The 72,089-nt window shown below is 36.4% G+C and overlaps 1 pseudogene; it reads right to left on the bottom strand.

Annotated features, from left to right (window-relative positions):
- Nucleotides 1-39,821: 39,821 nt before the first annotated feature.
- LOC126945844 (general transcription factor 3C polypeptide 6-like) lies at nucleotides 39,822-40,429 on the bottom strand (annotated as a pseudogene).
- Between the last annotated feature and the right edge of the window lie 31,660 nt (nucleotides 40,430-72,089).

Here is a 72,089-nt window from a genome sequence, read left to right as displayed (position 1 = left end):
CACCTTGTTTGCTGCCTAAACAGAGACAATTTATCAATATAGAGAAATTGCAATACAGAAAGAGTAATTCATACAGAGCTGGGTGTATGGGAGATTGAAGTTTTATTATTACCCAAATCAGTTTCCCCAAGAATTCGGGGATGGTACTTTTTAAGGATAATTTGGTGGGTTTGGGGCAAGTGAGTCAGGAGTTCTGATTGGTTGGGTCTGAAATGAAATCATAGAGAGTTGAAGCTGTCCTCTTGTGCTGGGTCAGTTTCTGGGTGGGGGACAAATATCAGATGAGCCAGTTTATCAATCTGGATGGTGCCAGCTGATTCATTGAGTGGAGTCTGCAAAATCTCTCAAGCACTGATCTTAGGATTTACAATAGTGACGTCATTCCCAGGAGCAATTTGGGGGGGGCTTAGAATCTTGCATAATTTCTAATTTTGTGGATAATTTCTTAGTCCTCCAAAGGCTGTCTAGTCCCCAGACAGAAAGGAGTTTTGTTTTGGGAAAGCCCTGCTATCATCTTTCTTTCAAAGTGGAACTATAAACTAACATCCTTCCAAAGTTAGTTCAGCCTACACACAGGAATGAACATGGACAGCTTGGAGGTTAAAAGCAAGATGGAGTAAGTTAGGTCAGATCTCTTTCACTGTAATAATTTTCTCAGTTATGATTTTTGCAAAGGCAGTTTCATTAGTACTGTGGTACAGTTGTCCCAAGTTAGGAACCAAAGTCTGTACATTACCTTTAATTAAACTCCATAGGCTTATTTATTTAGGCTTCACTAGTTTTTTAGTCTATTTCTGTTACCTTTATTTGTTATGTCTTCTTAGCCTTCTCTGGGCTATGACAGTTTCTCAGAGTTTCCTTTTCTTTGATGACCTTCAAAGTTTCGAGGAATACTGATCAAGGATTTTGTGGAACATCCCTCAATTTGTATTCTTTTTACAATGTTTTTATTGGTATTAGACTGGGGTTTGGGGCTCGTGGTAGGAAAACAACATAGGTGAAGTGCCATTCTCATCACGCATCAGAGCAAGGGGACATGTAATCAGCGTGACTTTTCACTGATGATAACCTTGTTCACCTGATCAAGTTAGTAGTTGCCAGGTTTCTCCAATGTAAAGTTATCTTTTTCTCTCATTCCATATTCTACTCTTTCATGGGTTAGTTATGTTAAAGTATGTTCACCATGAAATGGTTCTGGAATGACATATTATTTCATCCTCCTTTTCTTCTAAGAATAACATCTTTTTCTTATCTAGCCAAAAATATTTTACCATTTACTCATTATGTTTTGTGTATGTAGTTCAATATTGCTTCTCTCTTTATTTTAAAAGGTCAAATAGAATTCTGACCTTATTAATCCTCAGCATGAATGTTTTCACATCATTTGATTGTTTCTATTCATGATATAGCAAGTTATGATTATAAACTTACTCATTCTTTAAAGTCACTATTCCTGCATTTTGTATTTGGGCGATTATTCCTGGGTCTATGATATACTCTTTGGGCCTAAAGAAGGCATTGAATGATCATACTGCTGCTGCTCCCGTTGTATGACATAGGACTGGAAGATGATCCCCAGTAAAATATCGGGTCTCTTGTCTGTGTAACTCCTTCTTCCAGGTGGCTGAATAGGATTATCTAAATCAAGCCCCTTTTCCTGGCGTCTCCATGGCCCAAGCACCTAGATGTACTTCTCTGAGTTAATGTTAGGGCAGTGAGTTGACTTAACAATATAAATAGTGTAGAGGCCAAGGGGGACCCTATAAAGGTTCCCCGAAAAATCAACTTGCAAAAGACAGATTAATAGGAAAAAAGACATGCAAATGCATTTAATGTGTTTACACAGGAACCTTCAGAATAAAGACCATCCGATACAGGAGAAATTTTCCATTTTATGCTTAGATTCAACAAAGTATAAACCAGCCATGTTGAAATGTGATTAGATAAAAAGAGTGTGATCCAATGGTAAAAGTTGGAGTAGGGAAACCCAGCAATGCCTGACTATCTAGATTCATCTTGGCCTCTCAGAACATGAATTCCTTTCTTCATGCAAAGGCAGGACCCTGTCCGGAATAGGGCCTTATGACCTACAGTCAAACAAGGTAGGTCAGATTTTTTTAATGACCAGTTTTTACATGAAAAGATAGAAGGAAAGCTAGAGTAATATTTTTATGTTTTATGGCTGGCTTTGGGGAAAAGGAGTTCTGGTTTCTATGATCTGCCTTAGGAAAGAAGGAGTCTAATTTCTATGGCTAGCCTCAGGGTACAATGGGACTGAGAAACAGAAAGTCAGAAGGTCAGAGAAAGAAACTTTTGCTTATGAGGCCTTCATTTCAGGGTATTGTTTTCTGAGCCCCAACAATAGCAATAATCCCTTTACTGCTGGTGCTTGCATTATTGTGCTCATTCCAAGGCATATATGCAGGAGCTTTTCAATGCATTATCATAAAAATGCAAGCCCACCATGATTGCTAATCTTCCTTAACATACCAAATAAATCTTTCAAATTACTGAACATGGTGTACAATATTTAAGTGTTTTATCTGCTTTTCTCGGGTTTTACGCTAATATTGGAATCACTCAGATTTTCAAACTTCAAGACTTCACTCAGATTGCCAGTTTATCTTTATTGATTCGGGGGCTGGCTAATGAGACCTTTTTTTAAAACCATTAAATACCTTTGTAAGTCTGTTGTTCTTGCCTTTGTTTTGCAAGGCTAGAGCTCAGTTATTGCTGCTCGGCCTGTTAAAGTAAAGGGTAGGTAGCAGGAGACTACAAGATTAAGAATAGTTGTCACAGAACAGATAGGTGATAAAGCAAAGACCCACTAGTGACTGCTCCTGAAATCAGTTTTGCTTTTTTTAAAAAATGGGGGTCGATGTGCAACTCAGGTATTTTCAGGGCATCAGCAGTAGCTTTGACTTGAATGTGTTTCTCCTTTTTAAAACTCTGCTCTGATGCAAGTAATCGATATTGTAGTTTTGGTGAAAAAATCCTTTTTGACAAAAGATCCAAGATTGATTACCCAGATCAATACCATTTTTAAGAACAATTCATCAAGATTGTATTTAAAGAGAGACCATAATGCATTTAAACTGTTAATAATACAAACCATTCCCCCTCCTCTCTTCCCTGTGGATTATCTATTTTTCCCCCAATGGAGCAGTAGATTTCATAGTAGAGGATAATGCCACACGTTTTCCTAGGGGTTAAAGTAGGATAAAAATTCTTCCAAGTTGTTGTTACTCTCCTCTCCCCTGTTCACCTTACAGCTCTATGTTCTTCCTAGTTTTAAACGAACTCTATTGTTCTCACAATACTAGAAGTTCTGGAATCTTACATTTTCTTGGTCTTATTAAAACTGAGAATACACCTCCTGGAAGAAAATGAAGACAGAGAAATCCAGAGCTTTGTTGCAATCAGGCTCTTATGGTTTTCAATCAGTGGCCTCTCTAGGGGTAGGCGTAATTGCCTTGGTAATTCAGGCAAAAACATATTTTTGGCCTGAATAACTTTGGTAATTGTGACTGTTGATCCAGTTTAGTGGAGGATAAAAACTGTCCTTGTATGTCAGTGTGTAGTTCTAATCATCGTAACAATGAGAAGCAGTGACTAGCCATTACTGAAGCTCAAAATTGTTTAAGGCAGTACATTTCCCCCAACATCTTTGAGAATTAAATAATCATTCATCTGCCCAGAATACAAAGCTAACCTGAAAACCCAGAGATAAGAGTGGTCTTCCAGACCTTTTCTGGGGGGGGCATTCTTGCTGAAAATATGAGGAATGTGAAAAAAACAAAATGGACAATCTGGGCCAGATATAAGGTCTGTAACAGCTATCAACTGGTAGCTTTAAAATTGTTTCTAACTCTTGTGTGGATGAATTTGAGATTGCCATTGGCTTGAAGAGGATCCACAGCAATCCCATGCTGTTTGTCTTGGAATTCAAGTGTCATTTTCAAAGCTCTTTTTATATGCTCTATCTCAGTGTGTCTTTCTTTAGATTTTGTTATTTGCAGTACCCAAGGAGGCCAAGAGGTACTCTATAAAAACTAAAGATTGATGTAACTCTGGCCAAGTTAAATTGCATGCTGACTTAGGATAATAAAATACCAAAAATATAACTGATGTATTATTTTTTATTAGCAAGAAATTCATTACAGAAGAGTTTATGAATTGTAGGAAAAAGTATTGTGTAAGTTTTTTTTTTTTTTTTTTTTTTTTTTTTTTTTTTTTGAGACAGGGTCTCACTCTGTCACCCAGACTGGAGTGCAGTGGTGCGATCTCAGCTTACTGCTGACTCGACTTCCCTGGGCTCAAGTGATCCTCTCGCCTCAGCCTCCTGAGCAGCTGGGATTACAGGTCCACATCATCATGCCTGACTAATTTATTTATTTATTTTTTTTTTGTAGAGATGAGGTTTTGCCATGTTGCCCAGACTGGTCTCAAACTCCTGAGCTCAAGCAATCCACCGGCCTCAGCCTCCCAAAATGCTGGGTTTACAGGCAAGAGACACCACCTCAGTTTTGTGTAAGTAATTTCAACAGGCATCAGAGAAAATGAGGTTGAGGTAACTTATGGAGCATTTTTGATTGGTATAGTACCATTTCAAATAATATTTCATTAATTTGGAAAGTTTTACATGTTCCCCTGTTTAGAGCTATTTAGAAGTGAGTAGAAGAAGACTTTTTGGGAATGCATGATAGGTTTACTAGTGACAATTTTGCTCTACATGGGTTATAAAGCCACTCTGCTTTGCTTTTCTGGTGACGATCTTCAGTGAGAAAAAAAAAAGTAAATTGCTCAGTCCTTTAATATTTTTTTTCTAGGGCTTTCTGTCATTTATGAATGAGATTACAAGTGGCTCTCTTGTGTTTTATGCCTCAATGCAATGTACTAAAGCACAAGGGAAAGTGGGTCATAGGTGGCCTTTGGAATGACACTGTGTTTCAGGAAGGTCATCCATTCTTACTTTCAGCTGGTCTCTTCTATTCTTGTGCATTTACTGTTGACTCAGGATGATAAAGTTTGTCCTTTGAGAGTTCAATATTCCTTTTTGGAATGTTTTGTTTTTCTTAAAAGGAATTATAAACTGTTCCCCATAAGCATTTAAAAAAATGGAAAATGCCACGTGTGAGTAAACTTACGTTGTATCTTTACCTGTAACTCTTCCTATTTCATTTACCTGTAGCATTTTGGGATTTAAAATGTTTTGATATTTATATGGTTTTTGAGCCTTAATGGAACTAAGGACAAATAGCTTTCTAGAATCTAGGATATTGTTTCACAACATTTTTTTTCCCAAAATGTCTGCAACTTTCTTCTTCTCACTGTCATAGAACAGGCCCATTCCATCCTCTCCAAACACTTTTTCCTATTCTTAAGAAACACATGTTGCTTATTTTAGAAATGACTAGATTCTTACTAAAGCTATATAACTTTTGAGAAAACAAAAGAACTTTTATCTAATGAATGCAAGTTCTTTTAATTATCAGGCCCAGAGAGATGTTAAAATGAGACCACAATCATGTCCTACTCCCTCCTTTAAGCTATGTATTCCTCTCTTGAAACTGTTTGCTATTGCCACTAGTAGCTACAAATTAACTAGTAGCTATAGCCACTAGTAGCTATAAATTAACTTAATGATGCCACACCTAACACTGTAACCCACACCCTATAGCTTAACAATATATAGCCAATCACTAATCAATGTTCTTTCTGTAAACCAGTGAGAATTTCTGACAACTTTGTCATAGCCCACTTCCTGTCCCTCACATTTGCCACTTTTAACTGCTGTTAATCAGGGTGTATATTCAGAGCGAATTGAATCTATGCTTCCAGGTCGTAATCCTCAAACTTGGCTCTAACACTCTACTTATGTTAATTTTGCCTCAGCTTCTTCTTTTTAGGTTGACATATCTGGCATAGTTGGCAAGATTCTGAGTGACTTCCCCCACCTACCTTGTATTTCTCTCTGAAAGAAGCAGTTGGTACCAGCATGATCAGTATATCTTCAGAAGTTCCATTGGATGTTTCATGTTTGGGTGGATTCTCCTAAGTTTGGAACTCCTACTTTATCATTAAAGGTCTAGACTTTGAGTTGTTTTTCGAAACCCCTGTTTCATTTAAGAGTGGAGGCTTCAGTCTCTGTCTTTGGACAGGAGATTTGGTAAGAAGCTCTGGAGAGAAATGCCTTTTTTCTGCTTCTCAAGATGGGATTTGGATCAACGTTTTTCTGCTTCTGTCTCATAGCAGAGGTGTGGGCCAAAGAATTGGCAGTTAGGCACCGGTGGTCTTGTTTTATATGGAATCGTTTTTTTAAAATTGCAGCTGCCTTTCTATTTTTGAAGTCTGGTCTTGATTTTTCATTTGTGACCAACTTCTGTTAGCTAAACCCAGCTGGTTTATGTACAACACTTATGGGGTGTCCTCTTATAGCTGTCTAGGAAAGTGGACCCACCTAACTGGGGATGGTCATAAACAAAACTGACCAAAATAAAATGGGGATCTTTTGAAATACCTAAAATAATTTATTTGCATGCCCATTTGGAAAAAGCTGGTTTTAGAACCAGACAGGTTAAATAGGAGAATTACTTCCAATGGCAACCGAAAAGTTTCTAAAAGAAATTCTGAGAAAATTGCCTTCATTCAGGAGGTAAACAAAATCTATCTATCATCACCACCTGCGGAAATTCCCTAGGTCTTTGACACCTTCCCTGATACTCCTATTGTGGCAGTCCCAGAGTCTCTATGATTCCCTTCTGTTTCTGGGGGCTGCCTGATTCTTGAAACATTTTTTGCTTAACTAAAAAGACCACCCACGTAGGGCATGGTGGCTGACTCCTGTAATCCCAGCACATTGGGAGGCTGAAGTGGGCAGATTGCTTGAGCCAGGAGTTCAAGAGCAGCCTAGGCAACTATAAACCCTATATCTACAAAAAAAAAAAAAAAAAAAAAAAAAAAAGTCAGGTGTGGTAGTGCATGCCTGTAGTCCCAGCTACTTGGGAGGCTAAGGTGGAAGGATTGCTTGAACCCAGGAGGTCAAGGCTGCAGTGAGCAGGTATCCAAAAGACACATTTGGTGCCTAGCTGACAATTGTGTAGTGCAATAAAACAGGTAATTAAGAGATTAATAGTCTTTAAAAGAAGGAAATGAATAAAACTAAAGCCACAGCATTATAAAAATGCAGATTCAACAAATTTTTTTGAAATCAGTCCTAATGACTAAGCAACATTCCAGCTGAGATCAGATCTGACACAAGTTAAAATCCTGTAAAAGCTCAAATTGCCTGCTTTGGATGTCCTGAAAGATTGATTTTAAAAATTAAGCAAGAAAAGCACTCCACCTTGTTATCTAGTGTCTAGGATTTGATGTTTTCATTGCCATGGCCTGAGTTCACTTCCTGGTAAGAGAACTGTTTACTTTTGGTTTGATATTTGTGTGACTTCACTTTTTAGGATGTTGCTTTGTTACTTGGGAGGGTACCTTTGATTAAAAAAAAATCAGGAACTAGAAATATCAGCTGTTTATCCTTCCTAAAATCTGATAATAAGAGATTTGAAGAAACTTTGTAAAGAGCTATATAGTCAGAAGTTGGCTTAATTAAAAGCTAATATTCAAGATATATATGTATATCTTGTATGTATACATGTATATATCTTGAATATTATCTCTCTATATATAGCTCACATATATATTTCATATAAGCACAGTAATATATGCTTAAGTACCAAATGATATATATATGTGTATATATATGTATATATATACATACTTACACACACACACACATATGGCCTTTATAAGCTTATATATATATAAGGTCTTTCTGCTTTTTTCTTTGGGTCCTGTTTTGGAGATTTTTTTTTTCCAATGCAGTAAAATCCTTTAAAAATTATGTGCTTGGTTCCTCTGTTTAATTCCTTTCTTACTTTCTTAAAAGTTGTTCTGGAGGTAGGTTTTGAGACAGCCAAATAGGAATAGTTCCAGTCTGCACTTCCCAGCGAGATCAACGCTGAAGGTGGGTGATTTCTGCATTTCCAACTGAGACACCTGGCTTATCTCATTGGGACTGGTTAGACAGTGGGTACAGGCCACGGAGGGCAAGCCGAAGCAGGATGGGGTATTGTCTCACCCGGGAAGTGCAATGGGTCAGGGAACTTAGCCAAGGGAAGTTGTGAGGGACTGTGCTGTGAGGAGTGGTGCATTCCAGTCCAGATACTATGCTTTTCCCACAGTTTTCATGACCCACAGACTAGGAGATTCCCTCAAGTGCCTATACCACCAGCGCCATGGGTTGCAAGCACAACACTAGGTGGCCATTTGGGCAGACACCAAGCTAGCTGCAGGAGTTTTTTGTTGTTGTTGTTGTTGTTGTTGTTGTTGTTGTTTTCATAACCCATTGGCACCTGGAATACCAGTGAGACAGGACCGTTCACTCCTCTGGAAAGGGGCTGAAGCCAGGGAGCCCAGTGGTCTAGCTCAGCAGATCCCACCCCCATGGAGCCCAGGAAGCTAAGATCCACTGGCTTGAAATTCTCGCTGCCAGCACAGCAGTCTGAAGTCAATCTGGGTCACTCAAGCTTGGTGAGGGGAGGGATGACTGCCATTACTGAAGCTTGAGTAGGTGGTTTTCCCCTCACAGTGTAAACAAAGCCACCAGGAGGTTCGAACTGAGTGGAGCCCACCACAGCTCAGTAAAGCTGCTGTATCCAGACTTTCTCTCTAGATTCCTCCTCTCTGGGCAGGGTATCTCTGAAAGAAAGGCAGCAGCCCCTGTCAGGGGCTTATAGATAAAACTCCCATCTCCCTGGGACAGAGCACCGGGGGGAAGAGGCAGCTGTGGTGTAGCTTCAGCAGACTTAAATGTTCCTGCCTGACGGTCCTGAAGAGAGCAGCGGATCTCCCAGCACAGTGCTCAAGCTCTGCTAAGGGACAGACTGCCCCCTGAAGGGGGTCCCTGATCCCTGTGCCTCCTGACTGGGAAACACTTCCTAGCAGGGGTCGATAGGCACCTCACTCAGGAGAGCTCCGGCTGGCATTGGCAGGTGTCCATCTGGGATGAAACTTCCAGAGGAAGGAACAGGCAGCAATTTTTGCTGTTCTGCAGCCTCTGCTGGTGATTCCCAGGCAAAAAGGGTCTGGAGTGGACCTCCAGCAAACTCCAGCAGACCTGCAGCAGAGGGGCCTGACTGTTAGAAGGAAAACTAACAAATGGAAAGGAATAGCATCAACATCAACAAAAAAGACGTCCACACAGAACCCCCAATCTGAAGGTCACCAACATCAAAGACCAAAGGTAGATAAGTCCATGAAGATGAGGGAAAAACAGCGCAAAATGGCTGAAAATTCCCCAAACCAGAATGCCTCATTTCCTCCAAAGGATCACAACTCCTCGCCAGCAAGGGAACAAAACTGGACGGAGAATGAGTTTGACGAATTGACAGAAGTAGGCTTCAGAAGGTGGGCAATAACAAGCTCCTCCGAGCTAAAGGAGCATGTCCTAACCCAATGCAAGGAAGCTAAGAGCCTTGAAAGAAAGGTTAGAGGAATTGCTAACTAGAATAACCAGTTTAGAGAAGGACACAAATGACCTTATGGAGCTGAAGAACACAGCATGAGAACTTCGTGAAGCATACACAAGTATGAATAGCCGAATCAATCAAGTGGAAGAAAGGATATCAGAGATTGAAGATCAGCTTCGTAAAGTAAAGCGTGAAGACAAGAGAGAAAAAAGAATGAAAAGGAATGAACAAAGCCTCCAAGAATATGGGATTATGTTAAAAGACCAAACCTACATTTGATTGGTGCACCTTCACAGGGAGAATGGAACCAAGTTGGAAACCACTTTTCAAGATACAATTCAGGAGAACTTCCCCAGCCTAGCAAGAAAGGCCAACATTCAAATTCAGGAAGTACAGAGAACACCACAAAGATATTCCTCGAGAAGAGCAACCCCAAAACACATAGTCATCAGATTCACCAAGGATGAAATGAAGGAAAAAGTGTTAAGCACAGCCAGAGAGACAGGTTGGGTTACCCACAAAGAGAAGCCCATCAGCCTAACAGTGGATCTCTCTGCAGACACCCTACAAGCCAGAAGAGAGTGGGGCCAATATTCAATATTCTTAAAGAAAAGAATTTTCAACCCAGAATTTCATATCCAGCCAAACTAAACTTCATAACCGAAAGAGAAATAAAATCCTTTACAGACAAGCAATTGCTGAGAGATTTTGTCATCACCAGGCCTGCCTTACAAGAGCTCCTGAAGAAAGCACTAAATAAGGAAAGGAATAACCGGTACCAGCCACTGCAAGAACATACCGAATTGTAAAGACCATCGACACTATGAAGAAACTGCATAAACTGATGTGCAAAAAAAGCCAGCTAGAATCATAAAGACGGTATCAAATTCACACATAACAATACTAACCTTAAATGTAAACAGGCTGAGTGCCCCAATTAAAAGGCATAGACTGACAAATTGGATAAAGATTCAAGACCCATTGGTATACTGTATTCAGGAGACTCATCTCACGTGCAGAGACACACATGGGCTCAAAATAAAGAGATGGAAGAAGATTTACCAGCAAATGGAAAGGAAAAAAAAAGTAGGGGTTGCAATCCTAGTCTCTGTTAAAACAGACTTTAAACCAACAAAGATCAAAAAAGACAAAGAAGGGCATTACATAATGGTAATGGAATCAATGCAACAGGAAGAGCTAACTATCCTAAATATATATGCACTCGATACAGGAGCACCCAGATTCATAAAGCAAGTCCTTAGAGACCTACAAAGAGACTTAGACTCCCACATAATAATAGTGGGAGACTTTAACACCCCACTGTCAATATTAGACAGATCAATGAGACAGAAAGTTAACAAGGACATTCAGAACTTGAACTCACCTCTGGACAAAGCAGACCTAATAGACATCTACAGAACTCCCCATCCCAAATCAAAAGAATGTATATTCTTCTCAGCACCACATAGCACTTATTCTAAAATTGACCACATAATTGGAAGTAAAATACTCCTCAGTCAATGGAAAAAAATGAAAATCATAACAGTCTCTCAGACCACACTGCAATCAAATTAGAACTCAGGATTAAGAAATTTACTCAAAACCACACAACTAAATAGAAACTGAACAACCTGCTCCTGAATGACTATTGGGTAAATAATGAAATTAAGGTAGAAATAAATGAGTTCTTTCAAACCAATGAGAACAAAGACACAGTGTACCAGAATCTGTGAGACACAGATAAAGCAGTGTTTAGAGGGAAATTTATAGTACTAAGTGCCCACAGGAGAAAGTGGGAAACATCTAAAATCGACACCCTAACATCACAATTAAAAGAACTAGAGAAGGAACAATCAAATGCAAAACTAACAGCAACATGCCACAAGTATACATATGTAACAAACCTGCACGTTATGCACATGTACCCTACAACTTAAAGTATAATAATAATAAATAAATTAAAAAAAAAAAAAAAAAAAAAAAAAAAAAACTAACAGAAAACAAGAAATAACTAAGATCAGAGCAGAACTGAAGGAGATAGAGACATGAAAAATCTTTCAAAAAAATCAACAAATCCAGGAGCTAGTTTGTTGAAAAGATTAACAAAATAGATAGACCGCTAGCTAGAAGAATAAAGAAGAAAAGAGAAAAAAAATCAAATAGACGTAATAAAAATGATAAAGGGGAGATCACCCCCGATACCACAGGAATACAAACATCAGAGAATACCATAAACACCTCTATGCAAATAAACTAGAAAATCTAGAAGAAATGGATATATTCCTAGACACATACACCCTCCCAAGACTAAACCAGGAAGAAATCGAATACCTAAATAGACCAATAATAAGTTCTGAAATTGAGGCAGTAATGAATAGCCTACCAACAAGAAAAAAGCCAGGACTAAATGGCTTCACAGCCACATTCTACCAGAGGTACAAAGAAGAGCTGGTACCATTCCTTCTGAAACTCTTCCAAACAACAGAAAAAGAGAGACTCCTCCCTAACTCATTTTATGAGACCAGCATCATCCGGATACCAAAACCTGGCAGTGACACAACAAAAAAAGAAAATTTCAGGCCAATATTCCTGATGAACATCGATGTGAAAATCCTCAATAAAAATACTGCCAACAGAATCCAGCAGCACATCAAAAAGCTTTTGCACCACGATCAAGTTGGCTTCATCCCTGTGATGCAAGACTGGTTCAACATATGCAAATCAATAAATGTAATCCATCACATAAACAGAACCAATGACAAAAAACACAGGATTGTCTCAATAGATGCAGAAAAGGCCCTTGATCAATTTCAACAGTCATTTATGCTAAAAATTCTCAATAAACTACGCATTGATGGAATGTCTCTCAAAATAATAATAGCTATTTATGACAAATCCACAGCAAATATCATACTGAATGGGCAAAAGCTTTAACAATGTTGGTGGGAGGGTAAGTTAGTTCAACCATTGTGGAAGACAGTGTGGCAATTCCTCAAGGATCTAGAGCCAGAAATACCATTTGACCCAGCAGTCCCATAACTGGGTGTATACCCAAAGGATTATAAATCATTCTACTATAAAAACACAAGCACATGTATGTTTACTGCAGCACAATTCACAATAGCAAAGACTTGGAACCAACCCAAATGCCCATCAACAATAGACTGGATAAAGAAAATGTGTCACATATACATCATGGAATACTATGCAGCCATAAAAAGGATGAATTCATGTTCTTTGTAGGGACATGGATGAAGCTGGAAACCATCATTCTCAGCAAACTAACACAAGGACAAAAAGCCAAACACCACATGTTCTCACTCGTGAGAGTTGAACAATGAGAACACATGGACACAGGGAGGGGAACATCACACACTGGGGCCTGTTGGGGGGTTGGGGATAAGGGGAGGGATAGCATTAGGAGAAATACCTGATGGGTGCAGCAAACCACCATGGCATGTGTATACCTATGTAACAAACCTGCACATCCTGCATATGTATCGCAGAAGTTAAAGTATAATAAAAATAATTAATATTCTTCCATTTATATCTACTATTCTCTTTATTCCTCTTTGCTGTCTTCAGTGCCACATACAAGTATCTAAGGGTGAACACCTAATGACTCAGAAACCTTAAGAAACACAGAAAAAGTCACCACTGTCCTCTTTTTGGAGTCTTTTGTTTTCCTGTGGTATCTAAAGAGTTATGAACAGATTCCTCTCAGTCTAAAACTCTACTCTCTTTTTGTATTGCATTAGCTGATCTCTTTGGCTTTGGAGGGTACCAGAGATTACTTTTTACTGCGAGAGAGGACTGGACTTTGATGTGTGTGATGATTGTTGAGAGCAGCAGCTTTGGAGGTGGTTGAGGGCAGTTGTTTACAGTAAATTTTTATTACTACAAGGGGGCTACTCCTTTCCTTGCACATTTAGATAAGAAGCATACAGTTTAACATTTACAAAAATGTCTTTTTAGTGAAGCACACTGTGAAAGTGTTGCATGCATTTCTCTTTATTTGGGGAGCCAGGATCCAATGTAAAATTGAATTTTTTTTTTTTTTTTTACCTTTAAAGCTCTAAATGCTCTGCCTTCCAACTGCACCTGCTTTGCACATATTTAAATTATTAGGCCTTAAAAACTGCAAATACTTTGTTGGCCCTGTTGGTTAATGGGCTCCGCCTTGCACTCAGTTGTCCAGTTGAAAAACAGACTAAATTAAAAGCTACCTACTTGAATGAAATTGGTCTCCTTATATAATTCTATAGTAAATCCTTCTTGGTGTTACCTTGGCATCCATTTTTAATCTTCCTCTACCACACCCAAACTTCGTCTTGAGAAAGCTTAAATTCTGTCTTCCTCTGTCCTTTGAGATATAAATTGCTACCATGCTTTCTTTGAAACTCAGTAAGGGCTTGGACCCTGTGGGACAAATAATCTTTAGCCTGTTCCATTTACAAAGGCATAGTTTTAATCCAACTATTCTTTTAAACTAGAGTTTTGCTGGTCTTGTATATACAATTGTAAAGTCAAAACTATAAAGTCTTTGTGTCTGTCTGTGTCTTTATATGCACATGTGTACTTGTCTGTATACTGTCTACATGGGTATGAAATTGACTCATAAATAAATAAGTAATCATAAGTTAAGTAAGTAAATCAAACACTTTTCACATTAACATGACTTCAGTAATTTTTCGTAAATACAGATAGTTTTTAAATTGTTCATAAAATAAAATAGAAATGTCTTCAGAATTTAATTTAGACATTTTTGCCTGCATCTATTTTTCAGACAGCTTTATGTTGTCTCCACTGGCGTTTTAAAGTCATAAAACTGTTGGTTCTGCAGTACTTTTGGTACTTGCTTAATTTATTTGTGAGTTAATGCTGTTGGGGCTGACTGCTAGGATTCTCCAAAGCCTTACCTACATCTTACTATGATATTTTCTTAATTTTAAGTATTTAGATTCTGAGACCTAGACAAGTGACTATGGTGGGGCCTCAGGACAATACTCAGGACCAATCATTCCTAGCCCACCTGTGTTCCTTGGCCATGCTGGGAGGGGTTAGATCCTCCAGGTATTGTCTTCACAGCTCTGTCCTTTGTCCTGGACACTGCATTTAGTACCTAATTAAAATTGCCCACTTCCTAAGTTTTTCACTAAATATAAGAGTTACTAAGAGTTAACATTAATATATGTGATTAAAACTACTAGATATAAAATAAATAATTCTATATGCAAAGTGTATAAGGAAAGTAGGATATGTTTCTGGTAAGAAAGCTTATAAGACAGACGAGGGTTCACCCTACCCACAAAAACCTTTTTTGGGGGGAATCTAGGTTGCATCGTGTTAGTGCTTTTACAATCTTATTTTCTTGTCATCCAATTTGTACTCTTTCACTTGGAGCACCTTTTCAACAGTGTCACTATCTTTGAAAAGTACAAATCCAAGCCCCCTGAATAGCCCAGTGTCTGAGAAGGTCTTAATCGTGAAGTGTAAGATCTTGCCAAATTGGGACAAGTATTCGAGAAGAGCTGGCTTATGAAATCACGGGATAGTCCCCCAGTAAACATCTTCCTGGTATCCTGCTGAGTCTTGTTGGCTGCAATTCCGAACCCTTCAGGAAGTTGTTCTGTTTCATTGAGTTTTCTTACGGAAAAGCCGATGGCAGCCATAGTATCAAAGCAGGTGTCGGCAATGTTGGTGATTAGCTTGGCTAAAGCTCAACTGACAGAGGTGGAACATGGAAATTGGTGGGGGAGGTGACAAAACAGGGACGTGGTGATGTAGGAATAAGGCAGTGAGCAGTTTAAATGCATGCAGAACGTGTGTAATAATGCATTGCTATGTTAAGTGCGGTTTCAGTTTTGTTCTGGTATTAGAAAAAAAATTATACAGCTTATTATAACTGTCTCCATTTTCAAGTTATTTGTATATAGTAATTAAATAAATTTTATCTTCAGAAGGCCATAATGATAGGAAAGTAGAACCTAGAGATCTTACAAAAATTTGATAAACCTAATTGCAGTTAGTTTTTGACCTATAAGGTCACAGATTACATTCTCATTTTTAAAGATTTAAGTTATTTAGAAAACATCTTAGACATTCAAAATGATAAAAGATGCTGCCTTAGATAACGAGGGATCTGGATAATAGGTTGATTAGCTTTATGGAACTGACATGTACCAGCAAAAATAGAAACTGGCAGCCAATTCTTTGGGAGTGCACAGAGGGAGATTTCCTGATTGAGCATTATTATTTTTTCTCTCAATAACAAAAGGTCTCATTTAGGGAGAAATTTTATGCCAATTACTGGTAATCAATTACTTTATTAAAAATAAAATGAGAGATGGCCTGCTTTCACTTAGTAAACCTCAATGTTACATTTACATTTTTCAGGGAGAGTTTTCTTTTCCCTCAGATACAGAATAGCTATTTTTTAACTGTGAAATTCATTTTTAATTTTCGTATTGGCTTATTCTCTCTTTCTGTATCTTCCTCTATGTCCCTATCTCTGCAGTTATTGCTATGTTAAACAGTAGTAAATTATGTATTTTAATGCTGAAAGACATTGGATCAATGATTTAATGGAACTTTTGAACTGATGCCTGGTATGTTATATTTAAATATGTTGTTTCCTAGAAGTTTACAGTTTAATTGCTGTAAAATCTGTTTGGATAACATACTAGTGAGTATTCCTTCACTATAAAATATATAGGTTACATTACTAGGTAGTAATCTAGTCCCATGGATTATCAAAGAGCATTCTGAAATTAAGCTTTTCACTAATGCTAACATCAGTGCTATGGTCTGAATATTGCTGTTTCCTCAAAATTCATAAGTTGAACCTAATACCCAACATGATAATATTAACAGATGGGGCCCTTAGGAGGTAATTAGGTCATGAGGGCTCTGCTATCACGAATGGAATTAGTGCCCTTATAAAAGAGGCTTCAGAGAGCTGCCACATCCCTCCCATTGTGTGAGGACACCACAAGAATGTGCTGTCTGTGAGGAACAGGCCCTCACCAGACACCAAATCTTCTGGTGGTGTGATCTTGAACTTTTCAGCATCCAGAACTGTGAGCAATAAATTTATGCTTTTTATAAATGGCTCAGTGTGTTGTTTAGTAATTACTCATTAAGGACTAGGACAGTGAGGATGGTATGCATCTAGTAAGATGCAAAATTATGGTTAAATTTTCTCTATTACACCATAATAATGACTCAGCTCATCACCCAATAAAAGCAATCAACCTGTCCCTCTAAATAATTTTCCTCCAATTCCTCTTATATTCTAGAATGCTAAAATTCCATTTCATTAACAGAGATCCAACTAGAATTATTCATAAACATAATGTAATATAAAAGAAGATGGCATTAGAACATGTGGACATGATAAAGCTTTGAAATTCTTTGGTTACATAATTCTCTCCAAAGGGAGATATTAGGGAATTGTCTAGGGAATATAGACACTTCTTTTCATGTTTCTTTTTGGTGTTTCCCCTGTTTTATCTTCTATAAAACTGTACTCACTTCTTCTTAGATAAACTAAATACAGCTGCTGTTCAATGACCCTGAACTCATCAGGAAAATATCCATAAGAATAAAAACTAGGCCATTTTCCTTGACTAAAAACAAAAACAAAAACAATTTGGAATAGCACATGGAATGAAAATCAGTTAAGAGACTTCATAGCACCAGCTTTTCCTGTATATGTGGCTTATTTTTTAAAATAAGAAACTGAAATTGTAGATAAATTCTGAGTATATTGATGAAAGACAAATGATTAACATTCTCTTTATCTAATGATAAGGTGTGGGGATCATTTGACGGTGCAGATACGTTAATGAACAAATAAATATTAATTGATCCACACTATTGGTGTCTTTATTAAATTGATGCTTTGAGGGAAGAAGTACTGTAATATAAATATATTAGAATTGAAGACTAATTTGAGACATTATACTCAGAGATTCAAAATTACCAAGAAATCCTTTTAGGAAGTTTTATTAGACTTGCAGGAGATCGTCTATAGTTCCAGGGCAGAGTTGGGTCAGCAGACACGGCTGCTTGGGAGGCTATGAAATTTCTGCTATTTCCGGAATGACTTTTTCTATGTGAATAGAAAGCCACACCCTGCTACATCCCAAGACAACATCTCTTTGGAACTGGTGGATAGGCCGTAAAAGCAAAGCAATGTAGTGCAAATACCACTGAACTGGGAACTGAAAAACTTGGTTTCTAATGGGGGACCCTGCATGAATTATTTAATTTTTCAGTTGTCTTCTTTCTTTATTTGTAAAGAGGTCCTAGGGATGATAAATATATGTTGAAAATAGTTGACCTCTTTCCAGAAATATAAATCCATTACTCAAAACAAAAGTGGTGGTATTTCTGATATTGAAAAATAGATGAAACAATCCAGAGCCACTGTGTACAGCAGTACTGACTATACACTGTACAACTAAAAGGAAATACATTTACATTCACTAATGGAAATTGTTGTGGCTCCTCTGCGTAAGTGGGGTGGATTTCTCTACACTCAGAATGTCGTTTTCATGGCAAGAATGATGACACCACATGTGCGCGCGCACACACACACACACACACACCCCCCAAGAAGGCATGAACAGGTTTATTACTAGATAGCAAAGCTTTCAAGGAATAGCAAGATGGCTCCCAAGTTGGTCTCAAAATGCCTTGATAGATTAGGAAAAAGAAATGGCTTGGGGTGTTTATGTGGTTAAGGCCAGGGTTAGGATTCTTGCACACAGGCTGGAGTCTGTGTGGTTTAACTTCTGCTGACATCAAAATGGAGGGATCACCCAAGCCTTCTTACCAGCTTGCCAAGATACAGGGCAGAATGGGAAGGAGAAGTGTTGGAACTTGAAATCTGTCAGCACTGAACCCTCAAAAATGAAGTCAACTCCTACATTGCAGACATGGATGTTGTTCCCCAATGTCATGCAAGTTGGCAGTCCTGAACTTATAAAAAAAAAAAAAAATCTTAACTTTTTATAGTACTTTAATTAATATATAATAATTGTATATATTTGTTTATGGGGTACATATGCTATTTTGATACATGTATATAATGTGTTATGATTAAATCAAGATAATTGGGATACCCATCACAACTATTTATCATTTGTGTTGGAAACTTTCCTAATATTCTAACTATTTTAAAATATACAATAACTTAGTGTTATATAGTATTTTTTATTTCATGAAATATTTCTGCCCACATGTGGACTCCGCAGTCTCATCTCCTGATTTCATGGATGATGGTACTGAGACTTTGAGAGGTAGGTTTTTAATCTATAATCATAGCTAGTAATCCAAAAGTATTAGGGTATTACTGAAAATGCTTCTTAGTTGAGGAATTACTATGTTTGAGTCTGCGATTATTCTATTGTACAACGGAAAGAAAAGAACATATAACCCCACATTTGGAGCTCGGCAATGTTTTCATAGTTGTGCAGTTTGTTCCACAGACTATTACTAAGACTCTGTTGAATTCAAAGCATTTTGTTAGGTGCTGAGGAAATACAGAGTCATAAAAACTGGCAACAGACTTCCAGGAGCTTACCGTAGAACACATTGTTTGAATAATCACCTAATGATAAATTCACTTAGTGTAGGATGCAAATGTAGATAATCCAAGCCCACAGAAAACACTCTCTTATGTTAATTTACCATAAAATTAGTTAAAATCCTTGTTTATTTGCTTTCAGAGATTCTACTTTAATTCTTTAGACTGTATTGATTATAATAGCTATGCCCACAGCAAACAAGCAGCTTAAATATTCTGACGTTCAAGTCAGACAGAGACAATGAATTATTAGAAATTGTGCTTTATATTACAAATTATAATGTGGTATCGGGTATAGTACATTCTAAACTCATATATAGTTCAAAAGAAAAATATTAACTAATAGACAATTTAAAATATTTTCTGCATTTTTATAATAAATGTTAATTTATATTACTGTATGACATTTTCATGACAACTGAAGAACATCAAACCTGTATTTTTATCATTGTCATTTTATTGCATTTATACATTTTTTCTTGTCACCACCAAAATAAAATTTGGGGCCAAAGTTAAAATGATTTTAGTAACTGAATTTGCTTGACATTAGAAAATTAATATACCATTATTACTGTGATACTAACAATTTTCACTATAATAGGCAATAGAGGAAAATTATTTGATTACAAAAATTGAAACAAATACTGATCCTTCTGTCTATCTAGTCTAGTCAATAATTATCTCTTAGATTATATATGTAGTATACCAATCCTTTTAGTAATTTAGTGTATGTGAAAGTTAAAAGTTTACACCAAAATAGGACAAGACTAAATTGTGGCTATTCATAAGGAAAGTTATTAAAATAAAATTATGATTTCCAGTTTCAGGCAGAAACTTTCATTCTTAAAAGCTGAAATAGTCAAGCACAGAAAATAAAGCATATATACATGTCTTCAGGAACAATAGCAAGGTAACATTGTATTTTATCACATCTAGGATGCCATCGATTATAAGATACACTATACTTTTGCATCAAGAAAGAAAAAAATCTATTAAACTCTGACGTACCATCAATTTTAAGGGATGTACTGATTTCAGCGATACTAAAATGTAAAAAAATCAATAAAATATGGTATATCCTAAAATATTGGAACATTTTGCAACATTCATGGGAAAGATATCTATACTCAATCCTGTCAGAGATTTGGTGATTAAGGCACCAAGTGGATCTTATTATAAATCAGTATCTCCTGTAAGTTAGTCACATTTGTAGCAATCTTTCAAATGAATTTTTCAGCATGAGCAACAGAGATTCATAATATGGCTTCACTGTGTATGTTAAAAATCTTGTTTTTTCCCCTATTATCTAGTGTTTCTTTTTATACAATTACTTCTGCATGGATTTCTTGAATTTACCTTAGCTACTTGATTTGGAATTATCTTTCCTATATTTTCTGCATGAAATGACAGCACATGCTTATTATCTCTCCCAGGCTTTAAAAGTACAGGGAGGATCAAGATGCAAGCAGGTTATGGCAAAAATTCACTCAAAATGAAGTACCATCATATAGGTTAAGATTGAGGTCTGAAAGGAAGTGAACATGATGGAAAGTAATATGAAAAGCTGAATCCTTCATTCTCTATAAAATCCTCTGACTGAATTCTAAAGCCATACTACTCACAAAGGTACCCTTGAATGATCGCCAAGGAATATGGCGCCAGAAATACTATAAAACAACCAGGGTAGAAATGACCTGTTCCCTGGCCCAAGACCACTAGGTGCCAATCTATAAGTAAATGATTGGTTTTTTAAAATAATAATTTGATAACTAATTTTTAGGTATGAAAATTCACAGTACAATTTATTGTTTTTCTAGAGGTAAGTATTGAATCCACTTGGCCCTAGAGAAGCCTAAAGAGAATTAGTTGGGAATAATTGCCTCAAAAATATACTTCACAGGAAAATGTGCCAGTGTCCAAACCTTTAGTGCAAAATACATGCCATTTTCCATGGCTATCTTGTCATTTCACAGAAATGTATTTTATGTGACTTTTACATGAAAAATGATAAGAATAACCCACTCAAATATTAGTCCTCTTTCCCATTAGGTGTGCTAGGTATTTTCTCTTTGTCATGGTGGTCCATACCCTATAATATCAGTGCCATTTTTATGTCTTTTCAAACGAATCCGCTTATTGAATTAAAGAGATGTTAAGGAAAACAAATTCTGAAAGGAGCAGATCTAGAAGATGGAGTAGGAAATGAGCTGAAATTAAAACCAGCAGAGACTAGTAGACATTGGGAAAAAAACTAAGAGAAGAAATGCAATAACATGGAAACAAGGTAATTAACAAAAACTTCTCTTTTCAGCAATATAGGAATGCTTCTCTGCTGTTCAATTACTGAGGTTACAGGTATAGAATTTGTTGCTTTTCGAGGACATAAAACATGGTATTGTGACCAGGAAACAATCGTCCCTTAGTGACCTTTATTTCTTTAGAGTTTTATCAAAATTGTAACTTCTATTTCTGTTGTCCCTAAAGCAACACAAAATCTCTTGTTTTGTTAAAGACATCTAAGTTGGAGATGTTTTGTTCTCTGGAATTCAATTACTGCTGTGTTCTTCTTTTTAATAAAACATGCCAAAGTTAAAAACCAGCATGGCCACAGGAGAAGCATTAGAGAAAGCTGCACAGCTGAAAGTAAATTAAAAAAAATAAATTATGAGCACAACAGGATGCTAATATTCCAGTACCTGTTTCTGTACTCTGTGCTATGCCTTCAGGTCAGGGCCAATCTCTTTTTCAGCCTGGTAGTTACCCCGATTTAAATTGTGAAATAAGTCTCCTGTGATGCTACCTAGAAATACCATCACCCTTCACTTACTCTTGTAGAAACCATCTATTTTTTCCTCCCGAAATGCCATGTTTGCTGGTTTGTTGTTGTTGTTGTTTTCCCATAGGCCACTGATTAGCATTCTATTTTATCATTTGCCTGATGAAAGGGGAAAGGGAAATGTGTGTGTGTGTGTGTGTGTGTGTGTGTGTGTGTATACTGAGGGAGGGAGTAATTCTTGAGCAACCATGAAAAAATACTCAGAATTAACTATGTCCGATGGGTGATCAATAACTATATCCAAAAAATAACAAACTGGTTAAATTTTTACTCCTGCATTTTCACAACTTTTTTTTAATCCATCTACTTAAGCATTTACCCTTTGAGTTACAAATAATCCAATTACACTCTTTAACTTATCTTAAAATGTACAATTAAGTTATTATTGATGATAGTCACCCTATTTTGCTATCAAATAATAGGTCTTATACATTTTTTCTATTTTTTTTTTTTAATGCATTAAGCATCCCTGCCTTCCATGCAACTCAGCACAACACCTCCTAGCTTCTGGTAAACATCCTTCTACTATGTCCATGAGTTCAATTGTTTTAATTTTCTGAACCCCAAAATAAGTGAGAACATGTGATGTTTGTCTTTCTCTGCCTGGATTATTTTAAGTACCATAATAATTCTCATTTTCATCCAAGTTATTGCAAATGACTGGATTTCATTCTTTTTTATGGCTAAATAGTACTCCATTGTGTTTATGTACATGTTCTTTATCCATTCATCTGTTGATGGACACTTAGGTTGCTTCCAAATCTTAGTTACTGTGAACAATGTCTCAACAAACATGAGACTGCACATATCACTTCAATATACTAATTTTCTTTTTCAAGGGTATATATCAAGCAGTGGAATTGCTGAATCATATGGTAGCTCAATTTTTACTTCTTTGAAGAACCTCCAAACTGTTCTCCATAATGGTTGTACCAATACTCACTAACAGCGTATGAGGGCTCCCTTTTCTCCACATTATCTCCAGCATTTGTTGTGGCCAGTGTTTTGGATATAAGCCATTTTAATTGAGATGAGACGATATCTCGTTATACTTTTGATGTGCATTTCTCTGATGATCTATGATGTTGAGTACCTTTTCATATGCCTGTTTGCCGTTTTATGACATCTTTAAAGAAATGTCTATTCAGATATTTTGCCCATTTTTAAATCAGGTTATTGAATTTTTTTTCTGTAGAGTTGTTTGACCTCTTTATATATTCTGGTTATGAATTCTTTCTCAGATGAGTAGTTTGCAAATATTTTCTCCGATTCTGTGGATTGCCTCTTTACTTCGATGATTGTATCCTTTGCTATGCAGAGCTTTTTAACATCATGTGATCTTATTTTACAATTTTTGCTTCGGTTGCCTGTGCTTGTGGGATATTGCTCAAGAAATCTTTGCTCAGATCAATGTCCTGAAGCTTTTCTACAATGTTTTATTGTAGTATTTTCATGGTGTGAGGTCTTAGATTTAAGTATTTATTCTATTTTTATTTGATTTTCATATATGGCTACAGACGGGGGCTTAGTTTCATTCTTCCGCATATGGATATCCAGTTTTTCTTGCAGCATTTATTGAAGAGACTGTCTTTTCCTCAGTGTATATTGTTGGCAACTTTGTCAAAAAATGAGTTCACTGTATGTGTGTGGATTTGCTTCTGGGTTCTCTATTCTGTTTCATTTGTCTGTGTGTCTGTTTTTATGCCAATAGTACGCTGTTCTGGTTACTGTATCTCTGTAATATAATTTGAAGTCAGGTAATGTGATTCCTTCAGGTTAGTTCTTTTTGCTTAGGATAGCTTTGGCTCTTCTGTATCTTTTGTAGTACCATATAAGTTTTAGGATTATTTTTTCTATTTCTGTAAAGAATGTCGTTAGTATTTTGATAGGGATTGCACTGAATCTGCAGATTGCCTTGGGTAATATGGACATTTTTAAGAATATTGATTCTTCCAATCCAAGAACATGAAAGATTTTTCAATTCATGTCTTATTCAATTACTTTCATCTGTGTTTTATAGTTATAATTATAGTGATCTTTACTACTTTGGTTAAGATAATTCCTGTGTATTTAATTTTGTGTGTGGCAATTGTAAATGAGATTACTTTTTAAAATTTTTTTCACATTGCTCCCTGTTGGCGTATGGAAATGCTACTGACTTTTATATGTTGATTTTTATATCCTGTAACTTCACTGATTTTGTTTATCAGTTGTAAAGGGTTTCTTGTGGAGTCTTTAGGTTTTTCCAAATATAAGATCCTATCATCTGCAAGCAAGTATAATTTGAATTCTTCTTTTCCAATTTGAATGCCTTTTATATCTTCTTATCTGACTACTGTATCTAAGACTTCCAGTACCATGTTAGATAACAGTGGTAATAGGGAGCATCCCTGTCATGTTCCAGATTTTAGAGGAAAAGCTTTGAGTTTCTCCCCATTCAGTAAACTAGCTGTAGCTCTGTCATATATAGTTTTCATTATGTTGAAGTATATTCATTCTATCCTCAGTTTTTTGAGGGTTTTATCATGAAGGGATGTTGAATTTTATCAAATGCTTTTTCAACATCAATTGAAATAATCATATAGTTTTTATCCTCCATTATGTTGATATGTATGATGAATCACATTAATTGATGTGCATATCATGAGCCATCCTTGCATCCCAGGGATAAATCCCACTTGGTCATGATGAATAATCTTTCTAAGGTATTGTTGAATTTGGTTTGCTGGTATTTTGTTGAGGACTTTTGCATCAATATTGATCAGAGATATTTGCTTGTAGTTTTCTTTTCCTGATGTGTCTTTGTCTGGTTTTGGTATCAGGGTAATACTGGCATAGAATGAATTTGGAAGTAGTCCCTTCTCCTCTATTTTTTGAAATAGTTTGAGTAGGATTGGAACTAGTTCTTCTTTAAATGTTCGGCAGAATTCAGCAGTGAAGCCATCAGGTCCCAGGCTTTTCTTTACTAAAAGTCTTTTTATTATGGTTTTGATTATGTTACTTGTTATTGGTCTGTTAATGTTTTGAATTTTTTCCTGGTTCAATCTTGGTAGATTGTATGTATCTAGGAATTTGTCCATTTCTTCTAGAAAATCCAATTTATTGGCATATAGTGGCTCATTGTAGCATCTAACAATCCTTTACATTTCTGCAGCATCAATTATAATGTCTCCGTTTTCATTCCTGATATTATTTATTTGGATCTCCTCTGTTTTCTTTTTCTTAGTTTGTCTGACTAAAGGTTCATAAGTTTTGTTAAACTTTTCAGAAAAACCCAACTTTTTGTTTCATTGATCTTTTGTTGTGTTTTGTTTTATTTCATTTATATTTATTTCTACTCTGATATTTATTATTTATTTTCTTCTACTAATTTTGGGTTTAGTATGCTCTTGCTTTTCTCGTTCTTTAACATGCATCATTAGATTATTTGAAGTTTTTCCTCTTTTTGGATGTAGGCACCTATACCTATAAACTTCCTCTTAGTACTGCTTTTTTGTATCCAATAGGTTTTAGTATGTTGTGTTTCCGTTATCGTTGGTTTCAAAAATATTTTCAACTTCCTTCTTAATTTATTCATTGACCTACTGGTCATTCAGGAGCATATTGTTTAATTTCCATGTAATTGTATAGTTTCCAAAATTCCTTAGGTTATTAATTTGTAGTGTTATTTTGTCGTGGGCAGAGAAGATACGTAATGTTATTTCATTTGTACGAATCTTTTAATACTTGTCTTGTGACCTAACATATGATCTGTCTTTGAGAAGTATCCACGTGCTGAGGAAAAGAATGTACATCTCTTAGATAAAATGTTCTATAAATATCTATTGGATCAATTTGTTCTACAGTCCAGATGAAGTCGGATGTTTCTTTGCTGATTTGCTGTCTGGAAAATCTGTCCAAAGCTGAAAGTGGGATGTCGAAGTGTCCAGCTATTACTGTATTGGGACCTAACTCTCTCTTTAGCTCTAATAATAGTTGCATCATATATCTTGGTGCTCCCATATTGGGTACATACATATTTAAAATTGTTATATCCTTTTGCTGAATTGACCCCTTTATCATTATATAGTGACCTTCTTTGTCTCTTCTTATAGTTCTTGTCTTGAAATCTATTTTGTCTGATACAAGTATAGTAACCCCTGCTCTTTTTTAGTTTCCATTGGCATGGAATATTTTTTCTATATCTTTATTTTCAGCCTGTATGTATCTTTATAGGTGAAGTGTGTTTCTTATTGGCACCAAAAAAATCGGTCTTGTTTTTCATCCATTCAGCCAGTCTGTCTTTTGATTGGATAATTTAATTCATTTGCATTAAATATTATTATTGATAAGTAAGGACTTACTCTTGCCATTTCGTTATTTGTTTTCTGGTTGTTTTTTGGTCTTCTCTTTCTTGTTTCTTTTTTTCCTGCCTTCTTCTAGTGAAGGTGATTTTCTCTGATGATGTGATTTAGTTTCTTATGTTTTGTGTGTGCGTGTGTGTGTGTGTGTGTATCTATTGTAAGTTTTTCATTTGAGGTTGCAATGAGGCTTGCATATATTATTTTATAACCCATTATTTTAACCTGATAGCAACTTAAAACTCTTTACAGGAACAAACAAAACAAAAACTAATGAAGACTCTATACCCAAACTTCATAGTCCTGCTTTTAAACTTTTTGCTGTTTCTATTTATATCTGATTGTACTGACTATGTCTTGAAAAGTAGATGTAGTTATTATTTTTTTAATTGATTAACTATTTAGTCTTTCTAATTATGATAAGAGTATTTTACACACCACAGTTACGGTGTTATACTACACTGTGTTTTTCTATGTACTTACTATAACCAGTGAGTTTTGTAACTGCAGGTGATTATTTATTGCTCACCAATGTCTTTTTCTTTCTGATTGGGGTACATCCTTTAGCATTTCCTATAGGACAGGTCCAGTATTGATGAAATCCCTGAGCTTTTGTTTGTCCGGGAAAATCTTTTTTTTGCCTTCGTGTTTGAAAGATATTTTTGCCAGATATAATATTCTAGAGTAAAAGTTTTTTCCTTCAGAGGTTTATATCATGTGTTCTCTCCTGGCCTGTAAGTTTCTGCTGTAAACTCTGCTTCCAAACTTACTGGAGTTTCATTGTATGGTTTTTTTTTTTTCTTTTATCTTGCTACTTTTAGGATCCTTTCTTTAATCTTGACTGTTGGGAATTTGAGTATTCAATGCATTGAGGTAGTCTTCTTTGGGTTATATCTGCTTGGTGTTCTATAACCTTCTTGTACTTGGATGTTAATATTTTTCTTTAGGTTTGGGAAGTTCTTTGTTATTATCCCTTTGAATAAACTTTCTTCCCCATCTCTTTCTGTTCCTAAAGTTTAAGGCCAATAACTCTTAGATTTGCCCTTTTGAAGCTATTTACTAGAAGCTATTTTCCAGATCCTGAAGGTATGCTGCATTGTTTTAAAATTATTTTTTCTTTTGTCTCCTCTGTGTATTTTCAAATAGCCTGTCTTCAAGCTCACTAATTCTTTCTTCTGCTTGATCCATTCTGCTATTAAAGGACTCTAGTGCATTTATCAGTATGTCAATTGCATTTTTCAGCCTCAGAATTTTTTATTGATTCCTTTTAATTATTTCAATATCTTTTTTAAAAATTTATCTGTTAGAATTCTGAATTCCTTCTCTGTGTTCTCCTAAATTTTGTTTGTTTGTTTCCTCAACACAGCTATTTTGAATTTCCTGTCTGAAAGGTTACATATCTGTCTCCAGGATTGGTCCCTGGTGCCTTATTTAGTTCATTTGGTGAGGTAATGTTTTGCTGTATAGTGTTGATGCTAGTAAGTGTTTTTTCTGTGTCTAGGCATTAAAGAGTTAGATATTTATTGTAGTGTTTACCGTCTAGGCTTGTTTTTGCCTGCCCTTCCTGGGAAGGCTTTCCAGGTATTTGAAAGGACTTGGGTGTTGTGTTCCATGCTGTATCTGCTTTAGGATGTACCCCAATCAAGTAACACTGTGGTTCTTGCAGACTTCTAGAAGTACTGCCTTGATGGTCTTTGACAAGATCCAGGTATGTTCTCTAGATTACCAGACAAGGACTCTTGTTCTCTTTGCTTAATTTCTCCCAAAAATACAGTCTCACTGTTCTGAGCCACTTAACACTGGGTATGGAGTGACATAAGCACCCCTGTGGCTTAGCATAACCACCACTATGATTATGCTAAGTCAGAGATTAAGCCAGCACAGTGCTGGGTCTTCTCCAAGGTTTGCTGTAATTACTCCCTGGCTACTGCCTATGTTTTCTCAAGTCCCTGGGACTCTACAATCAGCAGTGGCAAAACCAGCCAGGCCTGTGTCCTTCCCTTCAGAATGATGAGTTCTCCAGGCCCTGAGTGGGTTCAGATGTGCCATCCAGAGTCAGGGTCTAGAGTCAAAAACCTTAGAAGTCTACAGGGTGTTCTATTATATTGTAGTTGAGCTGACATTCAAACCACAAGACATAGTTCTTCCCACTCTTCCCTCCCTTTTCCGAAGACAGAGGAAACTTACTCAGTACCCACCTCCACCCTAGCCATGAGGTATACTGCCAGACTACCACCATTGTTCCCTTAAGGCCCAAGGTGTCTTATATCAGCTTTTAATGAATGTTGCCTTGCCTGAGACTCACCCTTCAGGGCAGTGGGCTCCCCTCTAGTCCCAGGGGAGGTCCAGAAATGCCATCTAAGAGTCAAATCCTAGATTCAGGGACCCAAACAACCCACTTGGTGATCTACCCCACTGTGGCCATGCTAGTTATTTATTTTTGGTTATTATGAAGGTGTTTTATCTATGTAGACAGTTGCTAATTTGGTGTCTTTCTGGCGGAGACAATCAGTGGAGCTTTCTACTCCGCCATCTTGCTCCACATTCACATCCCCATAGTGTTTCTGATAAAAAAACAAACAAACAAACAGTATTTTAAATAATGTCAGATTCACATTGATATGTAGTAGAGAGCAGGCTTCATGCAATTTGAAGTGAACAACAAAAAGTTTATCTTCCATTTACTCCTCACAGTTTTCTTGAAATTGTCATACAATCTGTTTGGGACAAAACAGTGTAAGTTCTTGTCAAAATGCAAACCATATCAAGTATGGAAAATATTAAAAACAATTACCAAAAATTAAATTATTTTGAATCCTTGCATGTGTCTTGTTTTTTAAAATGTGACAGGAAGTAAATCTGTATTGACAGGAGAAGTGTAATCAAGAAAATCCCATATCCTGGCTCAACAGTTGCAAGTTAGGTCTCTGCCGACAAGGAAAAGATTTTTAAAAGTAGATCAGAGGAAACGCTTTCCTACTTAACAGTCTTGTCTAAGGTTAATCTTAAACGTACATGTTTTAAAAATAAGGTATACATTCGGTAATTCCCAGGTATACCAGGTGATCTATGACATAAGCAGAAAGAACAAAGGCCAAAATATTCCAGGAAATAAATGTGTTCTCTGTCAGAATAAAAGGCTGAAAATGAGAAGTGACAACAAAAGTAAGATGGGAATTTCCTAACTGATCATAAATCTAACCTTAACTCATATGAACACAACTTGAATTTTTAGCATGTATTCGAGTTATTTTTGCAGGTCATTTTGCAGTTACTGTTAATGCATCTTGAGTTGTCATTTAAATTGAACTTGCTGTTCTCTTAGTGGAGACAATATTTCTGTCTATGGTTCTTGAGAGTTACTAAGCACTCTATTTTTCTTTACTGTGACTAAATGAACATAATATAACATTAATAATTTCAGCCATTTGTAAGTGTACAGCTCTGTGGCATTAAATTCATTCACATTGCTGTGCAATCATCATCACCATCCATCTTCAAAATGTTTTCGTCTTCCCCAAACTGAATCTCTGTACCATTAAACAATAACTCCCCATTTCCTTCTCTCCTTAGCCTCTGGAAACAACCATTCCACTTTATGTCTCTATGAATTTGATGCTTCTAGGTACCAGATATAAATGGAATAATAAAATATCTGTATTTTTGTGACTGGCTTATTTCATTTAACTCAATGTCATCAATATTAATTCATGTTGTAGCATGCATCAGAAATTCATCCTCTTTCAGGGCTAAATAATATTCCATTGTGTGTATATCCTGCATTTTGTTTATTCATTTGTTAGTTGAAGGACACTTGGGTTGTTTCCACCTTTTGGTTATTGTCAATAATGATGCTATGAATATGACTGTGCAAACATCTCTTTGGTTTCTCACTTTTAAGTATTTTGGCTCTATATCTAGAATTGAAATTGTTGCATTATATGCTTATTCTGTGTTTAATTGATGAACCACCACAGTTTTCCACGATGGTTGTATTGTTTTACATTTCCACCAGCAATGCATAAAGTTCCAGTTTCTTTACATTCTCACCAACACTTGTTATTTTGTCATTTTCTTTGTTTAATAGTAGCCACCATAATGAGTACGGGTTACTATTTCAGAGTGGTTTTGACTTGCATTTTCCTAGTGACTAGTGATGGTAAGCATCTTTCATGTGTTTATTGGACATACGTATATCTTCATTGGATAAATGTTTACTCAAATATTTTGCCTATTTTTAAATTAGGCTATTTGCTATTTTGCTGCTGAGTTGAAGGAGTTTCTTATATATTCTGAATATTAATCCTTTATCAGGTATTTGATTTACAGTGTTTTTCGTTCTGTGGGTCATATTTTTACTCTTGATACTGTCCTTTGATGCACCAAAGTTTTTAATTTTGATAAAGTCCAATTCATTTATTTATTTATTTTGAGACAGAGTCTTGCTCTGTCACCCTGGTTGGAGTGCAGTAGTGTTATCACAGCTCATTGCAACCTCAACCTCCTGGAATCAAGGGATCCTCCCACCTCAGCCTCCTGAGTAGCTGGGACCACAGGTGCGTGCCACCACAACCAGCTAATTTTTAAATTATTTGTAGAGATGAGTTATTATGTTGCCCAGGCTGGTCTCAAACTCCTTGGCTCAAGTGAGGAGTTGCACCTCAGCCTCCTATAGTGCTAGAATTACAGATGTGAGCCATGGTGCTCAACCCAATTTATCTATTTTTTTCTTTTGTTGCCTATGTTTTTGGTGCCATATATAATAAATCATTGCCAACTCTGATGTCATAAAGCTTTTTTTCCTATGTTTTCTTCTAACAGTTTTATGATTTTATAGATCAAGTTCTTTGATTCATTTTGAGCTGATTTTTGTGTATGGCTTACCTCTCATGCACTTTAATTGAAAAAGTTACTTTGGAATATTCTAATGCTCAAACTCTATGTACTGGACCTTGCCCTCAGCACATTATGTCTTTGATCTCTAATCCTAGAAATTACCTAGCTATGCAAATAGTATATATCTCCATTTTGGAAAAAAAGATAAAAATAAGTGCAGAAAGGGTAGATAGCTTACTCAAGGTCGGAAACTTATTAAGTGGAAGAACCAGAATTCAAAGCCATTTCTGTTTAACTTGTGAGGCCATGCATTGAAGCTCTGTGCAATACTGGTAATATACATACCTTTTTAATATATACACCTAAGTTTTCTTTCTGGCTTTTCATCAGCAATTTACTAGTATGGTAGGCTATTTCTTGAGATAAATATACATTTTGGGCTTCCCTCCACTCCATTTCAATCAGGAGACCAGATTTTTTGCAATGTAGAGAGCAGACTCCTTTGTAAAAGCCTAAACACAAAAAATAAATAATCTCCTTGTCCCCGAGGGACAGCTGAAAGAGAAAAGTGACACATAAGGTCAAATAGGGGAGAAGAAAAATTCCCAGAGACTAGAATCAGAATGGGGGTTCAGCAGGTATCCATGGAACCTATGTACAAAATGGTGACAACACCCTCAGGAGATCATAGCAACTCACATAGGTTGGATGTGTTGAGGCTCAATAACTGTTACCACAAAATATGGCACTTTGACACGTTAAACCGAAGAAAAAGCCTCAGGATCTTTCTGACCTTCCCTCTGTTCCCCAATACTCTGTCTCTCTCAAAGCACAGCGTGACGTTTTTCTCTGAAGTTCCTTTATCTGCCTAATGTCTGCACCTGCTATAAAAGAAAAATAATCTGTCAACACATTCAGACAGACTTTTGTGACAAACTATTGTGTGTTCTGCAGGTTCAACAGACTTTGTCCCAGGCCACTGTATTTACTTCAAGCCCATTACATTTTCCCTGAAATCATTTACTACCACCTAAAATCAACCACACTTTCCTATTTCCCTTTTCCCCAAGAAGTAGGGTGTATACGCCTCTATACCTCATGGGGATATTTGGTAATCACTCTGTGATTTGCCCCTGTGCATGCTAGTAAGTTTGTATGCAATTATTCCTATTAATCTACCTTTTGTCAGTTGATTTTTTCAGTAAACTTTCAGAGGGCAAATGGGAAGTTTTCCCTTGGCTCCTACAGATGCACGGTACAACTAGAGAAGCTGGAACCTAGGACCAGAACCTCTCCCATATTCCTTTGTCACAAGTGTGGCTTGTGGCAACACAAGTCCAATTGATAAAGTCTAAGACCTGCAAGGAACATGAAACTAGCACCATGAACAGTAATCTCTAGAAATCAATATGAATAAACAGTTTCAAATCTGATGCTTAACACACCAAAGATTGTAAATACCTGTAATGCCAGCTATGGACACTTAATATCTGCAAGCCTCAGGATTCTCATATTTAAATTGGAAATAATATCTATCTCATAGGAAATTGGTGAAGATAAAATCTAATGATAAATATAAAACACACAGTACGGCATACCTAAGTGGGTACCCAATAACATCTACTCTCTTGCTTTTCATCACCCACCGTAGCTCCACTGTTTTCTAATGTTTGGGCACATTTATTTGCTAGAAATACAGAAAAATACTCTTGTGTTTTTCAGTGTCCCCAGTCTAAGAAGCTATGCAATTCATTCCTTTTAGAATTGAGTCCAGGAGAGAAAATTTGTTCCTAGAATGCAGCCATGTTTCCTTTGATCAGACAATGAATATTATCTAACTGCTCACAGGTTTTTTTTGTGTTTGTCAAGAAATTCACTGAAGCTTACTGTTTACTCACAGTAATTGTATTCACTTAAGAAACTGTTTGAAACTTGTGCTACCCTTTCCTCCATACTTACTACATGTATTTTCTTTCATTTTAGAAATTATATTGAACCAAGATATGTTTTATTGTTAGTTTCCTTAAGTCATTTTTGGGAATAATAAAACTATAGATATAGTAACACCAATAATAATATTTGTGACAGTATTTGAAATAAGAAAAGTGAAATGGAAATTTGGAATAATTAGATGAGTAGAATGATTGCTGCTAAAAAAAAAAAAAAAAAAAGCAACACACAAGACAGACAACTTTAGTCTCCCAAAGTTTGATCTACAATTACCGCCTATTTTATTTATATTAATAAAGTAATTGGTTTTAATATGTCTGGTTATCATACTCCAGTTTCTATTATCCTTTGTTCTTAATTTGAAGTATTTAATAGCAATTAACTTTTAGAGAATAAGAGGAAGTAAGATTGTATGACTAGAATATAAAGACGATGTAGAATACATTTAGAGAATAAAAGGAAGTAGAGTTGTGTAATTAGAATATAAAGCTATTACAATTGGCTTTTGTCCCTGGCTTGCTTAATAACTTTTGTAAAATCAAATCATTTTAGAGAGTGCTGGCACTTTATTTTTGTAGATCAACTAATTCAACCTCTTATTTTGCAGTTGATAGACCCAAAGCTCAAGAAAGGTAAATGTCTTGCAACAGACCACATAGTCAGTTAGTGATGAAACCATGAGTAAATCAAAGATTTGGAAGAAATCCATAAAGATCATTATCTATCCCCATACAAAATATGGATTGTCAGTACCTCTCTAGTAACTATTGAACGTTTGAAAACATGACATATTTTCTTGAATTTTTCAAATTAATTCACATGAAGCATATTCGCCCCATCCAATTCCACAAATCAGGAAAATTGGGGTAATCCTTGAAACATTTACTCTGCATCAAATCCATCACCAAGTTCAGCTATTTTTTACCTTTTGAATTCATCCACTTTTTTTCAATCTCCGCTGCCAACACTCTAGTCCAAGTCACCACCATCTCTTTTCTGAAATACTACAATATCCTTCTAATTGGTCTATCTACATCCATCTTACCTCCCCACAATGCAGTTGGTTAGAATGCTTTTTTCCCCCAAAATATAGTTGGGGAAACACACACACACGCACACACACACTTAAAACCTTCAGCAGTTTTCTATTTCTATCATGATAAAGACAAAAATATTAACATTGTGTGAAAGGCCCTGTAATTTTAACACTTTAACTGCATTTCTACCTTGATTTTGCTCTTCTCTATAGCTAGTTGGGTTTTTCTTAGGTACTCAGATTTACCATCCTTTCTTTTTCCCCTGTGGTATTTGCTTTTTTTTCCCCTCTGTTTGGATCTCTCTTCCCTCTTTATCTATCTATTTGGCTTCTACTCTTCCTTCAGAGATACAATGTCCCTATGATCTGATAGTATGATACTAGGCCCTTTTCCCACATAGTGTTTATCCCAGCTTTACATTTATTTGGGACTGTAATTTGTGATTACATTTATTTTGTCCATGTATTTTTGCCTCTATATCTAGATCTTACGTTACATGTTGATACGAATCTTTTGCAGTTTACTTCAACATTTTGTCTCAGGCATAAAGGCAAAATATAGTGCCCAATACATGATAAGAACTGAAGATGTATTCAATGGGTGGATATAAGAATGGATTCAGAGACAAACTAATATGCTATAAATATGCTAAGTGTTAATAATAGATATCATGTATTGAAATTACCAGGCACTATGTTAAATAAGTTATTTACTCATTATAGAAACCCCAGTAGATAAGCACTGTTATTACTCTTATTTCTCAGATAATGCAACTAAAATTCAGAATGGTAAGATAATTATCCAAAGTTACACGAGTAATAAGCAATAGAACCAGGATTAAAATCCAGATGATGTGACTTTTAACCACTACACTATACTGTCTCCAACAACAAAATATAAAAGTGAATAACATATATTCTCTGTCAATAGTCTGTTGCTAAATTATTTTATAGCTCTTCCTTGAATGACAGCAGACATGATGAGTTGTTAAATCAGAAAAAAATAGGTTTTATATGGATATGTAAATGGTTGATAATGGATTTGAAGTTTCTAACAGTATGATTCTTGTGGTAAAATGAAAGCCAAAAGAATAAATCTCTCATGACAGAGTATCAGACACTAACACATGACAATATATCAGAGTGCTAGCTGAAAGCAGTTGATTAACTCAAATTAAATTATTTGAAGGGAGTTTAGTAAATGGGCTATTACCAAGTAGCAAGCGTGTAGTAGCAAAACCACAATGAATAATGCAAGAATCTGGGGTTAGTAACATGGGAGTGGGAGTGACAGAGTAGGTTACTTCCTTAGAACTGAATGGGCAAGGGGAAGAAATGGTTAATGGAAATAGGAGGAAGAATAGGATCTGTGTGGGAACAGCATCCTGATAGAAGCTATGACCTTTAGTCAAAGGACGTAGCCAGCCCAGGAAGTCTGCAGGGAGAAGACCAAGAGAATATATATGCTCTCCTCATTCTCCCCACTCCTACTGATCTCCTACCAGCACTCCCCATTAATCAAAACCAATCCAAAGCCAGAGGATATGGAGGTACTTTTATATGATCCATATAAGTCAGTCCCTAGAACATAGAGCAGGGTGAAGCATGGATATAAAAGATATATGGGTGATATCCAATACAGATAAAGATGGAGACCCTTTTTAAAAATGTCCATAGCATCTAAGTTACATAATTTTCTTTTTCTTCCTATGTAGGGCCAGCTGTGCTTCTCAGTAGTGCTAATGGGGACAAGGAAATGAAAAAGGAGACCATGGCTTGGAATTTAGCTTTCCTGTGTTCCAATAAACACCTCTTTAACGTTCCAAACTTTCTAAGTCCTTTAAGACTCACCCCATGTTGCACATAATTGAATTCTTAAAAGACAAATGGAGCCTTACACTTCTCACCAAAAAGGGTGTTATTGAAATTCAAGGCATTGGGCAAGCATTATTAAAATAATTCCTCTGGCCTCCATTACATTTCTGACCCAAGTTGCATTGAATATAGAGAGGTAAAACTAGTTGTTCTGCCTGGTTACCATTATATTTGGTATGCTGTGGAATAGTTCGGACAGTAGATAACATTTTAAAAATGCATGTTAATAAAAACTTTCAACTGCCAACTCTTTGTCACACACCAAACCTGATTATTTACCTGGTGAACACAGTAAAACTCTTTGTGTGTAAATTAAATTGTCTTATGCTTTTTGATGCTTGGCTTGATCACTCTGTGTTACGGGTGTCAACTTCAATACCTGGAATATAAGAAAAGGTATTACCAAATATTAATGAAAGTTGCACACCTTAAATCTGTAATGTCCAAATGAATATATACTCAAGGCTTTTAGTGTGCCAGAATCTGAAACATTTCATCTTGAGTAGTTCTCAATTTCTTCTGCTAAATTTTATATTGCTGAAATGAATAATGGCAATAATCGTGTGATCAAGCAGGAAAACTAATAATGACTTTTAAATATATCATTTTGGAATGGTTGGCTGAGAAAATATGAGGATATAAGACAAAGGATATAAAGATATAATAGAGGATCAGAGGAAATAAAACACAACTTCAGAAATAATTTCAAATGAGGGCACTTTTCGAAAAAGAATCTCAAAACACTAAAGACTTTCCAATCATTCAAACTTAAATTAGTTAAGGTTGATGTAACCTATAAAATTAATTATATCCAATTTTACTTTGTCGAGAATCTGACCCTCTACTTACATTTAAAACAAATTATTGAGAGAACTAACATTTAGAAACAAAAATCTGATGTTTTGCTCATTAATTGTCTACAAAAAAGATTTATATCGTTTATTTTGTCTACTTTTTAAGAATCTAACAGCAGTGGGTGGAAGAGCAAAACTGAATAACATAGGCTTGAACTATGCAGGTCCATTTATACATTAATTTTCTTCCACCTCTACCACCCTGAGACCAGCAAGACCAACCATTTCTCTTCCGCCTCCTCCTCAGCCTACTCAAGGTGAAGGCAATGAGGATGAAGACCTCTATGATGATCTACTTCCACTTAATGAATAGTAAATGTAGTTCTCTTTCTTATGATTTTCTACTTTTTTTGAAGGTAAGGCTTTATTTTTCTCTTCAATTTAAGGTAGAAGAACTACATTATAATCTAGATCACTTTCTTTTGCAAGATTACAAATCTCAAGAATCTTCTACTTTATACTTTTTTTACATTTTTCACATTTTCTGAAATACATACATATCAATTAGGATTAAGTGGTTCTATTACAAAGTCATTTAAACAAGAGAGAACTTTATTTCTCTCTCATGTAAAAGAAGACCAGAGATAGGCAGTGGCAATCCCTTCTCTGTCTGAACAGCAGCAGTAGTTACAGGTTTGGAATGATGTTCATGCTCACAAGACCCAATAAGCCTATGGAACCCAGCTTTTCACCAGGCTCACTTAATTTTGCAGAATATCAATAAGAAACAGCACAACAGCATGGTAGCCTGAGGTTGTTTCAGCAGGAGTCTTTACTCCACCTTTCCAAGCGTCAGCTCAGGTATTAAGTAAACCAGATCATCTGGGTTGGTGCAGAGACCACCTGGTTTAGAAGCTTCATGCTGTATAAGAACAGCTATCTCCTGAAACAACCAATGAGTTTAGCTTCTAGGGATCTTTGCAATAAGCAACATCATATTTAAGGAATTTAAGGAATTCCAAAGTCCATGTTTTCCAATAGGCATTTATAGTACTTGTCACAGTCTTCCTGGTCCAGATACAGTTTACCAATAAAGGGTCATTTTCAATCATAAACGATATTGGCTGGTATCACAGCTGACATTTCATTATTATTTTGCCTAGTAGGAGTCTAGAGAAATAGTGCTGAAAGGTAAACTCAAGGTCATTTTGACCAGGGAGAAAGTGAAAGGGTTTGTTAACCCTGTACTAATCGCAGTCCAGGGCAGTCTCACAGCATCAGGACCCAATCTTCCATCTTGTTGCTCTGCCACTCATGGCTTCTGTTTCCAAGGTTTCTTTAAAGCCCAAGAATCCTGCTAGAGCTCTAGCCACCATATTCTTGTTCCATAAGGAACAAAGAGAATGTGTAGAAAACTTCTCAAAAGCATCACTCAACACTTCTAAGTCCATGCCAGTGGCCAGAACTTAGTCGTATTACGGTCACAGGTGCCTGCAAGAGAAGTCGGGTATATTGCTGACCTGAATAAATTCACAGATTCTGTGACAAAGAGATAAAGGAAGAACAGATATTGGGTCGAGCAATTAGAAATCTCTCCTACACATACATATGGTGGGAAAAAATGAGCTTTTTATTAAAAAGCTGGGACTAAAAAAGTCATAAAAATTGAGAGGATACATGTGCTTATGATTTGAAAATGTTTTTCATCAAGGTAAGTTGTTTTCCAATTAAATAGTAAAACTTTTCAAATAAGAAATTATCATCCTAGAACATTAGTTCTGTAACCTGCAAGAACAGTTATATCGCCATCAATTATGAGATGTAATTAATATGACATGCATTTTAACTTATTAGTTCTAGGTTAAACTGTATGAAATTGCTGGGTTTTGTAGTCAGCAACAATTGCATATTGGAAATTTCATAAACCTAATCTATTACAAGGCATCGCATTTTGTGAATAATTTACTTAAAAATACAAATTAGTACAGATTTAGGTTGCTGCCATAATAAAATAACTAATACAGTTTAGTTTCAATAATCTTCGTTAAGTGGGAAAGGAGTGAAATCACAACTGACATATTGGGAATTGTACCTTTATCCTTAAGCACTTCAAAATTATTTTTTTGTTCCTAGATAAGATGCTTATTGTGGTAGACTGAAAAATGGCACCCCAAATATTTCCGTGCCCTAATCCCTGGTTTTATGCCTGCATATGTTAAGTTAAATGCCAAAGAGACTTTGTAGATGGAATTAAGGCTACAGATCTTAAAATAGGGAGATTATCTGAGTGGGCCCAATGTAATCAAATGGACCTTTAAAAGTGGAAGTGGAAGGCAGAAAGGTAGGTCAGAGAGATGGATGATGGATGAAGCATCAGGAAAGATTCAAAATGGGAGAGAGACTTGACCTGCTATTGCTGGCTCTGAAAACAAGGGGGCCATCAGCCAAGAAATGTGGACAACCTCTGGAATCTAGAAATGGCCCTCAGGTGACAGACAGCAAGGAAGTAGGACTTGATCCTTCAACTGCAAAGAATTGAATTCTTCCAACAACTGATAAGAAAGAAAATGGATTCATCCTTCTACCCCCACCGCCAGAGCCTCCAAAAGGGAAAACAGTCCTGACAATACTTTTATTTTAGCTCAGATGAGACTCAGGTCAGATTTTTGACATATGAAACTTTAAGACAATGTATTTGTGCTGTTTTAAGACACTGACTTTGTGGTAATTTGTAACAGTTACAATAGAAAATATATACATTTACCTTAGTAAAACCTCAAATTTAAAGGAGTTATCAAAGAAGGGTCCCTAATGTCATTTAAACTATATTTTTAAAAGTTCATTCATGTCTGATCCTGAATGATTCTGGTATATTAAGTTGTGCTATAACTGGAAATGTGTGTTTAGCCAACAAAAATGACAAAATAGTAACAATTGAAAGCTACAAAGCCTATTATTTTTACATAAAAACTTCAAAAATGTCATGACTAGTTACTATGTGAACCATTTTATCTAGGAGTAGTTTGTAAGGCAGCATTTTAAGTTTCCATAAAAACAGAACCTTCTGTTTTAGAAGAGATATCAATAACGTAACCAGAAACCTCTATTTCCAAGTGCAGTGGTTTCTCCTGTTCATAAGTCAGGTTTGAACTATCTTCCGTTTGAATCTCTTGCTCTTCCACCTCCAAAAGTTTGTCTGGAGTTGAAGCTACCTACTTCTTCATCTTCATTTTTATGTAGAAGGCTACAAATCATTTTGGGTCTATAGGAGAAATTTTCCTGATTATCAGCTATTCCACCCCACCTATGTTTTCTTCTCCTTCCTTCTTGTCTGACAGAAGAGTTATCATGCTGAGCTGCTTCATTGTATGGCATTTATATTTTAGCACTGTTTTGTTATTGCCTTCTGCATCTACATTTTCAACATTTTCTTGAAATATAGCATAGGTCTGAAGAGGGTCTTTGTACTCTCCAGCAAAGAGATAGCTGTCCACTTGCAGAATGGGCCTCTCATTGTAAATTCTCCAAGTCTTGCATTTATTTTCACATTTTTAGAAAATCCTGACAATTCTACTGGAATCAACATCTCTGCCTTCAATTCCTCCTCTTCTCCATTCTCTGGACTCCACTTCTTGACTGCCATCATGGTCCCACACCTCCTCAGTGCCTCCCCAGTCACTAGCCACCCCAACCCAGAGCTACCATCTTAAGCCCCTTATGATCTTCTTCACATTTTCCTCTCACTAGCTTACTTTAAGAATAACAGTATATAACTCATATAACATATAAAATATATATTAATTAGCTGTTTATGTTATTTCTAAGGCTGCTGGTCAATAATACACCATTAGTAGTTCAGTTTTTATGGAGTCAAAAGTTGTACACACATTTTCGAGTGCGTGAGGGTCATATATATGTGTTGCAGGTTTAATTAAATTAAACTTTAATAATATTCAGTTAGTCAATGAATGGTAGTGAGTTTTGTTCTGTGTTATTCCTGTGGAGACTGTGGAGGTAAAGCTGACTCATATTCTAAGAACCCTAGTATCTGTGGGAACTAGGTCTTGGGTTTCTATTTCATTATTCTGATGCAAGCTACTTAAATTCTTAATTTTTGAAGGAAAACAAGTAATCTAGTCACATCTGTGTGAGGCAGTTGTTACAATTATTGACTGGTAAAGTAGATCAAATCTGAACACTTATGCTACTCACTTCGTTTATTTGTGCTCAAAGAGAATAGCTTTATAACATGTACAAAATAGTAGCCCTCAAAAATAGATATTTGGCATATATAATATATATATGTGCTTTGGCATATATAACATATATAGTGTTTATATATATAATATATATAATATATTTATATTTTATTTATTTATATGTTATTTATTATTTATATAATATATAACATATAATATATATAATATAAATATAATATATATATATTTGGCATATATAACATATGTAGTGCTTTCAACTACTATCACAACTTCTCTTATGGGAGACATAAAATAAGCACCTAAGTATATTACTGGAAGAAAATTGCTTGAAAGAACAAGCTTACTCTTTTTAATTAATTGAATTTTTTAAATAGAATATTAAAAAGCAAGTTTTTGGCATACACAATAATTAGGGAACTACAAAAGTTTTTGTGAAATTCTAAAAGAACTTTTAAGAATAAATTTAGGAAAGTTTTCAATATCCTAAAAACCCTTTTTAATATATCTCTTGAAAGTAGCTTAATTTAAAAAAATACTTACAATACTGGATGAGTGAATTCATATTCATTTTAAAGAAAAATAAAGCAAAAGAAAATGAACAACAAGAAAACTTACTTTTCCAAAAACTAGGGATACATGGGAGCTTCCTTAATCTAATAAAAGATGAGTGAGAGACTGAGGCAGCGATGTTTTATCTTACCACTACTACTCAATCTTGTAATGGAAGTCCAATCTAGATAAATACGAGAAAAAAAATCTTGCAGGCATACAGATTGGCAAAGAAGAAATAGAACTTTCTTCATTCATAGACAACCTGATTTATGTGGAAACTTTTAAATAATCTATAAAACACTCCTGGAAATAACTTTTAAAAAGAGATTAACATGGTTGTAGGAAGCAAGGTCAATATTTTAAAAGTCAGTTGATTTCCTACATACTAACAATGAAAAATTTGAATCCAAAACAATGAAAGAAGACACACCATCTTCAATAGCATTGAAAAAAAAAAAACTAGGAAAAGTACTTACACATATACCTAACATAAATGTGCAGGATATGTATGTGAAAAAGTAAAAAAAAAAACACTGAAGGAAAAGAATTTAAAAAATATAAAGAAGTAAAAAATATATCATGTTGATGGAATGGAAAAGTCCGTATTGTTTTCCCTTTTTTTCCATGCTCTGTGTAAAGCACTGGAGGTACAAGGAAGAATCTCTGCCTTTAAGGGGCTCACAGTGCAGTGGAGAAAAGGGACAAATGGCCAGGCAATCATAATACGGAGTGAAAAGACTTAGGATGGAATGGTTAGCACTAGCTACCATGAGAGCTTACAGGTTGGTCACTTATCTCAACCTTGGAGTATCAAAAGAAACTACCTGGAAAAGGCTGCACCTGAGAAGACCCTTAAAAAAGCAGACAGAATCTATCCAAGCTAAGAAGAGGAGGTTTAACAATCCAGTGTGAGGATGAAGCATATGCAAATGCAAACAAAAAATGAGGGAAAGAAGGTGGGATATGCACAAAAAGCCAATCGGAGGGAAGAAAGTTAACAAGAAAGTCAGAGGAGTAAAAGGGATGGGAAGGAAAGAGGAGGGCAAGAAAGGAGAGTGTAGGAGGGCAGAGGAGAGAATGTAGCCATAACTACAAAGCTGCCTTGGTTCTCAACACTCCCCACAGTTTAGCCAGTGAATTCTCCTGGGTTCTTGGCATGTAGGTCTTTTTTATACATTAGTATGTGAACACACTCTCCCATTCAAGTAATAACCAGGCCCAACCCTGCTTCACTTCCAAGATCAGACGAGATTGGGCACTTTCAGGGTGGTATGGCTGTAGACCACACTGTCTCTTGCAATCAATAGAATTTCTTTTTAAAATGGTGTACAACATGATGTTTTGATATATATACCCAATGGGAAATGATTAAATCAAGCTAATTAACATACCTATACCTTACGTAGTTATCATTGTTTTGTGATGTGAACATTTAAGATCTACTCTCTTAGGAATTTTCAAGTATGCAATACATTATTATCAACTATAGTCGTTCTGCTATATATCAGATCTCAGAATTTATTCCTCCTGTTTAACTGAAACTTTGTGTCCTTTGACCAACATCTCCCAATCACCCTTACCTGCCACCCCCAGCTCCTGGCAACCATCACTCTGCTCTCTGGTTCTATGAGTTCAACTTTTTGAGATTCCACATATAAGTGAGATGACACGGTATTTGTCATTCTGTGCCTGGCTCATGTGACTTAGCCTAGTATTCTACAGGTTCATCCACATTGTCACCAATGACAGAATTTCCTTCTTTTCAAAGGCTAAATAGTATTCCATTGTATATACATGCTCGTGTGTGTATGTGTGTATATATATAGATATATGCTCACGTGCTTATAAATATTATATATAATACATATGCATATATATTATATATATGTATGTATATCACATTTTCTTTATCCATTCATCCATTGGTGGACACTTAAGTTGATTCTACGTTTTGGCTACTGTGACTAATGCTGCAATAAACACGAGAGTGCAAATATCTCTTTAACAGACTGATTTCACTTCCTTTGGATATATGTATCCAGAGGAGTGAAATTGCTGTACCATAGGGTAGTTCTCTCTCTCTCTCTCTCTCTGTTTTTTTTTCTTTTTGAGAAACCTCCATACTGTTTTTTTTAATGGTGGTAGCAATTTGCATTCCAACCAAGCATAAGAGGGTTCTACATATGCTTGATAATGTTTATCTTTAACTTTTTAATAGGACCCACTCTAACAGGTGCTAGGTGATATCACACTGTGTTTTTTAAATTTTTTTTTGCATTTCCCTAATGAGTAGTGACATTAAGCATTTTTTTATATACCTGTGTAAACCAAAAGTATCTGAGACATGCTTTATCAATTTAGAAAATTTATTTTTCCAAGGTTAAGGATATACCCATGACACAACTTCAGGAGGTGCTGATGACAATTGCCTAAGGTCGTTGTGGTACAACTTGCTTTATTACACTTTAGAGAGACATGAGACATCCGTTAATATGTATAGGATGTACATTGGTTTGATCTGGAAAGGCAGAACAACTCGAAGTTGGGGCTTCTGGGTCATAGGTAGATAGACAAACAGTTGCATTACTTTGAGTCTTTGATCAGCCTTTCACTTAATACACAATTTATGTGAGAGGGAGGTAGAGGAATAGTCACTTATGCCTTAGTGTGGCTCAGTGTATCTGCGTTTTACATAAACAATAGGGCAGAGAAGGCAATGAGATATGCATTTTTCTCAGGTGAGCAGAGGAATGACTTTGAGTTCTGTCCTTTGTCCTGCAGCTGTGAAGATAACCTATCAATTTACATTGCCAGGGTGAAATTCAACAGAACTGTTTTAAAGTAAAGATCTTGAGGCCCACAAGGAATTTTCCTGTGGGCAAATTGTGAGGGAGGTATGTAGCTTTGTAATCTTTGTAGTTATCTTACTTAGGAATGAAATGGGAATCAGTTTTTTCTGACCCAGTCCCCAGATTGACTTTTCTATTTGGCTGAGTGATTTAGGGGTCACAATATTTATTTTTCTTTTACACCTGTTAGCCATTTGTATGTAATTCTTTTGAGAAATGTCTATTTAGGTTTTCTCACCTAATTTTTAATTGGAATATTTGTTTTCTTGCTATGGAGTTGTTTGAGTTACCACATAGGGGATTCATTTTGAATATTATTTTCTTATCACCTGCGTGGTTTGTAAATATTTTCTTATATTTCATAGGTTGCTTTTTCACCCTGTGGATTGTTTCCTTTGCTGGGAAGAAGCTTTTTAGTTTGATGCCATCTATTTTGTCTATTTTTGCTTTTGCTGTCTATGCTTTTGGTGGCATATCCAAAAAATCATTGCCCAGACCAATGCAAAGAGAATTTTTTCTATGTTTTCTTCCAATAGTTTTATACTTTCTGGTCTTATGTTTAAGTCTTTAATTCATTTTGAGTTGATATTTGTATATGGTGTGAGATGAAGGTCCAAGTTCATTTTTCTGCAAGTCATATCCAGTTGTCCCAAAACTATTTATAGAAAAGACTCTTTCCCCCATTGTATGTTCTTGGCTCATTTGTCAAAGATCAGTTGACTGTCAACTATATGGTTAAGATGTCAATTCTCCCCAATTTCTTTACAGATTCCTCTTTCTTTCTTTCTTTCTTTCTTTCTTTTCTCTTTCTTTCTTTCTTTCTTTCTTTCTTTCTTTCTTTCTTTCTTTCTTTCCTTCTTTCCTTCCTTCCTTCCCTCCCTCCCTCCCTCTCTCTCTCCCTTTCTTTCTTTCTTTCTCTTTCTTTCTTTCTTTCTCTTTCTTTCTTTCCTTCCTTCCTTCCTTCCTTCCTTCCTTCCTTCCTTCCTTCCTTCCCTCCCTCCCTCCCTCCCTCCCTCCCTCCCTCTCTCTCTCTCTCTCTCTCTTTCTTTCTTTCTTTCTTTCTTTCTTTCTTTCTCTTCTTTCTTTCTTTTCTTTTCTTTCTTTCTTTTTCTTTCTTTCTTTTCTTTCTTTCTTTCTTTCTCTTTCTCTCTCTCTCTCTCTCTCTCTCTCTTTCTTTCTTTCTTTCTTTCTTTCTTTCTAGTCTCATTCTGTCACCCAGGCTGGAGTGCAGTGGTGTGATCTTGGCTCTCTGCAACCTCCATCTCCCGGCTTCAAAGGATTCTCATGCCTCAGCCTCCCGAGTAGCTGGGATTACATGTGTTCACCACCCTGCCTGGCTAATTTTTGTATTTTTACTAGAAACGGTGTTTCATCATGTTGCCCAGGCTGGTCTTGAGCTCCTGGCCTCAGGTGGTCCACCCCACCTTGGCCTCCCAAAATGCTGGGATTACAGGCATGAGCCACTGTGCCCAGCCAGATACCACACATTTCTAACAAAATATTAGCATGCTTTCTTTGTAGATATTGACAAAGTAATTCTAAAATATTCATGAGAATTCAAAGGTAGCACGGTAGTAAAAAGATTGCAAAAAAATAAGAAAAAAAGTTGTTCACTTACATTATCCAATTTTCAGACTTACTATAAAGCTACAATAATTAAAACAGTGTGGTATTGGTGAAATAATTTGCATAAATCAGTAGAAGAGAATAAAGATTCCAGAAATAGACTCATACAATCAAATGATTTTTGCAATGTGTTAAAAATTTAATAAAAAGATAGCTATTTTACCAAATAGTGCTGACATTTTTTGATGACTGTATGAAAAAATTCTATACCCATATCTCACACCTTACACAAGAATTAACTCAAAATGGATCACAAACCCAATTGTCAAAATGAAAAAGTTTAATACCTTTAGAAGAAATTATAAGATAAATTCTACATGACCTTGTGTTTGACAATGAGCTTTTAGACATAATATCAAAAGCATTATCCCTGAAAAAAAACACATTAAACTTTATCAAACCTAAAATCTTTTGCTTTGCAAAACACATTGTTAAAAGATGACAAGATAAGACACAGATTAAGAGAAAATATTTTCAAATCACATATCAGATACAAAGTTTTATCCAGTATAAACAAGGAACACTTAAAACTCAACAATTGGGGGAAAAAATAAAATGATGGATAAAAAACTCAGACACTTCACCAAAGATACACTGATGGAAGATAAGCATATAAAAAGACACTCAACATCATGTGTTATTAGGCAAATTCAAATTAAAACATAAAACTGACAACATCAAATGCTTGCAAGTTTGTAAAATAACAGGATATTTCATTCATGGACAGGAATGCAAAATAATACAGCCTCTTTGAAGACAGCTTGGTAGTTACTTATAAAGTAAAAACAAACAAACATAGAATTATCAAAGGGCCCATTAGTAACAGCCCTAGGTATTTACCCCAGTGAACTGAAAACTCATGTTCACGCAAAAACCTGTATGAAAGTGTTTATAACACTTTTACTCATGATCACCCAAAATTAGAAGCAACAAAGAGTCTTCTAATAGGTGAGTGGAAAAACAAACTGTGTTACATTCATAAAAGAACATATTATTTGGTGATAAAAAGGAACCAAGTATTAATTTATGCAACAACGTGAATGAAATTTAAATGCATTTTGCTAAATTTAAAAAAATCAGACTAAAAATCTACATATTGAATGATTTCATTTATATGACATTCTAGAAAAGGCAAAAATATGAGATCAGAAAAAACATATTGTTTCCCACCTTTTTTTCATAGGGCAAGATTGACAACAAAAGGATGCACAGGATAATTGTCGGGGTAATGTAACTATTCTGTGTGACACTGAAGTGGTAAGTACATAATGCCTGCATTTGTCCAAACACAGAACAGAACTTTACATAACAAAGACTGAACTTCAATGTATACAAAATTTAAAAAAATCAACTAGTGGATTTGGAAGCTAAGGATGAAATACAAAATCTATATTGCAACAGTATGCCCTCACTGAAGGGGTTGGAGGGAAAAAAAAGTTAACATATGTAATTTAGTAATGCCGAAAAATGGTGATTTGATTGCAAACTTTAGGGCTAAATACAAAAACAACTTTACAAAAACACTATTGGCTGGTTGGTAAAGTTGTTTCTTGCAGAATTATAGTTTAACAATTCTGTAATTGCTTTACATAAGTACTGGGATTGAACTTGTAAGTAAATAAGAAATAGATGGTGGGAGCTAAACTTCTCAAGGTTGAAGACAGAAGTTCCAGAAAAACGAAAGGTTAAGGCTAGAATAAACCATGTGAAACTTTAATATGGTAAGAGAATCAGTGTAAATGTGTATAGCTTAAATAGATACAGATGGACAAATATGGAAATAAAGATAGATATGTGTGTACGCGAGGGTTAGTATCCTTACATATATTTTTCTAACTATGTCATCTGAGAGGACTTGAAAGCAATGACCCTAGTAGTATTAATCACTCTAGTACACATATCTAGGCTTCTAGGTACCATTTCCCAATTAAAAAAAAGAATTAGAAATCTTAGAAGAAATTGTTGATATTAGAGCTGTGGTATAAAATAAGCAAGATAAGCCTGAAACATCTTTTAGGATCAGAAAGAAAGTAGTACTCAGAAAATAAAAGGACGGAGGCATTATAAAGGGACATAGGAGCCAACCTGAGAGATCTTCCAATAGTCAGTTGGAACAATTTTTACCACAAAATAAATAATATAGTATTGGGTTGTAACACAAATAATAAATCTTTATGTGTTTACACTAATGTAGAGAAATGAATGAATAAATAAATAAATGTGGGAGAATAGGCAAACCTTCCTAGCAGTAAAATTCCAAATAATTTATGTATATACTATCTTTTCCAGAGATGGGGCTTAACTTCCTATCCCCCATTGCACGTGGTCTTGCTTCCAGAGAATAGAATATAAAAAAGAGTTGCAGGGGAAGTAACTTTTTAACAATAAATTTGAAGAACAATACCTGGGAGAGGGGATCATGGTTAACATCAGTGGTAAGTCATGTTGATATCATGCATCCTTGATATGATTTGATGAAAATAGCACTTTATTTCTGTGTTGTTCTTCCCAAAAATACATTGAGGAAAACATTAGACAAACCCCAATTGAGGGACTTCCCACAAAAATTAGTGATAAATACACCCTAAAACTGCCAAGGTCATTAAAAAAAGAGGAAAGCCTGAGAAACTTCCCCAACAAGAAAGAAGCCTAAGAAAACATGATTACTAAATGTAATGTGGTCCCTTGGATGAGATTCAGGAACATAGAAAGGATGCTAGGTAAAAATTAAGGGCACTTGTACAAAGTTCAAACTTTATATAATAACAGTCCAACAATAATGTTTCACTAGTTGTGATAATCTACGATGGTAATGTAAAATGCTAACAACAGGTAATATTGAGTCTGAAGCATGCATGAACCCTATGTTATGACTTAGCAACTTTTCCGTACATCTAAAATCCTTTATGTATATATAATTTTTGTATTCTGTATACAAAATGTATGCCAAAGAAATCTACAGACTTGATGTTCAGTGTAACATGTAAGGAGCTTAGAAGTCACCGCTTCATCCTAACAAGTAAAAAGATGAACAAACTTAAAAAGAAAAAAGAAAAACACTAACTTTTCTTAGATTTGTTAAAGAGGTACAGTCACAGGGCAAAACACTTTCCATATGAATGAAGAGACAGATAGGCAGATACAGAGAATCGCAATTACTGGAACAGATACATCCAGGGAACTAGTGCTGGTGTAGGAAAGCCTGAACAGTAATTCATAAAATTTTGGAGGCTCAGCATAAACAAAATCCTGAGTTTAAAATGCCATGAAGATCCAGTCACAGGGGGGCCCTACACTTATGTGAGTTTTACCTACAGGAGTTTGACATGGTTCCCACAGAGGATATCAGAGAAAAATCCCCTGTTGCTCTCAGCAGGTGAAAAGGGAAAAATTTTGAAATATGCCAGACCATTCTGTTCTTAAAATGGCTTGCCTTTAGGAAAAATTATTTTACAAGAGCCTAACTGGCTGGAGTTTTATCATAGCCTAACCAACCTGGAAGAAAAGGCTTACCCAACTCCAACTACTCCTTGCCTTCCACATGGGGGAAAGAAATACACAATTTCAGCACCCTCCAGACATCCTGTCCCACCTAAGAGTGAGGGAGGTGATGAGAAGCTCTTGTAAAGTTCGGTCTAGGAGCACAGGCTCACTTAACATAATCATAGGATGGTAGAACACTTCCTGTCTTAGACTGTCTTTGCACTGCTATAAAGAAATACCTGTAACTGGGTAGTTTATGAAGAAAACAGGTTTAATTTTCTCACAGTTATGCAGGCTCTACAAGAAGCATTACACTGGCATCTTCTCAGCTTCTGGTGAGACCTCAGGAAACTTGCAATCATGGCAGAAGGTGAAGGGGGAGCCAGTGTTCCATAGAAAAAATTGAAGCAAGAAAGGGAGAAGGGAGAGGTGCCACATGTTTTTAAATAATCATATCTCATTTAAAATTACTCATCACCAAGGGGATGGTACTGAGACATTCATGAAGGATCCATTCTTATGACCCAATTACCTTCTATCAGGCCTAACCTCCAACAATGGGGATTACAATTCAATATGAGATTTTCAGGGAACAACATCCAAACTGTATTATTTTTCCCCTGGCCCCTCAAATCTCATGTTCTCCTCATATTGCCAAATACAATCATCCTCTGTCAATAGGCCCCCAAAAGTCTGAACTATTTCCAGCATTAACTCATAAGTTCACAGACCAAAGTCTTATCTGAGACAAGGCAATACCCTTCCACATATGAATCTGTAAAATCAAAAGCAAGTTATCTGCTTCCAAGATACAATAAAGTATAGGCATTGGTTAAACATGCCCATTTCAAAAGGGAGAAATGGGTCAAAAGAAAGAGGCTAAAGTCCCATGCAAGTCTGAAACCCAGGAGTGCAGTCATTAAATCTTAAATCTCCAAAATAATCTTATTTGACTCTGTGTTCCACATCCAGGGCACAGAGCAGCAAGGGGTTGGCTCTCAAGTACTTGGGGACTTCTGCCTGTGTGGCTTTGCAGGGTATGGCCACCATGGCTGCTCTCATGGGTTGGAGTTGAGTGCCTGTGGCTTTTCCACAGGCAGAGTCCCAGCTGCTGGTGGATCTACCATTCTGGCATATCGAAGGCTGTGGCTTCCTTCTCACAGCTCCAGAAAGCAGTGCCCCACTGGGGACTCTGTGTGGGGCCTTCAACCCCATCTTTCCCCTCTGCACTGCCCTAGTAGAGGTTCTCTGTGAGGGTTCCTTCCCTGCAGTAGTCTTCTGCCTGGGCATCCAGGCTTTCTCATACATACTCTGATAGATAGGTGGAGTCTGCCAAGCCTCCTTCGCTCTTTTATTCAGTGGGCCTGCAGGTTTAACATCACAGGAAAGCCACTAAGGCTTACAGCTTGCACACTCACCCTCTGAAGCAGCAGCCCAAGCTTTATCTGGGACCCTTTCAGCTGAGGCTGCAGCACAAATGGCCTGGATGCTGGGAGCAGTGTCCCGAGGGTAAACAGAGCATCAGAGGCCTGAGTCTGGCCCACAAAACTATTTTTTACTCCTAGGTCTCTGGGCCTGTGATGAGAGAAGGGACTGCCTCAAAGATCTCTGAAATGCCTTCAAGGACTTTTCCATTGTCTTGGCTATTAGCGCTTGACTCTGTTTTAGACAAACTAATATCTCTGTAAGCGGTTGCTTTGCAGCCTGTTTGGATTCTGCCCCAATGCAAAAGCTTTTACTTTCTCCACCAAATGGTCAGGCTGCAAATTTTCTAAGGTTTTATGTTCTGCTTCCGTTTTAAATAGAACTTCCAACTTTAAGTCATGTGTTTGTTCCTGCATCTGAGTGCAGCTTGTTAGAAGCCACCAGGCCACATCTTAAATGCTTTGCTCCTTAGAAATTACTTCCACCAGATACCATAAGTCATCACTTTTCAGTTTAAACTTCCATAGATCCCTAGGGCATGAACACAATATAGCCAAGTACTTTACTAATGCATAACAAAGATGACCTTTGCTCCAGTTTCCAATAAGTTCCTCATTTCCATCTGAGACCTTGTCAGCCTGGACTTCACTGTCTATATCACTATCACTCTTTTGGTCATAATGAATTAATCAGTCTCTAAGAAGTTCCACATTTTCCTTTATCTTTCTGTCTTCTTCTGAGCCCTCCAGACTCTTCAAACCATGACCTATTACCCAGATCCAAAGCCTCTTCCTCATTTTAAGGTATTTTTGTTTAAACAATAACTCCTGGTACCAATTTTCTGTATTAGGCTGTTTTTGTATTACTATAAAGAAATACCTGAGACTGGGTATCTTATGAAGAAAACATGTTTGATTGGCTCATGGTTCTGCTGGCTGTACAGGAAGCATAGTGCTGACATCAACTTGGCTTCTGGAAAGACCCAAGGGTGCTTATAATTATGGTGCAAGGCAAAAAGGGAGTGGGTATATTACATGACAAGAGTGGGAGAAAAAAGAGAGAAGGGGGAGGTGTCACACATTTTAAACAACCAGATCTCATGTCAACTCATTCAGCACCAAGGGGATGGCATGAAGCCATTCATGAGGGAACTGCCCCCATGGTTCAATCACCATCCATCAGGTCCCACATCTAACACTGGAGATTACAATTCAACAGAAGATTTAGGGGGAACAACAGTCAATCTATATCACTTCTGCCCTGCCACATCTTTCCATTACATTATGAATGGCTTATTTACTAATAGTTCCTTTTACCCAGTGTATAATGTCTTGCTTTCAACAAAAGATTACAAGGCATACTAAAAGGGGTAAAACAAAGCAAAGCAAATATATATACACACATATATGCTTATGTATGCATGTGTATAAATAAATGAGGGTAATGTTATAAGAAATAAGAGAAAAGAATGAGAAATATTTTATCATTATAAGGTAATTAACCTACCTGTGTAGTGGAGTAGGATTATTTGAAAGTGGACTTGGCCAGATGCAGTGCCTTATGCTTGTAATCCTAGCATTTTGAGAGTCTGAGACAGAGGATCACATGAGGCCAGAAGTTCAAAACAAGCCTGGGCAACAGAGAGAGACCCCATCTCTACAAAAATATAAATAAATAAATAAATAAATAAACGAAGAGAAAGTGGATTTGGATTAGTTGTAAATTATAGCAAAAAATATATTAACAACAACAGCAATAAAAGTAAAAAATGTAATTGGTGTGTTAAGAAATGAGATCATATACAATGCTCACTTAAAACTATCAAAGGCAGAAAAAGTGTGAAATATTGAAACAAAGAACAGGAGAAAAAATAGAAAACAGTAATAAGTGTGGTAAATAATATTCTAAATATATTAATAATCACCTTTAACTCCAATGATCTCCCAACAAAAAGACAGACATTATCAGAATGAATTAAAAACAAGGCTCAACTATATTGTTGCCTACAAGAAACCCACTTTAAACATAAAAACACATACAGATTAAAAGTAAAGAGATGGAGAAAGATATACTATGCTAACACTAATCAAAAGAAAGCTAAAATATCTATATTAATTTTAGGCATGGCAGAATTTAGAGCAAAGAAAGTTATCAAGGATAAAGAAGGAAATTAAATAACAATGAAAAGGGTAAGTCTCTACTAACACAACAATTCTTAATGTGTATACACATAACAATAAATAATCAAAATACAAGATGCAAAAACTGACAGAACTGTAAGAAGATGCAGATGAATATATTATTATATTTGGAAATCTTAACATCTCTTTATCAGAAATGAACAGATTCAATGGGCAGGAAATTAATCAGAACAAAGTTGAACATGACAGCACCATCAATCATTTCGATATAATCACAATCTATACACTATTTTATCCAAAACCATTAAATTGTACATTATTCTCCAACTCACATGGAATATTCACAATATAAATCAAACCCTGGGCCATAAAACACACTCTTACAAATTAAAAAGAAGATAAATAATGTCTGTTCTCATACTATGATGAAAGTAAACTAGAAATTATTAATAGAAAAATAGCTGTAAAACTCCCAAATATTTGGAAATTAAACAACGCACTTCTAAATAACACATAAGTCAAAGAAGAAACCTCAAAAGAAATTAAAACTCAATTTGAACTAAACTTAAATGGAACTTACTAAAATATGTGAGATACAGCAAAAGAAGTGCTTAGTAGGAAATTTACAGCATTTAATGCACATATTAGAAAACAAGAAAGATCGAAAATCAATCATTCAAGCTTCTGAGGTAGGAAACTGAGAAAATAAATGCAAATTAAATTCAAAGTAAGCAGAAAAAGGAAATAATAAACATTTGATTAGAAGTCAAAATTGAAAATAGAGAATCAGTAGAAAAAGCAACATACGCAAAAGCAGATTCTTTGAAAAGATCAATAAAATTGATAAACCTGTAGCCAGGCTAGCTAAGAAAATGAGAAGACATAAATTATTAATATCAGAAATAAAAGAGTGGTTCATCACTTCAGATCCCATACACATGCACATTAAAAGAATAATCAAAAACTATTATGAACATTTATATATCCAAAGATTTGATAACCTAGATAAACTGGACCAATTCCTTGAAAGACACAACCTTCCCAAATTCACACAAGAAGAAATAGACAACTTGAATAAGGCTGTTCCATTTAAGGAAATTGGCTCAATAATTATTAGCCCTCCAGAACATTAAGCAGTGAGCCATATAGATGGGTCCATTGGTGAATTCTACCAAATATTTAGGAAAGAAATTATACCAAATACTCTATTCTCTCTTCCAGAGAGTAGAAGCCTCTTAACTCATAAGATAACACCTCTTAACTCATATTATGAGGCCAGTATTGCCTTAATACCAAAAACATTACAAGAAAAACATACACAGCAATATCTGTCATAAAGATAAATGCAAAAATCCTTAAAAATTAGCAAATTGAATACAACAATGTATAAGAAGTATTATACATGACTAACAAGTGAGATTTATCCCAGGTATGCAAGTCAGGTTCAACATCCAAAAGTCAATTAAGGTAATCAATTACATCAACAGCCTAAAGAAAAAGAATCACATGATCATATCAATAAATTCAGTAAAAACACTTGATAAAATCAACACTCACATATGATTTTTAAAAAGTAAGCAAACTAGGAATAGGAAGGGGAACTTCCTCAATTTGATTAAGAACATTTACAAAAAATTAACAGATAACATTATACTTAATGGTGAAAAACTTGAAGGTTTCCTGCAAAGTTCAGGAATAATAAAAAGATGTCTCCTTTCATCACACTTTTTCTTTTTCTTTTAAATTTGTGTGGTTACATGGTAGGTGTATATATTTATAGGGTAAATGAGATATTTTCATAATAGTTACCTTGATATGATCCCATTTGTCCATTTTTGCTTTGATTGCCTGTGCTTGTGAGAAATTAAGAAATTTTGCATACAGGCGTGCAACACATAATTTATCAAATCATGGTAAAGGGAGCTGAATGATGAGAACACATGGACACATAGCGGGGAACAACACATATTGGGGCCTGTCGAGGAGGGCGGGGAAAATGAGAGCATAGCTAACGGATGCTGGCCTTACTACCTAGGTGAAGAGTTGATCTGTGCAGCAAGCCACCATGGCACACGTTTACCTATGTAACAAACCAGCACATCCTGCGCATTTATCCCGGAACTTAAAAGTCAATGGAAAAAAAAATGGTGGTAAATGGAGTGTCCATGCCCTCAAGCATTTATCCTTTGTGTTATAAACAATTAAATTCTACTTTTAGTTATTTTAAAATGTAGAATTAAGTTATTATTGACTACAGTCATTCTGTTGTGCTAGCAAATACTATATCTTAACTTATTTTTTCTAACTACTTTTTGCACCTGTTAGAATCCCCACTTCCCCTGCAAATTGCCCTGTTACCCTTCCCAGCCTACAATATCCATCCTTCTTCTATCTCCATTATTTCAACTCTTTTAATTTTTAGATCCCACAAATAAGGGAAAACATGTGACATTTGTCTTTCTATGTCTGGCTTATTTCGCTTAACATAATGACCTCCAGTTCCATCCATATTGTTGCAAATAATAGGAACTCATTCTTTTTTTATGGCTGAGTAGTACTCCATTGTGTATAAGTACCACATTTTCTTTATTCAAACTTCTGTTGGACGCTTAGGTTATTTCCAAATATTGGCTATCGTGAATAGTGCTGCAACAAATATGGGAGTGCAGATATCTTTTTGATATACCTATTTTCTTTTTCTTTTTTTTGGTATATATCCAGCAGAGGGATTGCTGGATCCTGTGGTAGCTCTATTTTTAGTTTTTTGAGGAACAAACTGTTCTTCATAGTGGATGTACTAATTTACATTCCCACTAACAAGTGTACAGGGGTTCCCTTTTCTCCACATTTTTACCAGTATTTTGTATTGCCTGATTTTTGGATGTAAGCCATTTTAATTGGGGAGATAATATCACCTTGTAGTTTGTTTTGCCTTTCTCTGATTATCCATGATATTGAGCACCTTTTCATATTCCTGTTTGCCATTTCTATGTCTTCTTTAGAGAAATGTCTATTCAGATATTTTGCCGATTTTTAGTTGGATGGATTCTTTTTTCTATAGAGTTTTTTGAGCTTCTTGTTATTAATTCCTTCTCAGATGAGTAGTTTGCAGGTATTTTTCTCTCATTCTGTGGGTTGTCTCTTCATTTTGTTTATTGTCTTGTTTTCTGTGCAGAAGCTTTTTAATTTGATACGATCTCATTTGTCCATTTTTGCTTTGGTTGCCTATGCTTGTGTGTATTACCCTCAAAATTTTGCCCATATCAATGTCCTGGAGATTTTCTCTTATGTTTTCTAGTTGTAGTTTCATGGTTTGAGGTCTTAGATTTAAGTCTTTAAACCATTTTGATTTTATTTTTTTATATGGTAAGAGATAGAGGTCTACTTTTATTATTCTTCATACGGCTATCCAGTTTTCCCAGAATCATTTATAGAAGAGACTGGCTTTTCCCCAATCTATGGTCTTGGCACCTTTGTTAAAAACGAGTTCATTGTAGGTGTATAGATTTGTTTCTGGGTTCTTTATTTTGTTTCATTGTTATATGTGTCTGTTTTTATGCTGATATGCTGTTTTTGTTACTATATCTGTGTAATACAATTTGAAGTCAGCTAATGTCATTCTTCCGGTGTTCTTTTTTTTGGCTCAGGATAACTTTGGCTATTCTGGGTCTTTTGTGTTTCATATAGTTTTAGGATTAAAAAAAAGTCTGTGAAGAATGTCATTGGTATTTTGATAAGGATTGCATTGAATCTGCAGATTGCTTCAGGGAGCATGGACATTTTAACAATGTTGACTCTTTCAACTCATAAACATGGAATATTTTTGCATTTTTGGTGTCTGCTTCAATTTCTTTTATCAATATTTTGTAGTTTTCATTGTAGAGGTCTTTAACTTCTTTTTAGTTCCTAGGTATTTAATTTTATGGGCGGATATTGCAAATAAGATTACTTTTTAAATTTCATTTTTGCATTGTTCACTTTTGGCATATAGAAATGCTACTGTTTTTGTATGATGATTTTGTATTCTGCAACTTTACTGAATTTGTTTATTAGTTCTAATTTTTTTTGGTATTTAACTTTAGATTTTTAAAAATATGAGAACAAATCACCTGCAAACAAGGATACTATGATTTCTTCCTTCCCAATTTCAATGCTCTTTATTTCTTTCTTTTATTGTTTTTGAAATGGAGCCTTGCTCTTTTGCCCAGGCTGGAATGCAGTGGCGTGATCTCAGCTCATTGCAACCTCCACCTCCCAGGTTCAAGCGATCCTCCTGCCTTATCCCCCCAAGTAGGTGGGACCACAGGTGAGTGCCACCATGCCAGGCCATTTTTGTTGTTGTTGTTTTGGTATTTTTAGTAGAGACGGGGTCTTGCCATGTTGGCTAGGCTGGTCACGAACTCCTGACCTCAGCTGATATGCCTGCCTCAGCCTCCCAATGTGCTGGGATTACAGGCGTGAGCCACCACGCCTGACCAGAATGCTCTTTATTTTATTTTCTTCTTTGATTACTCTATTTAGGACTTTCAGTACTATGTTGAATAGCAGTGGTGAAAGTGGGCATCCTTGTTGTGCTCCAGATCTTAGAGGAAAAGCTTTCAGTTTTCCTCCATTCAGTATGATGCTAGCTGTGAGTCTGTCATTTATGGGTTTTGTTATGTTGAGGTATGTTTATTTTGAATGTTTGTTTGTTTATTTATTTATTTATTTATTTATTTATTTATTTATTGAGACAGAGTCTTGCCCTGTAACCAGGTTGGAGTGCAGTGGCGATCTTGGCTCACTGCAACCTCCACCTCCCAGGTTCAAGTGATTCCCCTGCCTCAGCCTCCCAAGTAGCTGGGATTACAGGTGTGCACCACCATGCCCAGTTAATTTTTTGTATTTTAGTAGAGACGGAGTTTCACCATGTTGGCCAGGATGGTCAAGATCTCCTGACCTCGTGATCCACCTGCCTTGACCTCCCAAAGTACTGGGATTACAGGTCTGAACCACCCCACCCGGCCGAGGTATGTTTATTTTAAACCAATTTTTTTCAGAGTTTTTACCATTAAGGGATGTTGAATTATATCAAATGCTTTTTCAGCATCAATTGAAAAAAATCTTATGGTTTTGTTCTTTATACTGTTGATATGATGTATCACATTGATTGATTTGTGAATGTTAGATCATCCTTGCATCAATGGGAATGGTCTTTTTAATGTATTGCTGAATTCAGTTTGCCAGTATTTTCCTGAGGATGTTCGTATCAATATTCATGAGAGATATTGGTCTGACTTTTTGTTTGTTTTTTTTCTTTGATGTGTCTTTGTTTGTTTTTGGTATCAGGGTAATATTGGCATTGTAGAAAGAGTTTGGAAGTATTTTCTCCTTCTCTATTTACTTGGAATAGTTGAGTAGGATCGCTATTAGTTCTTCTTTAAATGTTTACTTGAATTCAGCCATGAATCCATAATGTCCAGGACTTTTTCTTACTGGTACATTTTTGTTGCAGCTTTGATCTCATTATTCGTTATTGTTATGTTCAGGTTTTGGATATATTCGTAGTTCAATCTTGATAGATTTATATGTCTAGGAATTTATTCATTTTCTCTAGATTTTCCAATTGATTGGCATATAGCTGCTCATAGTAGCCACTAATGATCTTTAAATGTCTGCAGTATCATTTATAATGTCTCCTTTTTCATTTCTGATTTTATTTGTATCTTCTCCCTTTTTCTTAGTCTGGCTAAAAGTCTCTCAATTTTATTTATCATTTCAGAAATGCAATTTTCCTTTTTATTGATATATTGTATTTTTTATCTTAATTTTATTCAGTTTTGCTCTGATCTCTATTATTTCTTTTCTTCTACTAGTTTGGGGATTAGTCTGCTCTTGCTTTTCTAGTTCTTTAACGTGCATCATTAGGTTACTTATTTGAAAAATTTTTTTCTTTTTGATGTAGGCATTTATAGCTATAAATTTCACCTTTAGTACTGCTTTCATTGTATCCCATAGGTTTTGGTATATTACATTTTCATTATCATTTGTTTCAAAAAAATTTGTAAAATTTCTCGTTAATTTCTTCACTGACCCACTGATCATTCAGGAGCATATCATTTAATTTCCACTTGTTTGTATAGTTTCAAAAATTATTCTTGTTACTGATTTCTAGTTTTGTTCGATTGTGGTCAGGTAAGGTACCTGGTATTATTTCAATTTTTAAAAATGTGTTCAGACTTGTTTTGTGACCTATCATATGGTGTATCTTTGAGAATAATCCATGTGCTGAGGAAAAGAACATGTATTCTCCAGCTATTGAAAAAAAATGTTCTGTAAATATCGATTAGCTCCATTTGTTCTATAGTGTAGATTAAGTCCAATGATCCTTTGCAGATTTTCTGTCTGGGATATCTGTCCAGTGCTGAAAGTTGGGTGCTTATATATCCAGCTATTATTTTATTGAAGTCTATCTCTTTAGTTCTAATAATATTTCGTGTGTGTGTGTGTGTGTGTGTGTGTGTGTGTTGCTCCAGCATTGGGTGCATATGTATTTACAATTGTCATATCCTCTCGTTGAATTGACCCCTTTATTATTATATGATAACCTTCTGTGGATCTTCTTAAAGTTTTTCATCACACTTTTCACCATCACATTGGAAATTTAATTTATGCTATAAGACTAGAATATGAAATAAAACCCACACAAATTGGAAATAAATAAATAAAATGGCAATTTTTAGATGATATATCATAAATGTAGAAAATCTGTAAGAACAAATAAAAAACTTTCTGAACCTAATAAAATACATTATTATAGCAAGCTTTCAAAATACATAGTTTATATGCAAACATAATTTTATTTCCAAAATAACTGAAAATATGTGGAATTTGAAACTAAAAGAACTTTTATGAATAGCCCCTAAAAAGAAATGGGTATAAATGTAACAAAATACATACAATGTATGTGTAAAGAAAACACAAAAATTCAGATAAAAATATCACAGAAGAACTAAATAAATTAAGAGGCATTTCATGTTTATGTTTAGGAAGAGTCAATATTGTCAAGATGTCAGTTTTCCCCTACATAATCTATAGATTCTATGCAACCTCAGTCGAAATTCCAGCAGGTTATTTTGTAGATATCAACAGAATGTTTCTAAAGTTAATATGGAGACACAAAAGACCCAGAAGGGTCAACTCAATACTGACGAAAAAACAAAATCAAGGGACTGATACTACTTTACTTCAAGACTTACTATAAAGCTACAGTAATCAAGACAGTGTGATAGTGTTAAAAGAATGTACAAATAGATCAATAGAATGGAATAAAGAACCAAGAAATAAACTCACATAAATATAATCAACTGATCATGACAATAGAGCAAAGACTATGATGGGGCAAGAATAGCCTTTTCAATAAATGGTGCTGGAACAACTGGACATCCATGTGCAAAAAGGTAAATCTAAACAAAGACATTACATCTTGCATAAAATTAACTTAAAATGAATTATAGACCCAAATGTAAAACACAGAGTATAAAACTCCTAGAATATAACATAGGAAAAAATCCAGATGACCTTGTGTGTAATAATGATGACATTTTAGATTCAATACTAAAGGCATTATCCATGATAACTCAGACTTCATTGAAATTAAAAATTTCTTCTCTGTGAAAAGCACTGTCAAAATATTGAGAAGACAAGGTACAGTCTTGGATAACATTTGCAAAAGAAATATTTGATAAAGGACCTACCCAAAATATACGAAGAACTCCTAAAACTTAACAATAAGAAAATGAACAACTGGGCTAAAAAATGAGCAAAAGTCTTGAATAGATACCTCATGAAAGAAGATATACAGATACCAAGCGAGCATATGAAATGATGCTCCACATCATATGTCATTATGGGATTATGAATTAAATCAGCAAAGATATTTTACTACACATATGAGGAGGCAGATCTACAGGAATTTTCATTCATTGCTCATGGATATGTAAAATGTTACAGCCACCTTGGATGACAGTTTGGGAGTTTCTTACAAAACTAAACATACTCATACCATATTATCTGACAGTGTTTCTCCTTGGTATTTATCCAACTTAATTGAAAACTTATATCCACACAAAAACTGCATACAGGTGTTTATAGAAGCTTAATTCATATTTGCCCAAAGTTGGAAGCAAGCAAGATGTAATTGTGTAAATCAGTGGATAAAGTATGGTATATCCTAAAGATGGAACATTTTTTAGCACTAAAAAGAAATGCACTGCTAAGCCATGAAAAAATATGGAGAAAACGGAATCACTTATAGCAGTGGTGCCCAACCATTTTGGCTACAGAAACCTGTATTTTGGAAGAAAATGTTTCTTTTCTTTTTTTTAAGATGGAGTGTCACCCTGTTGCCCAGGATGGAGTGCAACAGCATGATCTTGGCTCACTGCAACCTCTACCTCCCAAGTTTAAGCGATTCTCCTGCCTCAGCTTCCCAAGTACCCAGGATTACAGGCACCTGCCACCATGCCTGGCTAATATTTGTATTTTTAGTAGTGATAGGGTTTCACCATGCTGGCCAGGCTGGTCTCCAACTCCCAAGCTCAGGTGATCTGCTTGCCTTAGCCTCCTAAAGTGCTGGGGTTACAGGCATGAGCCACCATGCCTGGCCAGAAGACAAATTTTTCTTTGGAACCAAGGAGGGGGACGATTTCGGGATAATTCAAGTGCATTACATTTATTGTGCACTTTATTTATATTATAATTACTTTGAAATATATAATAAAATAATTATGTAACTCACCACAATGTAGTATCAGTGGTAACCCTGAGTTTGTTTTCTTGAAGCTAGACAGTCCCACCTGGGTGTGATAGGAGACACTGACAGATCATCAGGCATTAGATTTTCATAAGGTGCATGCAACCTAGATTGCTCACATATGCAGTTCACATTAGGGTTTGTGGTCCTATGAGAATCTAATGCTGCTGCTGATGTGACAGGAGGCAGAGCTCAGACAGTAATGCAAGTGATTGGGAGCAGCTGTAAATACAGATGAAACTTTGCTCACTCACCTGCTTCTCACCTGCTGTGCAGCCAATTTCCTAAGAGGCCACGGACCAGTACCAGTCCATGGCCCAGGGGTTGGGGACCCCTGACTTGTGAAGAGGTACCTGAGATGCAGCCACAAGCATGTAGCAAATTATTGACACTTGTCCACCCAAGGCTATTGTTTTATATTATCACAAGTTAGAGACTAAGATGAAGGAAAACATTTCAAAATGAAGCCTGAAGAACTGAACCACAAAGCTGTGTAGTTCAAGGGAAACACATTCTCAAACTCAAAGATTTCTAGCCAGGGTTGGCTTTGAGGTAGGAGGTAGGACTTGATTTCAGAGGCTGGGCTTGTACACCAGACCAAATTGAGTTCTAGTGAAAACAAGGACAGGGCAGAAGCAACTTTCCATAAGACACACCCACCAGTGTGCCATGTCAGTTTACCATTACCATGGCAAGACCCAAAAGTTACAACCCCTTTTCATGGAAATGACCTGACAAACTGGAATTTGCCATACTTTTCCTAGACATTTCTGCATAGGCTGCACCTTAATTTGCATATAATTAAATGTGGTTATAAATATGACTGCAGAACTGCCTCTGAGCTGCTACTCTGGGCACACTAACTATGAGGTTGCCCTGTACTGCAAGGAGCCATACATTGTTGCTATACATTGCTGATTAAATAAAAGTTGCAGTCTAACACCACTGACTTGTCCTTGAAATTTTCCTTGGTCAAGCAAGGAACCCTCCTGGGCTAAGTCCCAATATCAGGGCTCACCTGCCCTGCATCATCTGGCAACTAACAAAGCGACAAAGACAGCAGAGACAGCAATGATCAGCAGAGAGGCAAGACAGCAGAGATGGCAGCAATCAATGATCAGTGGAGAGGTGGCGATTGGTGAAAGATGACAAGAGATGGCGGTAGGCCACACAGTGGGAGTTCAGTGAGATGAAGAGCAGAGAGATGGCAAAGCAGTCTCTGATAGAGGCTGCAAGAGCTATAACACTAAGGCTGTTAACCATAAAGAGCTGCTAACAATACAGAGCTGTAATGCTAACCAAAGGCTCTTTTCAGAGCCATCATTTTCTCTGGCAAGTGACGGAGCTGAGCAGATGGGCAAGTGGCCATAGTACCACTGCCTCATGTAAAACCCACTGTTCCAACCAGCAGGCCAGTGGGTTACCAGTCTCTGTGCTGGCCCCTCTGCACAATAGCCAACCCCACCCAAGCTGAGGGAACTTAGAGAGATCTTTGCCTGGCTCCCACATGAAAGATTGGTTGGTGCCATTTTGGCTCCTGTGGATGGGTGAGTGTTTCCTCTGCTTCCTTTTCAATATTGGGAGAAATAGAAAATAAAATAAAAGCCTTTGGCTAAGTGGTCAGTTAAAATTCCCCTGTCATTTGGGTGTCCTGAAGCACCTTGTCACCCCTTCTCCCAGTCCTTTCTCCTCTGACTCCATTTTATTTTTCCACCAACCAGTAATTTTAATTTTAGTCACAAAATGTATGTTTCATTTTTAGTATTATGTTTGCTATGAGTTTCTGTTAACTGTGTTCTATGTTTAGACAATTGGTTAAGGCAGGACACTTAATTTTGAGAGGCCTCCCATTGTGTTGACTCAGGGACACCAGAGTCACATTGTTCTGTGATGCCAACATGGTCTTGGGTTCACTGTTGGCTGCCCCAGGGATTTTGGCATTCTGTGAGGGAACCCTTATTGGCTGAAACTCAGGCATTCTAGGTATTCAACATTGGAATTTTTGGCCACCCCTCAGATGCTCTGGGGATTTTCAGCATTGACGGTTCCTCTAGGATTGTGAGTTATAGCCCCTCCAGCTAGGAGAATATTGGTCTCATCTTTTTCTGCCCTGAAGATAGAAGTTATTATTTTCCAGTTGCAGGCCCATCCCTGTGTGCTGACATATAACTGCCTTGCTTAATCCCCCTTGGTTGAAGAACCTGGGGGTTCCCAGGCCCCTGGTCTGACAGATGACCATGTAGAAAAATGGCCACCTAAACATTTTTGGTTTTTTTTTTTTTGGTGTGTGTTTCCACTACTGGCAAGTCAGGGCCCTCGGAGATCTCCCTTTGGGCAATGCTGTTTGCCCCCTTCCCTTCCACAGTCACCATTTTTTAGCCCCTCTCTCTGCCCAGCTGCTGCTTTCTGTGGAATTTAGTATTAATATGCTAGTACTCATTTGTAGCTCATAATCCACTTTTGTAATGCCTTGCTCCCTATACTTACAACTTCTCTGCAGGAAGTGGGAATATAAAAGGAAAACAAAACAAAACAAAACAAGTGCTCAGTTTATGTCCCTCTCACTATACTTTAAAAGACTTCTGTGTCCAGAATAATATCCTTGTTTGTCATGGGGACAGTGATGAGCCTACCAGAAGACTCACCACTAGGATGTTTTTTAGGCGATTGTAGCAAATTCAAATTTGGCTGAAAGAAAAATAAACTCATTTTCTATTGCAACACCATTTGGGTTAAACACAAGTTAGCAAACCAACAGATATGGCCTAAACATGGCCTGTACATCATAATAGTGTTTTACAATTGGACTTGTTATGTAAAAAAGAAGGAAAATGGCAAGAAGTCCCTTATGTACAGGTTTTCATGGCACTTTACTGACTCATTACTTCTAGGCACCAGAAAGACATGCCTAAGTGATTCTCTCCTAGCTGCTCCCCCAACAGAAGGCCTACCTCTTCCCTGGATTCTCCTCAGTCCCCCAATTCTGAGTAGGGGGTTCCACTAGTCCTCTAATGAAGAATTCCATCCCAGGGTCATCGGGCAGCCCTCCCCCTTATTGAACTATCCCCAGCATATACCCTCCACTCCCCATGAAAGTAAGCCCAATCAATACCACCAGGAGTGGGTTCCCACATCAGGCCCTAAAGGAAAATCTGTGTCCATTGCAGGAGGTAGCTAATGGAAATGGGGGAACATTGATAGTTCATGTGTCATTTTCTATGTCTAATTTGGCATTGTATGAGGAAACACATGACCAGTTTTCAGAGAATTCAGAAAAGCCTATACAGGAATTTGTTAAGCTAATCATGTTCTTTGATTTAACTTATCATGACTTGCAAGTATTGTCATCTGCTTGCTGTTCCATGGAAAACAATGTGGAGGAGAAAGTGTGTAGTTAAGCCAGTCAGTTATGACAAGGTTAGAGAAATAACTCAGGAAAAAAGATAAAAAAAAATCCCACTCTGTTTCAGATTCATTTAGTTGAGGCATTCAATAAATAGACTAATGCAAACCCACACTTTCCAGGAGGACAGGCCCTCTAGGGTATATATTTTATTACTCAATGTGCCCCTGAAATTAGGAGGAAGTTACAAAAAGCAGCAATGGGACTTCAAAACCCTATGAGTCAACTCTTAAACATGGCCTTTAAAGTTACATTTATGCAGCCAACAAATTTATGAAAAAATGCTCCTCATCACTGGTCACTAGAGAAATGCAAATCAAAACCACAATGAGATACCATCTCACACCAGTTAGAATGGCAATCATTAAAAAGTCAGGAAACAACAGATGCTGAAGAGGATGTGGAGAAATAGGAACGCTTATACACTGTTGGTGGGAGTGTAAATTAATTCAACCATTGTGGAAGACAGTGTGGTGATTCCTCAAGGATCTAGAACTAGAAATACCATTTGACTCAGCCATCCCATTACTGGGTATATACCCAAAGGACTAGAAATCATTCTGCTATAAAGACATATGCACACGTATGTTTATTGCGGCACTATTCACAATAGCAAAGACTTCAAATCAATCCAAATGGCCATCAATGATAGACTGGATAAAGAAAATGTGGCACATGTACACCATGGAATACTATGCAGCCATTAAAAAGGATGAGTTCATGTCCTTTGCAGGGACATGGATGAAGCTGGAAACCATCATTCTCAATAAACTATCACAAGAACAGAAAACCAAACACCGCACGTTCTCACTCATAAGTGGGAGTTGAACAAGGAGAGCACATGGACACAGGGAGGGGAACACCACACACTGGGCCTGTTGGGGGTCGGGCAGCTAGGGGAGAGAGAGCATTAGGAGAAATTCCTAATGTAGGTGATGGGTTGATGGGTGCAGCAAACCACCATGGCACATGTATACCTATGTAACAAACCTCCACATTCTGCATATGTACCCCAGAACTTAAACTATAATAATAATAATAATAATAATAATAATAATAATAGTATGTATAATAGGGAATACAATTTAATATTTAAAAAAATAGGGACAGAAAAAAAGAGGTGAAAAACCCTCCCAAAAATAGCCCAAAAAGTGCAATTGTTAACAGTTGCTTTAAGTCCCCTCCCACCTCAGAATTACCCATTCCAAGAAGGTGTAGTTAGATTGGCATCTGGGATACCCAGACAAGAGCCCTGACTTGCTGGTCCCTGGGTCAGAATCAGTGTATCTACTATACACAAAAGGACTATTGACAATGAGAAGGTCTTAACTGGAGAGAGAGAGAGAGAGAGAGAGAGAGAGAGATTGAGAAAACTCCATATCAATACTGGAACTAACCTTCTTCTACCAGTTCCAATGAGCTGCATTGCTCAAGTACGTTTACTGTGAGTCTCAGACCCTTGCCCCATCAGACAGCTTCCCACAGTGGCAGCCAAGTGGCCACTAGAACATTTTTCTTCAGTGTGTCCACTGCTGGATGAGCTTTCTGGTGGCTCAGGGACTCTGAGGTCTCCCCTTGAGCAACACAGTTTGCCTGTTCTTTTCTTTATTTGATGTTATGGGATCCCCTTCCCTGCCTCTTCCTGTCTTCCATACCAATTGGAGTAAACAAAATTTGGCCAGGTAGATGATGCCTAATTTTGTAAATAACTTGAATCCAGTTGTCACATATAGGTTGTTTTATTTAATGTGTTTGTTTAGTTGTATATACAGGTATTGTGATATATATATATATATTGTGTCTAGCTTGCTATATCAAACTAGATTATAAATAAAAAGCATTGACAAACAAGACTAGTCTAGGCTTATTAGTTTGAAGAGAATATTCTGTCTTCTAAAATTTAATTGTAAGATTTTTATCTAGGTAAGTCAGTGATGTTCATAGGCTTTAAATTGTTAAAATGGCTTTAAATGGGAGCCAGCTTTGCATAGTATCTTGGTTCTTGGAGGTGAACCAGATAAAACTGTTCAAACTAAAAAAATTAAATACATGTGAATGGAATAAATGCTTAAATAGTGGGCTTTTTGTGTAGTTTAAAACCTTAAAATGGTAGAATTGTTCTCACATATAGAATGCCAGTGTCTGGTAGGCAGTTCAGGATTTCTTGCATCCTAGGTTTGTATAAAATGTGCCAAATAAATGTATTATTTACTGGGAAAAATATTTTTGTCATATTTGGGAATTATTAAAAGGAGGGTTCAAAATATGAGGGAAACCATGAGTAGATATGGATAGAAAATGTATTTTTGCAAGGAAGGATCTAAAGAATGAGTAATTTTGTATAATAAGGGATCTTGTATAGTAAATTCTTCTCCTATAGTAGAATGATTTGTTATTTCAGAAACAGGTAGTATAGGATAACTCACAAAGTTCAAGCGTATTGTTGATGATCAGTGTAACTGGTGATAAGGTTTGTAAAGGGGAATTTATGAAAGGAATTTTGTGTGTAATTAAGTTAGCTGTAACTAAAAGAAAATTGTTTATAACAGATTTTCCTAAAGAATGATGTACATGTTAAACCACATTTTGTAAGGTATTAATTAGCTAAATTACCAGAAATTTTGCTTTTCAATTCTGTAATCTATTTCTTTTGAAACCTCAGATTCATGTAACTCTCTCCTTTAGCGTTTTTATCAGTTCCTGTGAGGTTTTCTCCTTTGATTCTGAATGTTGTGTTTTGATGCTAAAGTGTTTTGTCTTAGAGATCTGTAGGAGCAGTGTTTTTCTCCAATATAGCCTAATTCTATGCTCTTGGTATTTTTTTGATTTGCAATCTATTTTGTCTTTTAGTTTTTGACTCTTCTATCACTTAGAAGAGTTTTGGGGGCTGGCGAGTGCTTGCCTAACTCCATTTCCTTTGGCCAGGAGTGGGGACATTCATTCAGTCTGTTGGGTGCTATAGATTTTGATTTTTTTGCTTGTATTTCTGCATTTTCTCCAGGAGGCAGAGTTGATGCTTAAGCTTTTATTTTGTCCTGTGCCAATGCTGGGGTGGTGTTCTGCAAGCCCCGGGTCCAGTGTCCCTGTGCCCTGGGAACTTATAGTCAGGGAACATGTAGCTTGGATATTCTGGGCTTGAATAGAGTGGAAATGGGTGGCACCCTTTGGCCCTTGAACACCTTTTGAACAGTGTGGGAACCAAAGACTAGGAGCCAAGAAATAAAGTTGTAAAATTGACTTTATGGATTCTGTGTGTTCAGATGCTCTGGTCTTGGTTTGTAGTAATTACCTATACAAATCTTTCCTCTCCCTTTAGAATTTAGGCCAGGTACAAAAGGCCCTCCAGTATAAAAATAAAATATTGCCCTTTTCCATAGTGGAAAAAAAATAGCTTCCCTATTCTACCAGGAGACTTAGTCTTACTAAAAATGTAAAAAGAAGAATCCTCTGAGGATTAATTACAACCAAAACGGGAGGGCCTTTATCAGGTATTGTTAAGCACTGCCACTGCTGTTAATCTTCAGGAAATCACTACTTGGGTAAACTTATCAAGGATTAAACCTGTTTCTTATGAGTCACAGGTACAAAGGGAGGACACTCTGACCTACATCTGTAAACCTTCAGAGGACCTCTGCTCCATGGTTAAAATAGTCAACAGTCAGCCAGAAGTGGTAACATGATGCTGTGGGTGAAAATAGGAGCATTAATATTTCTTTTCTTCCTGACTGTAATACTTCTTTTCTGTTGCTTTAGCTAGTCACCTCCTCCTGGGAAACATCTCTTTTGTCCTTGTTGGGTATGAAGGAGACTCTAAGGCCCAACCAGACATTATGCTGCCACTGTTGATCTTATTTGCTCTCCCAATTACCCTTATCCAGTCTGGGTGGGACTAAAACTTTATAGTAAATATTTCAAAAATTATAGAATCAGAGAATTATCTTCATAGTTGCTAGATTTGTCATCAACATCTCCAGGATACAAAGTTCCATCCTCTGGCCTATCCAGAAAATCTTGTGGCCGTGTCCACAAACACCCTAACTAACCATGATAATCCCAAAGCACCCAAACTCCTACTTGTGAAGTAGAATGCTCCTCTACTTAACAGATACCATGTGAACACCCTCACCACTATTACCTGGACCTAGGAAGTTGGGTATCTATACCTCCAATTCACTAGTCATTCCATTTATTGCACTCACTGTTGTGTTAATGACACAAAATTGGAAGTTTCCCTGTGATGCTCTGATAAACTTTAGTTGCCAAGTTCCAAAGGCTGCAGTGAGGTAAGTAGGATTCCACATGTAAGCCATATATAGTGCCTTTTCCTTGATCAGAACATACAGAGGAAAAACAACTGCCTAGTCTGGGAAGGTAGGAGTATCACCCCCTTTTGGAAAACAAAGATTGTTCAACCACTACCATTAGAATAGGTGAAAATTACCTCTATAGACCCAACTTGGCAGTAAATTAGCCAGGCGTGGTAGTGGGCACCTATAGTCCCAGCTACTTGGGAGGCTGAGGCAGGAGAATAGGAGAATTGCTTGAACCTGGGAAGCAGAGGTTGCAGTGAGCTGAGATCACACCATTGCACTCCAGCCTAGGCAACAAGAGCAAAACTCTGTCTTAAAATAAATAAATAAATAAATAAAAATAAAAAAAGAATCATATCCCTTATATCCTCAGTCTGTGCCTCAACTGTGCTCATTTTTGTTTGTGGCCATCAATGAAAAGAAATCACACCCCATAACCACTCCCAACTCCCCAGGAAGTTACCTGTTCTTTCAGGAGTAGCTTTCTCTTGTATATCAAAAACTCGTAACAGGAAGTGAATGTACCTCAGCTACCCTTGCCCCTCCAGGGGTCACAACACCAGAAGTAAATGAGCAATAGAATTAATTGTGGTGGGCAGCAGTAGCACTCTGGGGCAGCTTTGCTTTCCATGAGTCAATCCTAAAGAACTTGACTCAAAGCCTAGAGTTCTTAGCCACCAACACAGGTCAGGCATAGGGAATTCGAGTCCCGAGACTCTTGGCAAATGTAGTTCTCTGTAACAGACTAATGTTGGATTGTTTACTAGCTGAATGAGGTGGAATCTATGCAGTTATTAATAAAACCTGCTGTACATGTATTAACTACTCTGGACAGGTTGAGATTAACATTCAAAAGATCTATGAGCAAGCTAACTGCTTATGCAGACACAACCAGGGTCTCAGCTATGTCTGGTCAACTATCAAAAGTGCATTCCCAAGTCTTACTTGCTTTTTATCTCTCTTAGGATGATTGATCTCTGTCTTGTTAATATTAATCTTTGTTCCTTGTTTTTTAACCTCTTAATAAAGTTTGTGTATTCCAGATTACTTACGATGATTCCAGGTAAAGACAATCCTGGCACAAGGATCCTAATTCATCCCACCTACTGACCTGAAGAATGAAAGCATCCTGCCTCTGGGCCCCTTAGATCAGGCATTCAAAGATTTTTATCCTTCTGGTGCTAGGCAGGGTATAAGCACATAAAATCAGCAGGAAGCAATTACAGAAGATGGACTCATATACTTCTGCAGCACCCTTAATATTAAAGAGGAGTATCTCATCTCTGAGCAGAAAATGAGATAGGAGGCGGGACCTGATTCTGGAGGTAGGTCTCAGACACTGGAACAAATTGAGGACCACCTAAAACAGGGATGGGGCGGAAGCTACATTCCATGACATGCCCACTAGTGTGTCATGTCAGTTTACCATTGCCATGGCAAGACCCAGAAGTTACTGTTTCTTTCCATGGCAATGACCTGACTACCTGAAAGTCACTGCCGTTTCCCTAGAAATGTCTTCATCATATACCAATAATTTGCATACAATTAAATGTGGGTATAAATATGACTGCAGAACTGCTGGTACTCTGGGTGCACTGCCTATGGGGTAGCCCTGATCAGCAAGGAACAGTACCTCTGCTGATGCTGTACACTGCCACTTCAATAAAAGTTGCTGTGTAATACCACTGGCTCACCCTTGAATTATTTCCTGGCCAAGTCAAGAACCCTCCCAAGCTAAGTCCTGATTTCAGAGCTTGCCTGCACTGCATCAGCTTCATGGAAATACAACCTGTGCTGTTGCACAAGGCTGTGTGCCAGAAAAGCCTCATGCTTGGTTTGTCACTGTATTGAAACTCTTAATAATTTATTCTTTGAAATTATGTTTTGTAAATGAAGTCTGATGATACACTAGAGCATGAGATAAATGCAATATATGTTTTGCCATTCTTTGTCGCTCTGTTTGGATAGATCATTCAGGATACCCAATATTCATAGAATTATGGTTGATTCACAATGTTGGGGGATCAGCAAGAACCAAAGAGAGTACAAGGTATGTGTCATGGTATATTATGTGTCAATTTATCTAGGCTATAGTACCAATAATTTACTAAAACACTAAGTTTTGCATTTAAGTTGTGTAGATGTGGTTAAATTTAAGTAACGGAAATTATTCTCAACAATTTAGGTTGCCTTCATCTAGTTAGTTGAAGGCCTTAAGAGCAAAAGTTAAGGTTTCTTGGAGAAGAAATTCTGTTTCAGGACTGCAGCATCAATTCCTGCCTGAGTTTTAAGCATGCTGTCCTGCCCTACAGATTTTGGACTTGGAAGACTACATAATCACACACATGGGGCAATTCCTTAAAAATTAGTGTCTTTGTGTTTGTGTGTGGGGATATGTATATACATACACATACGTGTATACACACACACACACACACACACACACTATTGGGTTAGTTTCTCTGGAGAACCCTGGCTGATACAGATTTTGGTACTGAGAGTG

Source organism: Macaca thibetana, chromosome X (genome assembly GCF_024542745.1).
Source record: "Macaca thibetana thibetana isolate TM-01 chromosome X, ASM2454274v1, whole genome shotgun sequence".
In the NCBI taxonomy this organism is placed as follows: domain Eukaryota; kingdom Metazoa; phylum Chordata; class Mammalia; order Primates; family Cercopithecidae; genus Macaca; species Macaca thibetana.
Note: the sequence above shows the minus strand (reverse complement) of the source record. Positions and strands in the feature narration are given on the sequence as shown.